General features: G+C 32.8%; 2 protein-coding genes across 2 annotated transcripts; both read left to right on the top strand.

Annotated features, from left to right (window-relative positions):
* The first annotated feature begins 25,694 nt into the window (after nucleotides 1-25,694).
* On the top strand, nucleotides 25,695-26,312 carry LOC103573014 (uncharacterized). Its single transcript, XM_008551865.2, has one exon. It carries the CDS (start codon nucleotides 25,695-25,697, stop codon nucleotides 26,310-26,312), a length of 618 nt encoding a protein of 205 aa, XP_008550087.2.
* A 75-nt stretch (nucleotides 26,313-26,387) lies between these two features.
* Nucleotides 26,388-62,357, top strand: LOC128668185 (uncharacterized). Its single transcript, XM_053740508.1, has 3 exons — nucleotides 26,388-26,465; nucleotides 61,308-61,745; nucleotides 61,806-62,357. The coding sequence occupies exons 1-3, from the start codon at nucleotides 26,388-26,390 to the stop codon at nucleotides 62,355-62,357; spliced, it is 1,068 nt and encodes a 355-aa protein (XP_053596483.1).
* The last annotated feature ends 9,732 nt before the right edge of the window (nucleotides 62,358-72,089 follow it).

Raw genomic sequence — 72,089 nt, 5'->3', positions numbered from 1 at the left:
AGCTGGCAAGAGTTTGTCACGTCGAACGGTAACAAAGAGCAGCCCTCATTTCTGGCTTACCCAGATTTTAACCGGTCACGACTGTTTTAAGGATAGACCCTTTAAGTACGGACTCGCAAAAGATCGCAAATGCCCCCAATGCAACAAAGGGTGGGATACCGTTCAGCATTTACTGCTAAAATGCACCGAGTTCGAGCCTCAGCGTGAGGTGCTCCAGAGCATAGAAGGGTGGGTCGCGGAGTGGCATCCCCAGACTCCTTTAAAATTTTTAATGGTTTCAGCAAAGATTGTCTCCACCACAAAAGCTCAGCAGCCAGTTCTAACATCGAGAGGAAGGAGGAGAAGACTACTAGATCGCGGTTCAACTGGCATCCACTCAGTTGTTGTCGGAGCTTCTGGGCATGGGTATATAGAACTCACGATTTGTGAGGACTCTGTGCATCCCGGGTGTCAGTCTGAAGTTAGGTGTGTAACGGGGTAAAATTAAACAAATTCAAATAATTTAAATTTAAATTGTCCTTGAATTCCCCGCGGTTGGTTAATTATCAAAAATCGATGGATCCCGTGATCTAATTTATCGACTGGTCCCTGGAAGCGCCAATTTTGGAGGCTCGTCCTCCCTCCCTAATAAGAAGTTAATAAGAGTGGGAAAACTCACGAAAATTGCCGAGGGGTCGCGGACTTAGATATTATTAGTGAGTGCACGAGGTGATTCTGGAGAGTCGGACGGACCGGCAACGAAGCCAGTAAGGAACCGCACATCAAGTATACAGGTAATTATATAAGCTCTGGGGAGGTTAGAGTAGAACCTTCCAGAAGCTATAGTCATATTAATAAAATTGAAATTCTTGTATCCGGCAGGAAGCCGATACAATTTAAAAAAGATAACTGATTTGTATTGAATTTTCCGCAGATTTAATAATAAAATTAAAAGGAGAGCTGGGAGAAAGAAAAAGAAAAACGAGGAAATCGGCGGAAGGACTGTGAGAGTGAAGCTAAGAACGCCACGAGGAAAAGAAAAGAGGTAAAAAAATTGTCGGCAGTTAGCCACAATTTATTAATAATTAATTTTCATAATTATTAAAAAAATTATTATTCGTGGGTAGTCGCCATTTCCGGGTCGTTCCGTATAAGATAAAATTCTCGGCAGAAGCCAGAATTCTTTTGTTGATTTACAACGCGGTCCGTCGGAATAAAATTCTCGGCAGAAAAGCCAGAATTTTTTATCATTATTAATCATAATTAAGAAAAATTTCTCGGCAGAAAGCCAGAAATTAAAATCGTTATCAAGTCATTGTTATATTATAATTTAATCGACATTAGTTAATAAGCAAAATATAATAATAGCTAGTAAGACTAAAAATTTATTTCCGTAATCAAGTGCTGTGAAAAAGTGATAAGAAAATTTTAAGAATTAATTATTTAACCTTGACTAAACGGTTGATGTCAGTAAATTAATAAAAATTTGTTAAAAGAAAATCTAAAGTTTAACGCGAAGAAAGAAAGACACGAAATCGAGAGAGATAGACTGAGACGCGCGAAGTAGAGAAGGATAGCGTCAGTTACTCGAGTCAGAAAATTTATCACTTGATGGAAATTTTTACTGGAAAGATTTTGTAAATTAAAGTAAATGATTATACAAAAGAGAGAATTAAAAATAACTAAAATAAGTAAATTTAATTTTTAGGGAGAAATTTTGAAGAAAATTTAAATTGTGCGTGTGTGTGAATTAAGTCCAGTGGACAGTAAATGGATTAATTAACGTGTGTGTGTGTGTGTGTGTGATATAAAATGATTTCAGGGGAATTTTTAATTAATTAATTTGAAATAATTAGATCCAGGGGATCTGGCAAGTTGCCGAGTTTGTTTAGTATAGATCCAGGGGATCAGGCCGGTGGCCAGAATTATAATAATAAGTCCAGGGGACTAAATTTTAATTAGATCCAGGGGATCAGGCCAGTGGCCAATCAAATATTTTAATTTATAAAGTCCAGGGGACTGAGTAATCAATGTAATAAAGTCCGGTGGTCTCCGTAGTTAATAAAATAATTATAAGTGAAGTAAAACCCGGTGGGGTAAAAATTGGTTGTGATAAATGGAATTGTTAATTATATTAATTAAAATATTGTGTAATAAATTTAATTCCTCATCCTTTCTTACTCTTGTAAAATTCAACGAGCCTGAATTTTCTTAATTAAACATCTCCGATTCTGGAAGGCCGAGTCTTATCTTCCAGTGGCGCCCTTATTAAGATCAATTAATAAAGGGGCCGAATTTGGCAAGGTTGAAAAATACCCTGTTACAGGTGTGTGTGCGAATGTGTTGAAGTATGGACGAATTAATGTAAATGAAATTGGGTGTCTTTTCAGGAAGGCAGGGGAAGAAACCACGACCCCTCTTGACCAACTGTGGTATGTCGACCAATACATGAAATTGGTGCTATGAGGGGGCCTATTCCAACCCCCACTTCGACCAAGAGTCTCTTTATTTCCTGAGACGGAAGGAGTGCATGAGCCCATTTGAGGTCGGACTCGTAGCAGCTGTTGGTTCGGCACCCACATGCAAAGGATCTCTGATCCTAAGAGTTATGACATCCGCCAATATTGAGCTTGCTTAATGTATCGCTTTTATAATATTATGGTGGAAAATAGGGGATTTCGCAGCGCGTGTGTGCCCAAAAAGGTGAGGAATCGGCCTCCCGTCGAACGGAGGTGGACTTAACCGTCCCGTTACATTAATTAATTGGTCCCAGTTTATAATTGCTCGCTGCCCACTCGACTTCGAGCATCTTCGGGCTCGTACTTAATTCTAGCGTTTCCAATCGAATCAATTCTCGGCGAGGGAAGCCAGAATTCATTGTAAAGAAATAAAGTAAAAACTAACCACGTGTTTGGTCAAATAATTCTCGGCAGCGAGGTCAGAATTTATTAGTAATTTATTATAAATTAAGGAGAAAATTTTCTCGGAAGGAGGCTAGAAATTATGATAGTTATTAAGTCATTGCTATATGATAAATCAATCAGTATTATTTAATAAGACAAAATTTAGAAGACTGAAAAATTAAAAGTGCTGTGAAAATAGTGACAAAAGACGAAGATTGTATTTAATTAAGTTTGAGTAATCAATTGATGTCAGTAAATCTATAAATTGTCAAAAGAAATTGAAATGGAACGCAAAGAAAATAATACACGAAACAGAGAGAGATAGCAACAGACGCGTGGAGTAGAGAGAGATAGCGTCGGTCGCTGGCGTCAGTAAATTCCATTAACTTCATTACTCAAAACTAATACTGGGAAAATTTGTAAAGTAAAGTCGTGTCGGGTCGGAAAAGAAACTATTATAATTTAAAAAGGTAAAAATTTAGAGAGTCGTTATGAGATAAACTTTACAATCGTGGAAATTAAAATTTCGGATTAACATATGTGTGTGTGTGTGTGTGTGTGTGTGTGTGTGTGTGTGTGTGTGTGTGTGTGTGTGTGTGTGTGTGTGTGTGTGTGTGTGTGTGTCTGTGTGAGTTAAGTCCAGTGGACAGTAAATTAAATAAGCGTGTGTGTGTGTGAGAGTTAAAATAATTCCAGGGGAATTAAAATTTTACTTAAAATCCAGGAGCTCTGGCAAGTTGCTATTTTTATTTTAAAATATTTGTAAAAGTCCAGGGGACAGTTAAAATAATTGATCCAGGGGATCAGGCCGGTAGCCATTATGAATAAAGTTCAGGGGACTCAATTTTAAATAAAGGACCCAGGGGATCGGGCCGGTAGCCAAATTTATTGTACGTCCAGGGGACTAAAAAGTTTCCTTTTAAATAATTTAGTGTAATAAAAGTCCAGGAACTAGTTAAGTAGCAAGAGTATAAAGTCCAGTGGACAAACTTTGTTAATAAATTATAAGTGAACTAAAAACCCGGTGGGTATAATTGTTATGTGATAAATAATATTGATAATTATATTAGTTAAATATTGTGTATAATTAAATTTAATTCCTCATCCTTCCTCACTCTTGTAAAATTCGACGACCCTGATTTCAAAATTACATCTCCGGTTCTGGAAGGCCGATTCTTATCTTCCAGTGGTGCCCTTGTTAAGATCAATTAATAAAGGGCCCAAACTTAGCAAGGTTGAAAATATACCCTGTTACAAATTAAAGTCTCAAATAATAAAAAATATAAAAGATAGAAAATAATAAATTTTATTAGACCATTATTTTTCAAAGTCCTTTACATAAGAAACTTTACCAGGAGTTACTTTTAAATTTTAATATTAGTCAACATTCTAATTTAATGATATAAACAGAAATAAATAAATTTTCATGGATATTTATTATTAAAGCAAATAATAAATATTCCTACTGAAATCAATAAAGATTGACTCTGTAAAACTGTATGTTATACTTCATCAATTGTAAATAGTATCTATCAGTCTCAGCAAATTTTATTGTTTGATGCAGTAAAATTTCATGCATTACCATCATCCATTTAAGTACGAAAATAACTTCCAACTTTCATACGCATGTGGTGGCTGAGCGTTCTAAGTGCCAGGGACTGGACTCTGTTCACGAAAGTTTCGGCAGTTCGAGCCCGTGAGTCGGCTGAAATTTTTCTGATTTTTCATATAAAAATTCAAACATTTATATACTGTACCGACTTAATCTGTTATTCATAATATAGACAAGAATGAAATTAATTAGATGTACGACAATAAGAAAAACAGACAATGGAAGAAGGGGAAGGGAGCGGGTGAAATCAAAAAACCGAATGTAACCTTGTACTACAAGAGCAACGGTAAAAGCCAGAAGTAAATAATTCAAAATGAACAAATATAAAATAGATTGAAAAAAAATATATATATTTTTATTATTTCAAATAATAAAAATGAGGGTTTAGGACAAGAATTATTAGTATGGTTGCACAAGATAAAATAACGATCGACTATGAAATTATATATATCAACTTGGAGATTTTTATTGTTTGAAACTTTAAAATTTATGGTTCAAGTTTTAATTTTTGCCATAGTCAGTCTAAAAAATATCATCCTGCCAATGAAAATATACAACTCAAAATAAAAATTTTCACTATTGGAAATTTTAAAAACTATATGTGTACCCTTTATTCTTCATCTTTGACCATCAGTATATTTTAACAGATAACTTATATATTTTAACATTGTTCCTTATAATATACAACAAAATCACGACCGGGTGCTGCAGTAATATCTGAAACAATAAAAAGTATTGAGAATTCAAGTAAATTATAACATTTTTTCCCGAAGGTTCGAATCCTTTTTGGAGCGAATGCAAAATAACAATTTAAGAAGAGTAGGAAGGTTGTTAAACTCAAGCTTGAGCGTGCATGTGAGATAAATTTGACCAAAATATATATAAGCCACCTCCCATCACCAAAAAAAAAAAAATAAATAAATAAAATAAAATGAACAAGAAGCCTCGAGAAAAAAAAACCTGATAAACCAATAAAACTAAACAAATAAAAATTAGTTGTTCTCGTAACTACATACACTAATACAAAAAAATAAAGGACCAGAAAAATTTCAGAAATTTTTTAGTGATTTTTGCAAGGCTGTGATTTTGTGAAAAATAATCATATTGAGATATTAAAAAAAGCATTTTATAGCTTGAAATCTCTAGTTTCAGTTTATTTTCATTTAATTTTTTTAAGCTACAGCTATTGCGCAAACATGAGAAATACCGCGAGAGAAAAATTTTCGAAACTTTTTTTATTTTTGAGAGAGTTCACAGGCCGTGGAAAAATTATTTCAGCTAAACCATATATAGGTCGTTCAGAAAATTTATTCAGCTTCAATTTATTTTTTTTTAAACTTTGTAGGACAGATTGTCACACAGAAATGAGCTTACAAACAAAAAAGAGACCTTTTTGGATCGATCATCGATATCTCAGCTATCAATAATCTCACGGCAAATCGGAGGGCTGCGTTAAAAACGAATAAATTCTTTTTATTTTAAATATCCATTAGAAGAGTGTACAAAAAAATGACTTTTTTATGGTTTTTCAGTAAAACAACCACTGCTATGGAAATATCGATGAAAAGACTAATGTGATCGGGTAATTTTTTAGTTAAATGTAGGGTAGGACGGGGCTGGTCGATCATCGGGCAAATTGTGATATCGAAATATCTTGAAAACTAAGCAAATTACAAAACAAGTTTGAATGGTGAAAAGAAGGGGGTAAGGGAGGAGAACACATTTCGTGACTGTCAATGGCCGTCCGGTGCTCAGATTAATTGACAGAATGTTTTGTTTTTTTTGCATCAAAAAAAAAAAAAGAGAAAAAAAAGCAGGTCTTTAGAAGTTATCTTCCGTACTCGCATGAAAATACTTTTTCGTGATTACGTAAGTATTCAAAGATATTTTAATTATTGCTCTTTCGATTATATATGGTTATTTTACTTTTAACTCTTATCATTCTTTTATAACCTAACTTTTATTTTGTTGACTCAAATGAGGCTAGTTGTGCAAGGCGCGCTGAATGCTTGCTCAACTAGCCCCACTAGATTTTAATTGTAGATTATTTAGAATGGTGAAGCAAGGCTTTTCAGTTAAGTATTGGCTGAACCTTGTCCCAAGACTGGCAAGCCAAGGCTCGTCACTTAAGCGTTGGTTAGATGTTGTACCAACCTTTGGAGGCCGAGCAAAAAAGGATCTGGTTTAGGCGTGATATAATCTTAACCACTAAAAAATTACACAAATTTCAATAAGAAATAAAATTAGATAATTATTGACACTATGTACACTGAAAACTGTGAGAAGATAATATGAAATAGCGAATGCAACAAAACGTATATGCGATAGCGAATGAAAACAATAATAATTATAGTAAAGCAGAGTGGTTTTAGAGCACGGGGTTGTACTCTTGCATTCAGGAGCTTGAAGACGCCGGAGAAAATGTTGTTGGAAGCGACGTGGTCGCTTGGTGGTTACGTGGCAGCCTCGATGCATAAAACGAATTTTCCCATTGGCTCAAATGCACGCCAACGGAAAATAGTTGATAGCGGAGTCTCTCATTGGCTGGCCAATATAAAACGAATTATCTGATTGGCCGGCATATAGCGGGTTCTAATGCTGTCTTCACACGGTGATGAGCAAGAAATTGTATGTGTCGGGCCCAAATAGCGAGTGACCCAGCACTATTCTGATCTTGAGGTCAGTAGCGAGTTCGGCAACTCCTGGATGTAGCGGAAATGCACGAAGCTTTTCAAATTGTCTAAGCTTGTGACTGAACAAAGTTGAAGATAACCTTATAGCTAATTTTCGATTTTCTTACTTTGACCGCAAAATTATCATCATTTCTGTAAAAGTAAATTGTTTATTGCGAAAAATCTTCAATTTGAACTGTGTTATTGAAAAAATTACTGCCAAAAAATCAGATAACTGAAAAATAATATGAGTGGCGTGTTGAGTAATGTCTAAAATTTTTCAATTAAACGGAAAAATATGACAGATTAAATAAATTTTTTTACATAATAATCAACACTTTATATTATTAAACATTTTTTGGTGGAATTTGGAAATTTTCATTCAAAAATTGTTAAACACCTACAAGTAGTCATTGATACTGCAGAAAGAGCTGTCAAATTGACTGAAGAATATATTAATACTTTAGCTAAGAACGAAGATCAAAAATCATATGCTACCTGGGTCAAAAATAAAAATTGATTTAGACTTAGTTTTCCCAATCGAAATTTGGAGCCGTTTTTCACAAGACAAACTCGACTTTTTTTACGTCAATATAAAATACATTGAGTTTTCGCCTTGGTTTAGACTTAACTGGCTTACTTAGTCACGATTTAAGACGAAAAAGTTGAATTCAAGTCGAAACTGACTTGATGTAGACTTATTTGACTTCAATTATGAGGTGAAAAAGTTAAAACAAAGGTGAAATAATTTTGATATAGTAAGGCGAAAGAAATGCGAATAAATTACATTTTTTCGACTTGGTTTAGCAAGTCAAAAGTAAGGTAGATGATTATCATGTTTGAAGTTAAGACGAATAAATTCAAACTAAGACCAAAAAATACAAATAAGTTAAACCTAAGATGAAAAAAGTTGATGAAGTTGAAAAATATTTAATTTAAGTCGAAAAAGTCGATATCTTATCGTAAAACTTTCGGCAAATCGATAACTTCAAAAGAAAATAAGGCGAAGTGAGCCTGAGTCAAATTTTATTTTTGACCCAGATATTCAAATTGTGCAGTAATTTTTTCAATAACACAATTAAAATTTGAGATTTTTCGCAATAAACAATGCACTTTTACAGAAATAATGATAATTTTGCGGTCAAAGTAAGAAAATCAAAAATTAACTATAAGTTTATCTTCAACTGTGAATAACTTTTAAACCAGTAAATTTATCGAAAAACCATAAGAAACCTTTTTTGTAGAGTGTTCAATTTTCTACAAAAAGATGTATCTCTGATATCCGTAGATTAACTAGCTTCGGAGAAAAAAATTAAAAATTAAAACGCGTCGAAACCCTATGCTATTTAAATGGGAAATGTATTGCCTTTGGAGCTCGGTTTAATATGAATATTAAGGGCTTATATAGGTCTGATAATTTTTTTTTAGTTATTATATACTCTTTCGAGTTCGTTCACCCTCTTCCGGAAGTCAGCGATATGCTCATTAAGAGTGAAATAGCACGACACGAAGGTGATCGCTGGCGTAACTACTCATACAATACCATTCCTGGATCCATTGTCCACGGAAACAGACCCTAGATCCGGAATCCAAATGGCCATTTTTCCCGAGGGGTCACAGAACCAATTTGGTCCGGACGCTGAATGGTATTGCTCTGAAACCACAACAATATCCATTCTGCAGTCCTCTCTCCGTGCCAGAAGTAGATCTAGCGATGTCCTGCACCGTTGTAGATTCGCCTGCAGAACCTTAGCAATTTTGATGAGTTGTGCATCGCCTCGAACCGATTATGTGACCGAAAGATCGCCCGTCTCCCACTGCTACACAAAGGTGGCAGCGAGATGGATTTGGGCAGGTCTTGACCTGCTTATAATTATACTTGATAGATCTCCCGCATGTTAATTATGCACTTTTTGATTGTTAATATCTCGTTCTACAACCGGTGAATTAATATTTTAAATTTTATTATTCTTTAACTCACAACAAAAAATTTATTGCTAAGAAATTACTTTTAGAATTTTTAAATTTCAAATTTTTTTCGATCATGGTGGCCATTTCCAATTAGTGACCCCTTTTTTCCTTCTGATTCTTTACTAATTGTACACGATCCGATGAGAATTTTTATCGATCTATAAATTTAGGCTCTGGAGGCTTATTTTACCTTTTTAAAAAGATGATTTGAACCTAAACTTGGTAAAAGCGGACAAAGTTACCGCGTTTAGGTTCAAATCACTCTTTTAATGCATGGATCTTCATATACTAAAAAGATGATTTGAACCTCCTTATCCTCATGTAGGATTTGGAGGATCAAATCACCTTTTTAATTTTGACTCCGGTTCATTTTTTTTCCTCATTAAATATTAAACATTGTTGTTAATCTCATGTTTTAATTTCACCGCATCCCTAAGAAAAGTCGTTTGGCGAGTGAACTACCTCAATCGTTTACCAAATCTTTGATCGATCGCCCCCGAAAAACGGTTTGATATATCGATTTAAAAATTTACAGGGTTTCTAAAGGTACATTAGGATAAACAATTACGTGGCAACATTAGTCTTTTTATCGATACTTACAAAATAGTGGTTAATTTACTGAAAAACTAAAAAAAGTCATTTTTTTGTACTTACTTCTAATCCTTTGTAGGAAAAAAAATATTGGCAACGAGGCTGGTCTTGGCACAATACTGGGCTACCCATGCTCGGCCTCCAAAGGTTGGTCCAACATCCAACTAACGCTTAAGTGACAAGCCTTGGCTTGCCAGTCTTGGGACAAAGTTTAGCCAATACTCAAGTGACAAGCCTTGCCTTGCTAGTCTTGGGACAAGGTTCAGCCAATACTTTGTAACGGGGTAAAATTAAACTTATTCAAATAATTTAAATTTAAATTGTTCTGGAATTCCCCGCGGTTGGTTAGTTATCGAAAATCGATTAACCCCGTAATCTAGTTTATCGACTGGTCCCCGGAAAACGCCGATTTTGGAGACTCAACCTCCCTCCTTACTTAGGAACTAATAAGAGTGGGAAATTTTACGAAAATAGCCGAAGGGTCTCGGACTTAGATTATTAGTGAGTGCACGAGGTGAATTTAGACAGAGTCGGACGGACCGGCAAGAAGACCAAGTGAAACTGCGCGTGAAAGAAAAAGATCTAACTGCACATTATGAATAATTTAAAAAGGGAGATATTGGAAGGAACAAGGAAATCGGCAGTGAAGGACAGAAGGAAAGAAAGATCGTCACGAGGAAAAGTAAAGGTAAATAAATTGTCGGCAGTAGCCACAATTTATTAACAATTAATTTTTATAATTATAAGGAATTTATTACTTGTGGGCAGTCGCCATTTCTAAGTCGTTCCGGACAGAATAAAAATTCTCGGCAGAAGCCAGAATTCATTTTGTAATTAATTGCATGATCCGTCAGACAAAATTCTCGGCAGAGAGGCCAGAATTTTGAATCACAAATTTCTAAGATTGAAAAATTTCTCGGCGTGGAGCCAGATGTTAGAATAATTTTTAGTCAAAAGTTTATTTTAAATTAATCGATAATAATTAATAAGCAAAATTTATATATATATCTATAAAAATTTATAAGATTAAGATAACCAAGTGCTGTGAAAAGTGATAAAGAATTGTTGGGAAATTAATTAATTAAAAATTAAATAGAATAAATTGATGTCAGTAAAAATTAGTAAAATTGGTTAAGGAAAATTATAAAGTTAACGCGAAGAAAAGACACGAAATAGAGAGAGACAGACTGAGACGCGCGAAGTAGAGAGAGATAGCGTCAGTTACTCGAGTCAGAAACTATATTACTGGATAGATAAATTTTTACCGGAAAAGATTATAAATTAATTAAGTGATTGAATAAAAAAGGATATAAAATTTAATTAAATTAAGAAATTTTAAAATATTCGTGAGAAAATTTTATGTAAAATTAAATTCTGTGTGTGTGTGTGTTAATTAAGTCCAGTGGACAGAAAATAGATTAATTAAATGTGTGTGTGTGTGTGAAATGAAGTAATTCCAGGGGAATTTTTAGTTAAATATTTTGGAAATAATTAGATCCAGGGGATCTGGCAAGTTGCCAATTTTTATTTTAACAGATCCAGGGGATCAGGCCAGGGGCCAATTGAATATTTGGTTTAGTATAAAGTCCAGGGGACTAATTTATTTTAAGATCCAGGGGATGAGGCCGGTGGCCAAATTGTAGTAATAAGTCCAGGGGACAAGATTTTGAATAGATCCAGGGGATCAGGCCAGGGGCCCATTTAATTATTTTAAATTTATAAGGTCCAGGGGACCAAATATTTAATGTAATAAAGTCCGGTGAACTCAGGTGTAATAAATTAATTATAAGTGAAGTAAAACCCGGTGGGTATAGTTGTAGTGATAAATAAAATTGTTAATTATATTGATAAAATATTGTGTGTAATAAATTTAATTCCTCATCCTATCTTACTCTCATAAAATTCAACGACCCTGAAATTTTTAAATATAACATCTCCGGTTCTGGAAGGCCGAGTCTTATCTTCCAGTGGCGCCCTTATTAACAACTATTAATAAAGGGGCCAAACTTGGCAAGGTTGAAAATTACCCTGTTACAACTTAACTGAAAAGCCTTGTTTCACTATTCTAAATAACAAATGGTACCCAAGAACCTCTGACTTCTACGTATAGCGTAACAGCCTAGTCGTTAAGACACTTGCCTAGCAGCCTTGAAGGACCAGGCCCGAGACCCAGCAAATGCAAGAAAAAATTAGTTTTTATCGATCTACCCGAGTTCTTTATTGTACAAATTTATTTCAATATGCTACCATCACACACATGTCTACTAATATTTTTTATTTATTTTTAATAAGCGTAGATGATTATTCAGCTACAGTCTTGGCACAATATTGGCTCTTGACATTGGGCTAATACTTAGATACAGTCTTGGCACAATACTTTCACTTAAGCTTGGCTCGGTGTTATCATTTTGATGCTTGAACGGACTTGACCAAGCGTGGATTTCAAGCTTTCCCCAGAGTTCATAAATCTTTCGCCAAGCCTGGGCCTATGATTTTTTCCTATAAGGGATGGATTTTAAAAATAAAAACAAACATTTTTTTCGAAAAACGATGAAAGCGTCTTGTAGGGAATTTATTCAAGTTTTTAACGCCGCCCTCCGATTTACTGTGTGATTATTCGTAAAGATATCGATGATCAAACCAAAAAGGATCCTCTTCCGTTTGTAGGCCGATTTTTCTGCGACAAATTGTCCTACGAGGAAAAAAAAAAAAAACAAATTAAAACTGAATAAATTTACTCAAAGACATATGCATTGGTTTAACTGAAAGAATTATTCCACGGCCCGTTTCTCATGTTTACGCAATAGCTGTAGCTTTTGAAAAAATTTGATGAAAATGCACCAAAACTAGAGATTTTGAGCTATAAAATGGTTTTTTTTTAATGTCGATACAATTATTTTTCACGAAGTTACAGCCTTGCAACTATCACTAAAAATTTTAAAAAATTTTCCTGTTCCTTCAACTTTTAGCGTTAGTGTATACGTGATTAACCGTGCTATCCTACTTTAGTTACTGTAACAAAATATTATTTGTGTAAGTGATTATGAAATAATGTTAATAGTTATTATCGTTTTTAGTCTTACTAACTTTAAGAATTTCGTCATGTTCCGTAAAATATCTCAGTTGATTTAACTAGTAGGGTTTAGTTCTTTCAATGACATCTTTGAATTTAATACAACTATTTTTAGTCAGTTACATTAACAATAAAATAGTTGAACTAACTCCAAAATAGTAACTGTAACTAAATTTAATTGTTACATTAACTTACACTGATTTGTTATCGTAACTAAGAAAAATATTTGTCTCTGTATTTTGGTATTTTTTTGTAGTTGCAGTTACAGATTTATTCTCTGAGTGTAATAGAACATATCGGAGGGGCGCACAAAACGGGGTAGGACAGGCAAAACGAGATACCCCCAAAATTTTATAAAAAAAAATTGCTTTTACTAAATGCGTTTTAAACATTCCAGTCACTTTTGTACATACAATTGAGCATTGTTTTGAATTTTTTTTGGTGAACTTTTTCGAAAATCGAGTGCCAGTCGAAAATGTTAGTGACTTTTGTTTTATGATAAAAACCGCTCAAAATTTTTAACTTCCCGCTAAGAAAATTTCAAATTTTGAAAAAAAGGAAGTAATGTGTTTCGGTCCGATTTTCGAAAATCGAGTTTTCATCAGATGTCGACGTTATGAGGTCATAGGAAGCTATTCTGTATATTCTAGGGTGGACGTCCGTGTGCGTTTGTGTGTGCGTTTGTGTGTGCGTGTGTGTGTGTGTGTGTGTGTGTGTGTGTGTGTGTGTGTGTGTGTGTGTGTGTGTGTGTGTGTGTGTGTGTGTGTGTGTGTGTGTGTGTGTGTGTGTGCGTGTGTGTGTGTGTGTGTGTGTGTGTGTGTGTGTGTGTGTGTGTGTGTGTGTGTGTGTGTGTGTGTGTGTGTAAACTTTTGTTGTCTGACGATGTCTTTGGAACGAAAAACTTAAAATCATTAGATTTTGGGGTAGATCGGTCATGTATTTTACGAGTTATACGAAGAATAGAAATTAAAATTTTTTTTTGTTTTTTGGTTTTTTTTCGTATAACTTCTAAACCACTTGCCCGATTCACCTCACAACCTAATTAGTTTTAAGTTTTGTTGAGCCCTTTTGATTGCCACCAAGAACGTTCAAATCGGTTGATTCCATCGAAAGATATCGTTGGACAAAAATTATAATTTTTCAGTGAAGGTACGTTTTACCGGTCTAACAAATTATTGAACTCGAAGCTCAAAAATTTACAAGTCATTATATTTCCGAGCTCCTTGAGCTCAAAAACAGCGAGAAGTTTTTGGGCTGGCCCGCAGGGTCAGGCGGTTTTCAGATTTTTTTTCTGTCTATATATCCAAGAATCATGTGAAAATATTTTTTTTTTTCATGTAAATTACTTATAAAAAAATTTAACTTCATCAAATTTATTTAAAATTCTAAAATTTGTTTTTTCTACCTTCTTGAGAAGAAGCCCATTTTTGCCGCAAGAACGAAACTTTTTAATTTTAACAGCAACCGTAAATTTTTTCTATTTACTTCGAATTTCATTAAAAAGAAAAAAAAAACAGATTTAGCGTATTTGGATCCTTGAAAGCTTGGTATCTCTCTGAGTATCCCGTTTTGTCCGCCCCTCTCCTCCATAAATTTAGGAAAATACCACGAATATGCACTTTTTAAGACGAACGCCCATACATATAGAGGCTGTAAATTAAAGAAAATGCGATTTAATTTTTCATTAATTATAATTAAACCGCATAAAGGTAAATAGCAATTTACAATAGCAAATCCTTTTAGGGCAAAACGAGTCTCTCACAAAAGAAAAAAAATGAGATAAATACTGGATTTTTTTACCGAGATATCGAGTTTTCAAGCTACAAAATTTTTCTGCTGTTTGATAGGATAATTCTATCGTTTATTACAATGATTTTCTTTTATTTAATGCACTAAATTAGTTTCTAAATATAACAGAAATAAATTTTATGACATTATCTGTATAATTGTGCATAATTTAAGATGGTTCTATGTACTTATAGGGTGATAATAACAATAATAGTTGTAAAAATGAGGTGAAAAAAATTTTTCGGAGGTAAAGCACTCTCTAATACTTCGCATTATGAGTCGTGCAATAGACCGTCTATAATCGATTTTTCCCTACATTTATATATAATCATATATACTATATACAAAATAAAAAAATTTCTAGTAGTTCAGATATAAAATAACTATTAATATTGATTCAACCAACAATTATTACATACAATTAAAGAATATATAAACTTTCAAACTAGCCAGCTTTAATACGCATTTTAGTAATTATCTGTTTAATAGTAATAGAACAAGTATAAGTATAGGTCCAAATAGTAATAGTAGTAGTTGGACGTGCGTGCATGAAATTAGAAACACTAATATTATTCTCTCGAGCAGACTATATGTACCGATCGATCGATGATAATACAGGTGCATTACCCTCCACGGTAGTAGTCAGGCCTCGAATCTTCAATAATTCTGAGGTGATAGCCATACGTAGAATCACGCAAGCCCCACAGAGCAGGTGTTGTTCCCTAGAATCCCCGCTGAAACAACTCGATACCATTCAAAATCGTGTATCGCACTTGTTTATTTTTTTAAATAAACCTACCCCTTATCATTTTTCGCTTTGTATTTCATTCTTCTTGACGTTCATATTTACCTGTTTCAAACTTGTCAAAACTTCTTTTCTATAATTGTCGTAAAGGGACCAGTTATATTTTTTTTTTATATATATTTTATTTTATTTTCTCTGGGGAATTATTTATTTATATGACGATAAAAAAACTCAGACCCTTGTCATTGAACTCTTATGTACTTTTTTTTTCTTTTACTGCTAGAAATCGTTTGATATAGAAATAATAAAAAATTTTTGAGAAGTAGCCCTAGTAAAAGTTTAAGAGGTTACTTTGATTTTTAATTTTTTTCATTTGAAGAAAATTTTTTTTTATAACAATTGTTAAGATCTTTTCATCACTTATAATTTTACAGTCTTATAAAGCTGGAGCATTGTAAATTTAACCTTTATGATTTTATTGAATTTTTTAATTAAGGAGGCTGTAAATTTAACGAAATTTTTGTAAAAAAATTTAACTGTTACTTAAAAAAAAACTTTGACATACGGACTAGACTCAATGGCTTTGACTAGAAATTTCAGTTAGACAGTGATAAGGCGTGAATAAGGTATGCCAAATTCCAGGCTTACGCCAAATGAGGACGCCGAACTAGGTCGAGATCCCAAAAGTAACGAAGTTACGAGGCCCTCCCTCATTTGGTTTCCTTCTTAGGCAGCAGTTTGGAAACCATACTTGCTCGTGATAGCTTAAACCGAGTTCGCGCTAAATGAGGCAACCGCATAAGGCTCACATCGCATACGAGCCTTATGCTTAAACATAGAAATTCATAATATATTGCCATGCATGACTGTAATGATCATATAATTTTATTTAACTAAATTAAAAAAAAAAAAATTGTTTTTTATAGTTTAAAATTATTTTTGCAGGGCAGTTATCATTAGATGGGCTAATTTAATGTTATTTTAATTTGCAATCGAATTATAAATTTTAATTCAGGGAAAAACGCGAAACTTATTGAAAGGACCGCTATCGTGGGATTCGATTCCGGAACCCTACGCACGAAAGACCGACGCTTTAACTGCAACGCTACACTATTGATTGTGACTCCTAAGTTTATTTATGCTATTTAAGAATTATTCGGCACCAGCCAGGAGTTCCGAAGATAGACCTAACTTAGGTAATGACGGAGATTTTCCTAATAACAGTCAAAGTTGACATACCTAGCTTTGGCATGCCTTTGATCATTCTCATTGCATTCTAGGCAGGAATTCCGGAGATAAACTGAACTTACGCCGAACCGAAAACTCCTAATAACAACCAAGTTTGGAAAAGTGTCGATATATCGAGTTTGAACTTTCCGCATAGAGACCGGACAAAGTTCAAATTAGCCTTGCCGTATTTCGGAAAACCTTATTTGTCCCAAATCGGTATTTCGGCATGCCGCACTGGAATTCCAGTCGGGATATTTATAGTATAGTTACCATTACTACCTACCAACCAGGAATTCTAATGTTAGGATTGACTGCGACCTTGCCACAGACGTTCCTAGTTTTGTCTGGCTTTCGCATATCAAACATCGGCAAACCTTAGGTTACCATTGCTACCTACCGGTCAGGAATTCCAACGTTAGGCCTGAGTGCGACTTGGGATAAACATTCCTAGTTTCATCTAACTTTGGCACACCAAACTTATTCAACGAACCTTAAATAATTATTGCTACATACTAGTCAGGAATTCCAATAGTATGCCGTACTTCGACAACGCCACAGAGGTTCGTGATCACAATCGAATCTGGAATTTTTTCGGCATGCCAATTTTCGTTTTACCTCATGAAGATCTGATAGGATATGAATTAGGCTTGCCTTAGTTAGATACTCCTAGTTCGGGCCAAATTGATTTTTCGGTGAGCCTTACCAAAATTTCTAGTCGGGGGGTTTATTGTTGTAAAGAATTAAATCTTTTTTGAACCAATAACATCAATAAGGCTAGACTTTATTTTTAATTATTAAAAATCCCAATCAAAGAAAAAAAAATTCTGGAAACTGCTTGAGCCTACAGGACAGCCCTCATTGATCGATTCAGTTTTTTCGAAGATATTCAAGAAAACCGATTTTTACTATTTCATTTTTCAACGATATCTCTCGAAAAATAATCTGATTGAGATGGTTTTTACGACAATCGAGGTGCTTTATTGAGTTCTAGAGCTGATTAGATGTTGGGATTGATTGTTTGAGTAGTTTTTGAGTAGTTAAAAATCTATTCAATCGAATAATTTGATATGCGCAGAAAAGTTGATGGCTTACAACTCTTTCGATTGCCGCAAGACCTATCCCAATCGGTTGATTAGTTATAAGTTAGACCACACGCACACACACACACGCGCGCACGCACGCACACGCACGCACATCCATGTATATATGAGGCTTTCCACGCCAAATCGACTACTTTTGACCCCGATCCCTTTCGATTTGTCTGAAATTTTTTTTTCTTTTTCCACCCCGTTAAAATCATTTTTCAGGAAATTTTCAAATTTTTTCACCCAATCCAAAAAAAGTTATGAGTTTTTTAAAAATAAGGCTTTTATTTTTTTAAATAACTATAACTTCTTCAAAAATTGACTAATTGAGATGTTTTTTTTTAATTTTTGTCTTTGCATGTACTTTAAAAAAAAATGCAAAAAAATTTGAAGATGATAAACTCTATGAAGTTTTTGGCATTTTTGAGAAAGACCACCGTTTTCTTAAAGTTTGCCATTTTCGATTTTTTGTTTAATTTCTCAAAAAAAACTTCAATTAACTCTGCGATTTTTCCCGCTAATCACAGAGTGGGCGGACTTTTCCTTCTACAGTCGAGTCTCGTTATGAGTCCGCTCGTTATGAGTCCGTGAACCAGGATTTCCACGGAAGACCTTCCTCCTCCACAACGTGAAAAAAAAAATTAATTTCAGAGTCTCGATATGAGACCGTATATTCATGAAAAGAAATTAAGAGTTTATTTATCATATTAGTCCTATTATTTGTTTATAAGCAAGACACTGTATAGCTGTATTACTATAAGAAACATAACACTCAAGTCAAACGGACTCATAACGAGATACTGGAAACAATCACGTACACACTCACACGCTTAAAAAGTAGGGGGAGTTCAACTCACGACTGTCGCCTGCGCTGACAGAGTGGGGGTACACAAATTCTTAGAATTATATTCCCCTACACCCCTTTATGCGGGTTCATAACGAGACTCGACTGTATTTTTGTTTATCAATTAAAAACAAATTTTTTGCACAGTTGGGCTTATTTTACAAAATAACAGTCTGGCCATTTTTGAGAATTTATCAACGACTTCAGAGTTTGAAAAATTGAGACAGAATAATTGAAACTGGTAATCCTCGAAAGAATTTGGATTTTTCTTAAAAAAGTGAGAAAAAAAATAGAAGATACCTATAAATAATTTTATTGTAATTTTTTTCGAAAACTACACCTGAAAACAGAGAAAATTAAAAAAAAAATCCCTTTGGTTTATTTTTGACTGTCACATGCTTTTGAAATAGCCATGTGCGTTATATTTATTTTTTGAAAGCCTATGACGTGGTCAAAAATAAACCAAAGGGAAATTATTTTTTTATTTTCTTTGTTTTCAGGTGTAGTTTAAAAAAAAAATACAATAAAATTATTAATAGGTATCTTCTACTTTTTTTTTTCTCACTTTTTTAGAAAAAATCGAAACTTTTTCGAGGATTACTAGTTTCAATTAATTTTTTCGTCTCAGTTTTTGAAGCTCTGAAGTTGTCCATAAATTCTCAAATATTTCCAGAGTGTTGTTTTGTAATATAAGCCCAACGGGGCGAAAATTTTTTTTTAATTGATAAAAAAAAATAGAAAGAAAAGTCCGCCCACTCTGGGATTGGTGGGAAAGATTGCAGAAGTAATTAAAGTTTTTTTTTAAAATTAAGAAAAAAAATAAAAAATGGCGAACTTTAAGAAAACGGCGATTTTTCCCAAAAAAGCCTAAAATTTAATAGAGTTCATCATTTAAAAATTTTTTTGTATTCTTCTCTGAAAAGTACATTCAAAGACAAAAATTAAAAGGAAAAAAAAGTCCAAATTAGTCCATTTTCGAAGAAGTTATAGCTATTTAAAAAAATAAAAGCCTTATTTTTGAAAAATTCATAACTTTTTTTAGGTTGAGTAAAAAAATTTAAAAATTTCCTGAAAAATGATTTTAATGGGGTAGAAAAGGAAAAAAAATTTTCAGCCAAATTGAAAGGGGTCGAGGTCAAAAGTGGTCAATTTGGCGTGAAATGCCCCATATATATATATATATATATATATATATATATATATATATATATATATATATATATATATATATATATATATATATTGTGTGACAAAGGATAAAACAAGACGATTTCAGACTAAAGGAAAGTTAGCTGCCCGAGCCGTCAGTAAGGGCTGACATCACCCGCAATCTCAAATTGTCTTTCATCGTGAGTTACATAAGGATCTTTAAGATGCACTGTCAGCAGCCAATAAGAAATAAGTTGATTTCAAGCCGATGATGCAGAAAACTATTAGAGAATGAGAAATTTATGATTTATAGTCACATATTAAATCTTAAATGAAACAAAAACATTATTTCCACTCATTTTTCGTAATTTTATTAAATTAATTAAAACTTCCACTAAAACAATGAAATGAGTGACCTGAAGTAACACGCAAACAAATGAAAGTAATAAGGCTGCGAATGAACATTAAATAAAACCAACATCGGGCAGTAACAATTGTATTATTTCCCAAGGGAAGAAACTCGCATGTTTCTGCCCGCTGTATGCAGGTATTTATAAATTACGAATTCGCTACTAGTTGTTTGCAGCATCGGCTTGAAATTAGCTTGTTTCGACTAGCTGTAAAGACACTTAACCTTCGAGTTTTGATGCTAGTATTATGAATACAAACATACAGACACTCGGACATTATTCTGAAAATAGTCAGAATAGCTTCCTAACACTTTAAATCATCAACATCTGACAAAAACTCGATTTTCAAAAATCAAGGGAAAACAATGACTTCCCGAATTTTTCAAAAATCTTTGATTTTCTTAGAGGGGAGTTTTTTTGGTTTTTTTCTGGCTATTGTCCGTATTGAACCACGTGCCCAATGCGGAAAGTTAAAAATATTAATAAAACATCTAATGTGCAATTTTTTATTAATTAGTTTTGACATTATTATATATTTCCAATTAGTCTCATTATGAAATCAAACTACAATTTATTAAGACTAAATAGAACTTTGCAAAATTACACACTCTCATACTTTATTTTCTATATGATACGCTATCATATGTAACATGACATATGTGGACAATATTAAAACGCGGAAAAATAATTTTTACTATCAAGTACATTATATATATATATATATATATATATATATATATATATATATATATATATATATATATATATATATATAAAGAAAAACAGTATAAGAGGAGATAATTACATAAAATTAATTAGAGTACCGAGAAAAATGGCATACTTATGGAAATAATTTCGAAAATGGATAAATACAATTGGAAATAATTATTAAAGCATTACTCGGCACCAGTCTGTTGTTTGCAGATTCGAGGGAGTCAGATGAGATTTTAATCTCGATGATTTGTTATGCTATTGTTGACGCCTAATGAGGTAGACTCATGAGGTAGACATAGTATTCCTAAGTATGCTTGTGTATACAATTCCGAGTATATGTTCATATTAAAGTGTATGTACTTGTGTACAGTATGGCCAAAAGCAAGCTGGGGCTCTTAAAAGATACAGAAGTAACTTTGAGACTTCTATCGGCCTCCGAAATCGAAAGCACTGATTAAACTCTACTTATTTTATTTTCGACTTGCTCTTTCTCTTTTTTTAGCTGCTTCCGAGAGAGTGGTCTTCTTGTAGATTTATTTGCCCACTAGCGGGGTCACCCTACTATGTATACATATATACATAATACTACTTTCATCTCCGCGGGATTTTATTTTCCCCCATTAGAAATTTTGAAAAATAAAAAACAGATATCCTTATCCTTCAATTTGTTTTTAAGTTTATCAGTAAATGCGCTAGTATCTTTTATTTCGTTTTTTAAAAATCAAAGTTTAAAAATGTCACTCTAAAATGTATTTTAAGAATCCATCAACCTTAAGCTTCAATTTGATACCCCACGTAATTTTTTAATTTAAAATAAATCCCAAGAAAAATTTTATGGAAATATTTTTTATCGATATTTATTTAATTTTTGAAAAAATTTACTTAAATCTTGTGCCCGATTTCATTGTGACCCGTAAATAGTGAACATTCATTAAGAGAAATCAAGTAACATTCAAGATCTTAATAGTCGCAAGTGTTTCACTGCAAATTAAGCAATAATGACTAAGAAAAATTGATAAAAAAAAAACGCTACCTGATAGTCAATGTTTTTGAGATCATCTTTTACAGAATTCATCTATGAGTTTTAATTTAAAAGTTATATAAACTTAAACAGTGAATAGAAAATGATTTTTTTAGAAAATCGTGAAAATTTCAAACAACCATAACTTCTAAATTCGTCAACCGATTCTGCCCATCTTCGAACTCGATCTAGATAATTACACATAGAATAAAAGTGGAAAATTTAATTAGGATCCGATAAGAATTGTAGGCACAATCGGGGTGAATAAATTAGTTATATAACATATATATCCCGAAACAAAATTAAAAGGGTGATTTGAACCAATCCTATACGCGAGTAAGAAGGCTCAAATCATCTTCCTAAAATTTGAAGATTTGTTTTCTCACTCAGTGGATCCAACCCTACTAAAATTTTCATAAGGACCTGACGAGGTACTTATCAGGTTAACCTTATTTCAAATAAGGTGCCAATCAGGGTATTTTCATGAGGAACTGATATGGATGTAACGCTTAAGACCCATGAGGTCCTTATCAGGATTGCTTTATCAGGTCCTGACCAGGATATCTTCATTGAATCCTTATCAAAATTATCTCATCAGGCTCTTACCAGAATATCCTCATCAGATCCTTATTAGGATTACCTCATCAGGCCCTTACCCGGATATCCTCATCTAATCCTTATCAGGGTTGCCTTATCAGTAATTATTAGTAACAAAAATATTAAATTGCGGAAAAAGGATAAGAGAATTTCGATTCGATCGGAAATGTTATCAATTGTATTAAGAGAATTAATTAGAGGAAGTAAACAAATTTTTCATTGTTGACAATGTAACAGGGTAATTTTCAACCTTGCTAAATTTGGCCCCTTTATTAATTGATCTTAATAAGGGCGCCACTGGAAGATAAGACTCGGCCTTCCAGAACCGGAGATGTTAAATTTCGAAAAGTTCAGGGTCGTTGAATTTTATAAGAGTGAGAAAAGATGAGGGATTAAATTTATTACACAATATATTTATTAATATAATTAACAATTTCATTTATCACAACCAATTTTACCCCACCGGGTTTTACTTCACTTATAATTATTTTATGACTAAGGAGTCAACCGGACTTTATTACATAAATTAATTAGTCCCCTGGACTTTATGAATTAAAATATTTAGTTGGCCACTGGCGTGATTTCCTGGATCTATTTAAAACTGAGTCCACTGGACTTATTAATATAAACTTGGCCACCAGCCTGATCCCCTGGATCTTAATAAAACTGAGTCCCCTGGACTTTATATAATAACATGGCCACCGGCCTGATCCCCTGGATCTAATTATTTCAAAATTATTAATAAAAAATTGCCCTGGAATCATTTTATATCGCACACAGACACACGTTTTATTTAACCAGTTTACTGTCCACTCGACTTAACTCACACACACACAGAATTTAATTTTTTTCTAAAACTTTCCTTAAATCTTGATCTTAGTTATTCCTTAATCTTCACTTTTGTATAACCGTTTACTTTAATTCATAAAAATTTTCTAGTTTTAATTTTCCATCAAGTGATAGACTTTACTGACTCGAGCGACCGACGCTATCTCTCTCTACTTCACGCGCCTCAGTCTATCTCTCTCTATTTCGTGTCTTTCGTTCTTCGCATTCAATTTTAATTTCCTTTAACTATTTATAAATTTACTGACATCAACTTATTCTACAAAAATTTAATTAATTAAAATCTCAATCCTTTGTCCCGCTTTTCACAGCACTTGATTTTTAGTCTTGTAAATTTTATCTTATTTAATTACCGATTTATTTATTATATAACAATGATTTAATAACTATTATAATTTCTGGCCTCCTGCCGAGAGATTTCACTCCTTAATTTACAATCAATGATTAATAAATTCTGGCCTCGCTGCCGAGAATTATTTGACCAAACGTGAGGTTAATTATTATTTAATTTTTTTACAATAAATTTTGGCTTCCCCTGCCGAGAATTTGCTTTATTGAAGACGCTAAGTTGTTAACACTTCTGATAACTCTATTCTCGATGTTAATTAATTTAATAATTCTGGCTTACCTGCCGAGAATTAATTTACGCACAGCACCTTGATATTAACACTAAGTTAAGCTTCCCTTGGTCTTTCCTTGATTTCCGGTCTTCTGGATAAGGCTCACGGCAGATGGACGTCCGTAAAGCTTGCCGGCTCGACCGACTCTCCCCGATTTTGCTGCTGTCCTGTTGTTATATCTTTTCAGCTCGGCCATTTCGGAAACTTCCGGGAAATGGTCTCCCCACTTAATTTTGGGACAGAAGTCCGAGCTTTTTCAATTAGCGCACTCGGCGACAAGTCGGAAAACTCTAACGGGTACTTATTTGGGGTTTCGGGTCGGGTAACTGACCAGCCGTGGGAAACCACGATTTTCCTTGATGATAAATTAAATTTTACCCCGTTACAACAAAATCCCGATGAGTGCCGGGCTTGAACCCGCGTCCTTTCTATTCAAAGTTTTTGATGCTATCCACTTTGCTGACATACATATGTGATCTTGTAAGCGTAAATATTATAGTCATTATGATGACAAATAATAACTGATGGAAAAGTAGAAAATCCGTGCTGCGATGATTGACGTGATTTTGATATATTCTTTTGTATTTTGTTTTATTTTGTAGCCTGTAAATAAAATATTTAAAGGAATTAGATAACTTTTTTCTAAATAAGGATATCCTGATGAGGTCCTGATAAAGAAATCGTCAGGTTTGCTCTAATAAGGCAAACCTAATATTAGCCTGACAAGATCCTTGTGGTACTTCAGGCAAATCAGGAAAAAATTATAGTCGGAAATAAGTTAACTTCGTATATGCATATCTTGTGATACATGTTAGTGCGTAGTCACGGTATGTAATTAGGCTCGTTTTCCAAGAGTCAGGTTAAAAACTGACAAAGACTTACTTTCTCGAAGAGCTTTAGTCAGTTAATTTGACAAAACACTATATAGATTAAACTGGGCCAAAAAAATCGACTATTTTTTTTTCTTTCGATACTGTAAAAATATTATTCCTAATGACCACAAAAAATTATTGTGCAAGTTTAAGCCCTTAATCCTTGACAAGCACACATCTAAACGGTATACCTATTTAGGCATTGAGGGTGAAAAGTACCCAACATATTTTATTTTCAAATATCTTGGCCCCTACCAAAGTTAGAGAATTTTTTTTCTCTTGAATTAAAACTTTAGTCCTATCTATCTTTTTAATTCGTTAATATTATGAATACTAAAGTCAAGAATCATTATATATTTTAGAAGGAGGGCAAAAACACACCGAAGTTACTCAGGCTCTAATTTATATGATATGTAAAGACAATTTGCCTCTGTCATGCGTTGAAAAAAGTGGTCTCAAAAAATTTATCCGTACAGTTTGTCCTCTTTACAAACTGCCATCTCGAAAAAAGGTATTTCAGTCTATTGTATCATATATTTCGATTAAAATAATGGTTTGACAATTGCCTTGTTGTTATACTCAGGTGACCAGATTAGTTGAAAGTAGATATAATACCACAAAATCTGTTTTAATGAAAACTTTAGATGAAGCAAATTTTTTATGTATCACGAGTGACATACTCACCATCACAAACTCTTCTTGAAGCTTCTTAGTGGTGATAGTTTATTCCATCGATAACCCAAAATGACAGAGTCTGCCTGCGCTTCAGAGCATAAATTTATGTGCCCAGAAATTGTCTCAGGTATGCTTCTATTGGTAATTATACTTAATACAATGTATAGACTTATAATTATACATCTTCTTTAGAGTCATGCAGCGCAGTATAATAAAGAAACTTGAGATGATATTTGTGAAGAATTCGCTATTGTAAAAAATAAATTTTTATCTATCACTACTGATGGTGGAGCCAATATGGTGGCAGCAGTGCGGTTTTTTCTAGAAGATAATCATCGAATTCCTTCTATGGCTCACAGCTTGAATCTCATAGTTGATGCAGTATTGAAGGGTATTCCTACTTTCTCTAATCTTTGCGATGACGTCAAAAGTATTGTGACGTTTTTCAAACAGTTCGAGAACGCCTCTGACCAATTACGAGCTGAACAAGAAGAATCAGGAAAAAAAGAGGGTGAAGTGCTGACTTTGACGCAAGCAGTCAGCACTCAATGGAACTCATGCTTAGACATGCTGGAGCGTTTTCTTAAGCTGTCTGCACTTGTAGCTAAAATATTAGCCACAAAAAGTCAATCTAACAAACATACTCCTGACATGGTTGCATATTCGGAGCTTCATATACTAAAAGACCTTATTGCACTTCTCCGTCCTTCAAAAAAAGCTACTGAAGAGATAAGTGGGGAGAAGTATGTAACTTCTAGTTTAGCGATTCCCATCTGGAGTTTATTGCGTCAAGTAATAGATCAGTCAACTCCATCAACCACTCTAGGGGAAACTGTAAGAAAAACATTACTGGAGAAAATTGATGAAAAACTCGTGCCCTTTGAAAAAAAAACACCTTTCTCTCAGCTGCAATAATATTGGACCCTCGGTTTAAGCTTCTGCATTTTACGTCTCCAATAGCTGTCTCAAATTCAATAACAAAAATCAGCAATGACATTAGATCAGAGCACCGAGGAAGAGGCCAGCGTTCCCCAGACCCACGACCAGTTCAAGCAGCACAAGAAACTGGTGAGTTATCTATTTGGTGTAGGCATGAAAAATTGATTAATCTCAGCATGAATGAAGCAGAAATACCAAGCTCTGGTTCTGTCCTTAATGAGCTGAAGCAATATTCGGACCAACCACATCTGGACAGAAAATCAGACCCAATAGAGTTTTGTGTAAATTGCCGACATTTCACCCCCGTTTTATCTGAAATCGCTTTAAAATATTGGATATGTCCAGCATCCTCAGTATCATCCGAAAGGCTTGCTTCGGCTGTAAATTTGGCTGTGCTCGACAACAGAAGTAGATTAACCGGGGAGCATATTAAAGAAAGAGTATTGCTAATGTCTATCTCTGATGAATACTAGTTCGATTAAGATTTCAATAAGATACTTTGGCTTAAATTGTTGACTTTTTAACTATTTCAAATCAAGAATAATGATAATCAGTACTTAAATACGTATTTAATAATATGTAAATCTACCAAAAATATATTTAATAATAATGAAAATTGCCAAATATGTATTTTAACTTTCAAATATACATATATTAGGGTGTGTCAAAAAAATCGACTAAGGCTTTTTTTTCGAATGGCCCTGGAATTCTTTCAGAGGATGTCAAAATAAAGTTTCTGTTGAAATATGAGCTCTTAATATTGATATTTAGAGGTCGCGAATCATAATTTTCTATTTTCCATTTAAATAACATGGGAAAAAAAAAATTTTAAGCTTGGAATTTTATACCTCGGCAATGGCTCATTCTACACATAAGCTGAGGATAAAATTTTGTAGGGAATCAAACACTCTACAAAAAAGTCTCTTATCATTTTTTGATAAATATGTCTGTTAAAAAGTCATTGGAGCTTGAAATCGAATTTATAGTAAATTTCGAGTTCTTTTTAATTTTCCGGCAAAACTATCAGATTTATCACGAAATGTCACGAAATCTTTTTTGAAGAAAATTTGATTCCCGACAAATTATCTTGAATAAATTTTTCTCAAATTTCTCATTAATTCCTAGTTATTTCCATTTTAATGTTGAGCTCTTAAAATGGATCAGAACACTATTTTTTTTTCAGAGCTTAATATTGAAATGGAAATAACTAGAAAGTTATGCGGAATTTTGAAAAAGTTTATTGAGAATAATTTGTAGGGAATAAAATTCTCTACAAAAATGATTTCATGGGATTTTGTGATAAGTCTGATAGTTTCGCCGAAAAAGTAATAAGATCTCGATATTCATTATAAATTTGACTTCAAGCTCCAATAACTTTTCAACAGACGAATTTATCAAAAAATGATTAGAGACTTTTTTTGTACAGCGTTTAATTCCCTACAAAAATATATCCTGAGCTCATCTGTACAATGAGCCGATGCCGAGGTATAAAATTCTAAGCTTAAAATGTTTTTTTTCCCATGTTATTTAAATGGAAAATAGAAAATTATGATTTGCGACCTCCTAAATATCAATATTAAGAGCTCATATTCGAACAGAAACTTTATTTTGACATCCTCTGACAGAATTCCACGGCCATTAAAAAAAAACATTAGTCGATTTTTTTTAACACACTAATATACATAAGTATTAATACTATATAATATAAATCTACCAAAAATGTATTTTAATAATAATTAAAATTGCCAAATATGTCTGTATTTTTATAGTAATTAAAATTGTTATATATGTAATGTGACAATAACTAAAATTGTCATATATGTATTGTGATAATAATTAAAATTGCTAAATATGTATTTTTATAATAATTGAAATTGTCATATATGTATTGTGATAATACTTAAAATTGTCAAATACATATTTGAGTAATAAGAAAAACGATTATATATGTGTTATTCTTTTTTATGTTCGAATATTTCAACAATTTTGCCAGTAATCGCGCCTTGAGGTAAAAATATCGATATATCGAAAAATCGATATTTTTTACTCTACCGATATCGGTATTGTTTAAAAATATCGATACGATATATCTCGATATATTTTTTTCATTTGCTCATCCCTAGTGCCAAATACCCTTCTACAGGCCCAAAAACTGGCAGTAGCTTTTTGAGCCTGCTTCCCAATGTGGCTTCTCCACGTGAGCTTACTGTCCAGAGTCACTCAAAAGTAGCGTACCTCTGTTGAAAACTTCAGCTTAGTGCCGAAAATTGAAGGCAGTAGCTTCCTTGACCAGGAACGGAGCCTACTCAACTCTACATTCCACTATATCACTCGCTTGCTACATTTTCTAGTTTTCAAGGGACATGCAATTTCATAGGACTGGAAAATAGCCATCTGCAAATGCTCAACCGCCTGTTCAATCCTACTGGCAGTTCTTAGGGTTCTGCAAGATTCCACCAGCGGACTTACTAGCTCCTTCTTTTAGATGAGCCAGTCCGTGGCCTTAGGGTTCCCAAATGTACTCCCAGACCTACTGCCTTCCAACGTAAAGTAAATTCGGCGGTGATCAGAGAAAGAATCTTCTTCGCTCACACGTCAATTTCTAACAGACTAAGCTATCCTGCGTGAGCCCAGCGTAATATTGATGACTTCCTGTCTCCGAGAAGTAACGAGAGAGGGCCTGGATCCAACATTTAGGATCTTTAGGCATGCGGTGGAAAGGTACTCTAGCAGTGTGGAGCCTCGTTCATTTATGTCTGAGTTACCCAAGACTGAATGGTGTGAATTTGCATCACAATCAATCAGGAGTGGTAGCTCTTTGGACCTGTAGTATTTTACCAAGACAGTGACCTCCTTGGTAGGTACATTAGCATCTTCATACGGGAAATAGGGAGAGCCACGATCAACTCCCTCTTAGCCGCCTCTATGGAGATTTTCATGGAAGTAATAGCTAGATCTCTGGTGCAGAGCTGGTGCAGCTTGAGCGCTGTGTTTCTTATTGATAAAGATACAGGCCCTAGGCCCCAGCTCCTTGTCACCATGGATCAGGCAGCCGTTCCTTCTGTCTATCCCTAAGACCTGCCCTTTATAAACCCAAGGTTCTTGGATTAGGGATATATCTGTGTGTAACGCCGCCAGGTCTCTACTCAGTAATGCCGAGGCCACTTTGCAGTGTTGCAAATTTATTTGCGCAAAAACGAGTTTGTCCTGCAGGTACAAAATCTGCAGTACTGGCTGGCTTATGTCTTTTATTATAGAAGAAGGGATAGGAATGAAATGAGGGAGGAGGGGTGAGTGATGATGGGTTGAAAAAGGAAGGGTACTGTCTAATGTTCATCGTCTTCCCCTTTGTCGGTCGTGGCTGCTACGTCTTTCAATGAGCCGGACAGCTGGAGGTCTCTTGCTAGATCCTGAGTAAGAGTGGCCTGCTATGTACCACATGACTGTAAACTTACCTACGTTTATGTACTATATACTATATATGTATATATTATTGCCAACAAACTTCTTGTATACATGTATAGATTGCTCGGACGCGAATATTATCTCAACTGGATAGAAAACACCGTGACTTCTTATCCTGTCATTATTCACGCTTTTATGATCAGGATACCTTCGTTATATCTTTAATATTGTAGTATTTCAACTTATAATTAATATCACTTATGCACTACAATAATAACAAACTTATATTAGAAATAATAACACCCCAGTTAACAGCAATAAAAGAAAGGCAAGAGGGATATATTTTATTGATATACAGATGTATACTGTTATGCTGTCAATATGTGACTGTCTGACTCTAATCGCGCATCTATAAAACAAGAGAAGAAGGCATTTGTTTTCTAGCTATTCAAATATTTTAAAACATCAGTTTCACATTCGTTACAATATTATATACTACATATATACACTAGACTGTGTCAGAATAAAAAATTTATTTCTTATTTTAATTAAATACATCTCAAAAAGTTACTTTAATAAAAAAAAAAAACATCTAAAATTTCAGCTCTATATCTTAAAAATTGTGCTGGCGCGCGAGGGGGGGGGGTCCCCCTTTCCCATTCAAAATACATTGAAGAAAATTTATTTTTTCTATTTTGTAAATAATTATGTCAAAAATTTTTTTCTTCCGATTTTTGAATTAAGCCATCTTGTAGAAAATTAAATCTTCTATAAAAAAGGTATCTAGTGTCATACGCTTAAAGTTGATAGAAAAACAAGTTATGGAGGTTGAAACTTCGGGGAAAAGTTGAATTTTTAAAATAGAAAAAGAAGTTTTTTTTTTTTTTTATTTTTTCTTCAATTCTACAAAATTCTATTATGATTAAAATAAAAAATTAGGGTTTCTTGTATTTATGTTGTTTAGGTTTATAATCCTTCAAAATTAGATAAGACTACAAAATTTTTTCTAAATAATTTAATTTTTTTAACTTTAGAGCTCAGCTCTGTAACTTTCTTTCTCTGAGTTCTATTAAAACGACTCTAAGGACCATTTTTATAGATAATCCAATTCTTTGTAAGAACTTTTATTGCAAAATAATGAAAAAAAATTCCTGCTAGTTATTGAATGAAAAACAAAAATTTCTTCCTTCTAAAAATTCGACTTTTTCCCCCTGAGTTTCAACTCCCGTAACTTTTTTCTTATCAACGTTAAGCGTACGACAAAAAATACCTTTTAGGTAAAAAATTAAATTTCCTATAAGATCTCTGGATCCAAAAATCGAAAAAAAAAATTTTTGAGATCGTTAATTACAAAATAGAAAAAACAAATTTTTTTTCGATGTATTTTTTATGGGAAAAGGGACTCTCAGAGCGCCACCTCAATTGTGGAGAAAGAGAGCTGATATTTTAGGAGATTTTTTTTTTTTTATTAAAGTAACTTTTGAGATGTATTTTATCAAAATAAAAAATAAAATTTTTCTTCTGAGACAGTCTAATATATACGGTAAAATCATTTTTACATTGAGATGAATTGCATAACATGGTTGTGTATTAGAACATGCCGTAACTATGAAATTGTCTTTTGCTTTCAAAAAAATTAAGAACTTTGTTATATTTCCTAATTATGAAAAATATACGATAACGTATAAATAAGAAGATTTCATGCATTTGAAATAAGTTAGAATGTGGAATTATATTTATTTACTGCATTGGGAAAGGAGAATTATAATAGGAGAAAATTGGAAAGGATAAGAACGTAACCTCCTCAATGATCAGTCTATAAATAAATTGAGAAAAATATGGATAGTCTGAATTGGGAATTGAACCCAGGCCATGTCGGTTATTTGCCGAGTGCACTTTCAGTTGACCTATCCAGGCCTATACCATATTTCGGTGAGTTGATTTAAAATATTAAAATAATTTAGCGCGAAAAATAAATTTTCTGAAAAATTTATTAATTAGTTTTTAAGATTAAATAATATAATAACTAAATTTTAGTAGATTTCTTAAATGGCGCATTTCGCCCTAAATTTTAATCTTTTGTTTTTGGAGCATATTGAATACGAAATCATTGCAGGAGACTAGAAAAAGTAAAAGAGCTGAAAAAAAATTCCAATATTATATCTTTGGGGGGGCGGGGCGGGTGGAGTTGCTCCGAATTTGAAGATTTTCAATTTTCAATAGACGCGACATTTTGAGATCAAATACAAAGTAACGGGGTAGAAAGAAGTAAAACCAATCAAAACAACTGAGGATAGAAGCCCTTTTTTTTCTAAATTGTAAAATACTTTGTTATGTTGTAACGGGGTGACTTGGTGTTCGACTATCAGGTCAGTCAAAATTAAATTTCTCGCCCTTTTTGAATTGCGCACCTGCCTTTGCGTCGATTCAAATTTACTTCGCCAGCGCAACGGTAGGGAGTAGATCAAGTGCACCTCGGTGCCAGACACCACAACAGGGTTACCATAGTGGGCTATTTATCACGAATTTGGCGATTATCTCGATTCATTCGATGCTAAATTAAAGTTTGGGCTATAAGTCGCAATTTGGACGATTCTTAATGTTTCATGGTTGGGAATAACCTTAATCATTAGTTTTGAATGTTATTTTTAATTTCCATTTGCCACCCTGCTTAAAAAATCCGATAGATTCTTATAACTGTATGTATAGAGGGCCCTATACTTAACTATAGCACTTTTCATAGAACTCATTTATTCTTATAAAATTTCTTTGGGAATTCATGAACAACTATTGGATTCCATGAGATTTTCTAATCAGGGCAATGACTTGAATCAAACTTCATTTCAATTCAGTATGTACATATAACAAAATTGTGTTTATTATGTACACTTACATTCAAACATTTCATTTCTTTTGTCTCAGTTCAGTTGGTTGGGATCTTAGTTTTGAATAGCAATTTTATTTTTTATAAAAAATTATAAATTTAAACGTGGGTGATAATTTCATCATAACTGTTGAAAGTAAATTGTTATTTTATTTTTCTTGATTAGATAATGCGATTAATGACGATTAAATAGTAGTTTGTCTATCGAGTTGGATCGTGTTTAATATGCGAGGTGAGAAGATTGGTGTCCAAGCCGAATCGAGGATACTAACACACGAGCGTCTTATACTCAATTGTACTAGATAAATACATTAGTTTTTGTGAGCGAAATTTGAAATTTACTACATTTAGTGCCTATAAATAGCAGGTTATAAATCCGCGTTTATTTATTTGGTAAGATTGTTTTGAGCATTTTTTGAAAATGAGAGAGAAGCCAGTAAGTGTACGAATTAATATGATAAATTTTGTCACAAGATGGCTCGTTAAGTTACTTCGATATTTTTTGGTCGTTTGCTATCACACATGTAACTAAAAAATATTTTTTAATCCGTTGATGACGTCACTATGGATACGATTAGGTATCTTTTTAGTGGATTTCATAGAAATCTATCTTTTGCATTTATCCCCATGGTGGAATTTTCAAAGAATTTCGCTCTAATCTATCATAATTCATCGAGTAGGTTCCAAAAATGCTATTGGTTCAAAAGTTTAGATATATATGTATATATATATATATATATATATATATATATATATATATATATATATATATATATATATATACATTAGGGTGCTTCGTTTCCGGCGAAAGTATTTTTTTTGTTGCTCATCATGCAAAATATTGTTTTTTATGCTAAAACGAAAATTCCGGCCAAGTTAGAGCTCTTAATTCCAACCCTAAGTACTTTCCATTCAATTTCCAAAATTTCCCATTTAAAATACACTTAAATTAAATTACTTTTTATTTAACTTTCTACTATTCAGCTGCGTTTTATGATATCGACGCGGTATTGGTCGCAAACTGTAGGACATTTGGTGTTCTTGAAAAGTGCCCATAGTATCTTAGCTGTAATTCCATCTGTTTCACTGATGTCCACTAAGGAAGTCATTATTCGTATCAAATTGACCTTAATTGGCTTGTAGAACGTAAACCAATGAATGCACACCAAAAATGTGAATGGGAATTTTATAGAAAATTTTATTTTCATTAAAAAAAGTCCTATGTGTCGAGTCGCTAAAGTTCATAGTTTCCGAGTTATAGGAATTTTAATAATTTAAAAAATATAATATTAAAAAAGAAAATATGCATATGGGTCATACCACTAAATAAAGTTATTTTTACGGGATGACCCTCATCGATTTGATTAAAATTTTGTGGAGTCTTTCCATCTATTGAAAAAAAAATTCTCTGAAAATTTGAGCCCTTAATAAGCAGCAGTTTTAAAGTTATGATTTTTTGAATTTTTTAATAATGTTTGTTTTCAACTTTTTCATTACTTTTTTCGAAGGAAACAATTTAAAAAAAAAATGAGCACATAATAGTTTTTCGTGGGAAAAATTCTCAGCTTTCCAACGAAAATATTCATTTTTTATTTTAAGTTACAGAAGACCCTTTGAAATTCGTTTAAAATAGGTAAAACGATTTTTATGACTGTGCGGCGCTTGATACATCTAATTTGATATTTTTTTCTGAAAGCTGAGACCTTTTCCCACGAAATATGTAATTTTCACGATGTGCATATTTTTTGTTTGAACAAAATCAATAATTATTTAAATACAAGTTGTTGATTTTATAGTTTTATCAAACTGTAATGGTTCATTGTGTGGCAAGAGATGAAACAAAACGTTATCAGACAAGAGTGAAGTAGGCTGCCCAAGCCGTAGGCCAATGCTGACAATAACTACAATCTGAAGTCGTGTTTCATCTCGCGTTACACACTATTTTTTTCATGATTACCTGCATTAAAAATTAGTTTCAGTGGCAGCAGCCAGTTAGAATTAAGTTAATTAAAGATCGATGGTGTATTCAACCATAAGTGTACGCGTACCTTTTGATTTGCAATTTGTAATTAAACAGAAACCATAAATACTATTTATTATTTAGACAAATTTTTATAAAACGATGACAAAGTTAGAAATGTCATTGAGGGAGATAACATCAATAGCCTGAAATTATTTTTGAACTAAACCGAAGAATCAAAGTTAAAATTACTAATTCCAAAACTTGAAGCTTTAATGCTGGTATCATGAAAAATAGTTTTATAATTTTTGTTTTCAGAGCTTTACTGCATATACATACTAGAAAACATATCCTCACACCGCAAGATTTATGCATTCAGGCTATTAAAAATTTTACCGGCGTTGTTTTCACTTTTATAACCAACTCTTATTAAAAGAAACGATTGAAAACGATTTGAAAAAAAAATTTTTAATACTTTTTAATGTTTTTGAATACTTTGAATACTTTTTAATCACCCTTTTTATGGACATTTAACATAACAAATCGTTTCGAATCGTTTCTTTTAATCAAAGAATAATTACTTTTTATAGAAAATAAATGTTTTAGACGTACGATACTTAGAGTCAAATACGGTGGAAGAAACACAAGCAGTACATCTTTTCTCACCTATTGTTGATAGACTAGGATATATTTGTATTAAAAATGTATCAAGATCCTCAAAAAAGTTAAGAATTATAGTTTTTTAATCATAGAGAATTTATATTTCATTTAATTTTGTTCAAACAAAAAATATGCACATCGTGAAAATTACATATTTTGTGGAAAAAGGTCTCAGCTTTCAGAAAAAAATATCAAATTAGATGTATCAAGCGCCACACAGTCATAAAAATCGTTTTACCTATTTTAAACGAATTTTAAAGGGTCTTTTGTAACTTAAAATAAAAAATGGATATTTTGGTTGGAAAGCTGAGAATTATTTTCTACGAAAAACTATTATGTGCTCATTTTTTTTTAAATCGTTTCCTTCAAAAAAAGTTATGAAAAAGTTGATAACAAAAATTTTTAAAAAATTCAAAAATTCATAACTTTGAAACTGCTGCATATTAAAGGCTCAAATTTTCAGAGAATTTTTTTTTCAATAGGTGGAAAGACTCCACAAAATTTTAATCAAATCGATGAGGGTCATCCCGTAAAAATAACTTTGTTTGGTGGAATGACCCATATATATACGTAATATAACACGCCATGTTGCGACGATAGCAGCCACAATTTTCAACGGATCTTAATGAAACTTGGCACACTTAATCTATACACGATTATTTCAATTAAATTCAAAGATGAGCGAAATCGGTCGACTAGTTTAGAAATCGTGAACATTTGAAATTCCGAAAATAACGAAAAATCCCCTTTTTTCGGCTTTTTTCGTAAATAACTTTTTAACGAGTATATCTATCCTTATTATGTGAATAAGACTTGATGGCCTAATTCATCCTAAAAATATCCTACAATTTTTCACTACATAAAAAATAACTACAATAATACTTTTTAAAACGTTATTTTCAATTAATGCAATAAATTATAGTTCACTCTTATTGGCTAATAGAGAATAAATTTTAATAAGTCAACAGAATTTTTTAAAATTTGAAAATGATTGGGCGACTTGTTAAAATATTTTGCTACTTCTGATCATAGATGGGGCGACTCGGACAAAAAATTTCTAGCAACCCTGCACCACAAGTTCATTAATTAAAACCTGCGAATTTATTCGAACAGTTGCTGAAGCTAAATTCAGTTTCTTTACGAATTTTTTCTAGTATAAGTTTCTTGTCAACCAGACGCCTTAATAATTAATTAATTTAAGTTCGAGAAGTTGAGCAGCAATTTTTTTTTGAACGCCAATTTCTTTTTCAACGTTGAAGGATGGCCAGATACTTGGGACAGGTCGACATTAGCTCCACTCGACATTTTTCATCATAAGGTTCTTACAAATGCTATCGATACTTGAACGTGTAGTCTAGTTCGTGGACTAAAAAGATAGTTTATTTTCGGGAATTCCTTGTGAGCTTGCTATGAAAGATAAGTATACAGAAACTCTTAGGGATGATAAATAAAGTCTTGAATTATAAAAAACATTTTTTTTACTTATTTTTATAAATATGTTCATACAAAGGGTATACTCTAACGAAACGCCATAATTTAAAGGCAGGTTGGTTCGATCACGATATCTCAGCAACGACTTATCTGAAATAAAAAATCGGTTGTCGGTTGACCCTGTGGGCCAGCCCCAAAACTTCCCGCCTATTACGAGCTCCTTGAGCTCGAAAAATTGTCGTAGATAGATTTTCGAGCTGGAGAATACGTTTGTATGCCTTTGATTCCCAAGCGGTCACCCATCCGTTTGTATGCCTTTGATTTGGAAAAAAAAACGTTTTTCACCATTTTTTCTTAAACGATATCTCTCGAACGAATAAACCGATTGAGACGTTTAAGGTAGCAATCGACGCGTTTTATTGAGTTCTATAACTGATCAGATTTTAAAATTGATTTATTGAGTTGTTTTTGAAAAATTTCCAAAATACTAACAAAAAATTTTTTTTTTTAATTCTTTCGACAACGGTTTCTCTTGAAAGAATTAACCGATTTTGATGAATAAGGTGCCATTCGATGCGGCTTATAAAGCTCGAGAGCCCAGTCGATTTTGGATTCGATCCATCAAGATCATAAAAAGTTATCCGAAAAAAACATTTTTGAAAAAAGTTTATTTTTGGAATATCTCTGAACGAACCCTACCGACCAAGCTCAATTTTTTTTCAGCTTCAAGATATTCGCAAGCCGCGTCAAATGACACCTTAACGATCAAAATCGGTTAATCCGTTCAAGCGTTATAGATATTTACATACATTTGTTTGTACGTACGTACATGCATGCATACGTACACTTAGACATCATCATGAAATTAGTCAGGATAGCTTCCTAGAACCTCAAAATTTTAAGATCTCTTAGAAATTTGATTTTCGAAAATCGGACTGAAACCAATTACTTCCCGAATTTTTGAAAATTTGCAATTTTCTTAGCGGGAAGTTAAAAAATCAAAGGGTTTTAGATTCGGTATGACAGTGGCTATGAGATAAACTTGCGATAATAATTTTGGGCTATTCTTACCAATTTTAATTAACAAAAATAAAATAAATTCAATAAACGTCTTCATTTTTGCTATTATTTGTAAAAAAAAATGAGTTAAAATCCAAATGTTAACAAGGTTTTAGTCTATCCTGTGAATGCTTATGTATAGAATGTCTGGTTGAATTCTCAGAAAAAACAGCCTACGGTTTCCGGAGAAATCGTGATTGTCGTCGGTGAAAATGTAGTTTTGAGATAAATGCGTTTAAAGTTTTTTTCAATAAAAAAAAAAAATAAAATCTTACCAAAATTTAATCTTCAATGCCTGCACCGTATGAAGTGCCTTCTTCTTGTTCTAAATTTTTGTTTGCTTTTAATCTGGCCTTCTTTCTTTTGGTTCTGCTCTCTTTTGATGAGTCCAAGCTATTGTGGTTCACATTTGCGAGATATGTGTAAAATCGTGGTTGTAGGCCTTTAGATTCAGAAAAATACATTTACACTAATTGGATCTTCATCAAACTTTGACACAATATGCTTAAATATATACACATTGCGAAAATGAAAAAAAAAAAAAAAAAAAAAAAAAAAAAAAACGATTTTTCCAAAATGACCAACTAGACTCCACCCTCAATATTATAACTAAGTCCTATAAATTCTACACTAATTATTAGGACCTTGTAGATCTATGGTTTTAACATATATAAAAGAGAAGGAGATTTTTGTAGTTTTAAACATCGACATGTGCATAATAAAAAATATTTTCACAGATAATTTGTTCAATATGATGTTACATTCTGCTATCTCCATTTATGAGACAGAATATTTCAAAATTGCCAGATTGATGTTGTTAGGGTATCGATAGACCCTAGGTGCGTCAGCTGTTGGCTTTCCTTTATTTTGAGAAGTAAATTTTAATGACTTACTGAGGTGAGGGTTATGAGCCCCATAATTCGGCCAAAATAATCCTTGTCTACCTTAACCTTTCAGCTTCAGCCTGGGTTGATCTTGCGGATGATGGTGGCTGCTGGACACTTCACTCAACTCGGGCGCCGTGATACCCGACTTTGGTAACTCGTTTCGAATGAATAACATCACCGGATCGAGGAGGTATTCCTCGACAATGATCTCTGACCCGTACAAAGTTTGAAAGTCGGCCCTATATCGGGCCATTACTGGGCCAAAAATGTCGATTAATGGCTCAGCAATGGCAATTTGTATTGGCCGATAAACGACTAAGAGTCGAGATGATAACCTCGGCCCATCAACGGCGCTTGACTATCAGCCGGTTAATGGTAACCAGCAATCAGCCAAGCAAGCAAATGAATTAAATTTATAACGGGGTAAAATTTAATTTATCATCAAGGAAAATCGTGGTTTCCCACGGCTGTTCAGTCACCCGACCCGAAACCCCAAATAAGTACCCGTTAGAGTTTTTCGACTTGTCGCCGGGTGCGCTAATTGAAGAAGCTCGGACTTCTGTCCCAAAATTAAGTGGGGAGACCATTTCCCGGAAGTTTCCGAAATGGCCGAGCTGAAAAGATATAACAACAGGACAGCCAGGATCAGGCCGGTGGCCAAGTTTATATTAATAAGTCCAGGGGACTCAGTTTTAAATAGATCCAGGAGATCAGGCCAGTGGCCAACTAAATATTTTAATTCATAAAGTCGAGGGGACTAATTAATTAATGTAATAAAGTCCGGTGGACTCCGTTAGTTAGTAGAATAATTATAAGTGAAGTAAAACCCGGTGGGTAAAACTGTTTTGTGATAAATAAAAGCGTTAATTATATTAATTAAAATATTGTGTAATGCATTTAATTCCTCATCCTTCCTCACTCTTGTAAAATTCAACGACCCTGAATTTTCTAAATTTAACATCTCCGGTTCTGGAAGGCCGAGTCTTATCTTCCAATAGCACCCTTATTAAGATCAATTAATAAAGGGGCCAAATTTGGCAAAGTTGAAAATTACCCTGCTACAAATTAAAAAAAAAATTCATTTTTATTATCCTAATAGACTTCATGAGGATTAACGTTTCAACTTTTCAAGTGGGGTGAATGATGTGGAAAAAACTCGGTGAAAATTCCGCTGGACTCTGGGCGCGAGCTACCGTCCTTCTGATTGTTGGGTTTGAACGCTGGCTACTGGATGAACCTACTAATGTCGAGCTGATACTTTTTAATGATCTACTTATTCATTTTACTTCAACCACTCGGGTTTATAAAATGTAAAGAGCAACTTGATTAATATTATCGATTATTTAGAAAAAAAAAAAATTATTTCGTACTATTTTTATTACAATTACATCATTTTGCAAAATAAAACTTATTAAATTTAATTAATTATTTATTGAGAATCTAGTTGAATTATCTTGCTCTACCATCATTATCAAAAATGACATTTATTTTAAAAATATACTTCTTATTTTTTAATTAAATTAATTTTTATAAGTAAAGTTATAAAATTGCGGTTGTTGATTGCAAATAATAACGAACTAAAAAATATTTTATTAGTTGTAAACAATTTCAGTCGGAAAATTTAAATATTTATTGATTAAGATTTAGTTCAGTTCGAAATTAACTAATTATTAATTAAAGAAAACTGTTATAATAAGGTATTCAAGAATTAATAATTGATGAGTAGATTTTTTCATTTAACAAGAATCAATCATGGGCCACTGATTTACGAAATATTGGTTTCCGGTACGGGAAGTCTTATTCCGATATGAAACCAGTAATACCATAACATACACAATCAAATATTTTAATAACAACTCACTTCAAATTAACTATGATATCTTGATGAAAAATTAAACGACTGCTGGTAATTAATCAGGTTTGGGACATTACTAATTACCAATGCTTGACCAAGCGACTGCAGTCAGACATCGGCCAACCTACGACTTTTTTTCCATAAACGGTGACTTTCTATGGGGAGCCGGGAGGTTGGTGAATTGAGTGACCGAGATCTTCGTTGGTCGCCCGAATAATCAGGCGTAATTAAACCGTTTTGCTCCCTCGTTTCTTTTTTGGCATAAGCTCGGGATGAAGCTTAGGGATTACCGAAACAGCCGGTAACAGCGCTCAAGTAGAGTACTAGGTCACCTGTGTCCGCGTTTCCAGTAGCAAGACAAGATGTGAGGATCGCCAGTGTCAGCGTTCCTCAGTGTAATGGTGGTTTTTAATGATAACTACAACGCATGTAGTAGTAACAGCTTTTATTGCTAAAAATACGAAAAGGCAGAACTAAGTCAACGTAAATTTCAATTAGAGTTCTTGACTCTCTTATATCTCGCGATCGACTGACTTGAGGATGTTCTTTTTTAGGAATTATACACTCATCAAAACGTTAACGTTGCATTTCAGGTTTCCTATGAGAGAATCGTCGTAGCCCGGGTCTCATGTTTCGTCATCTGCTTAGACTATCCGCGAGCCATGGTGATTCTCTTATCGCAAGGGATTTCCGTTACATTGTTGGCGGTGAAAAGAAATAATTTCGCCAACAAAGTAACGATCAATCGATTTACTATCATTCTAAGAAGTGACGATTCGGTTATTCGACCACCGTGGCGAATAAATAATCCGAGACATCGAAAAAAAAGTCTTAAAATTTTTATTCAAAGATAATTAAAGCCAGAACGTAGCAATCAAAAGTAAATTCAACAGTCGTTAGACTGGTGAAACGAAAAAAAAGTAACTTCGACATTTTACTTTTATACAGTTGATATGCATTAAATACAATTAATATATTATTTTGAGGGTATAAAAATTGATGGAAAAAAAATTAGTTATGTAAGATTGAACTATTTGTTCTTTTTTTTTTTTCTTTTGAACGAGTGAACGTGGAGTGAATGATTTTCTATTTCTTTAATTCCCATGAGTGAATTTGAGCCTGAATGGGGGTTTAAGAACATATTAATTATAAAAAAAATCACTAATACATAGTGAAATTAGGTCTTTTATATTTAGACATTTATGAATACGGAATAATTACAAGCTGCCTTTACATATATTCATAAGGAATAACTTTTTAAAATTATAATCTAAAACTTAGATCAATAATACAACGAAAGAAAATTTTATATTTTACCAAAATCTAAACTATTTCGATAAAAATTATGTGACTCTAACTATTAAATAATTAAATGTTTTCACTATGTCTTGTATAAAATTGTAATTTAGTGAGTTACTAAAACATTTTATAAATTAAAAACATAATTTTTCTCAAAATTTTAAAATACATTTTTAAGTTCCACAACTTGAAAATTTTTTCTGTTCTATTTTGAGATGTATGAAATTTTCTTTCAAGTACTATAATTTTATTCAATAAAAAATAATCTGGCCGGAAAAAAGCCGATTTATTTGCCAGCCAAATATCGGCCAGTATTCGGCTTCTTTCAATAAAATTTTACAGTTTCGGAGTGATTTCGTCCAAATTAAGCTGCTTCGGCCTTATTTCGGCCAAATATTTTCACCTGGGTAATAAAATTTATAAATTAAAATTCCTAAACTATTACAAATTGTAAATTATAACATTTAAAAACTCGGTAAAAAAAGATAATAAATAAATAAGAAATAATTTTGGTAAACTTCGAGAAAAAAGTCATCAACATTTCGGAGACTATGACTTAAGTTCAGAAAATCTAACAATTTTTTACTGTCCATTTTTAGGATCGCCGACATTTAAATGTGTTGAGATAAGTTTAGAATATGTATATACGCATATGTAGGGGATTTAATTCAAAAGTATAAACTAAACAGTTATTGAAATACTCTTGCTCCGTGGTCTTGGACTAAATACGTACTTGCAAAAAGGGAGACATAAGAACGATCACGTGAAAGAAGTTCAGAAGCAGATGTGCGCGGATAACTTGCCAAAAATGTGCCAACGTGAACAAGAGATATGTAAGTACTAATATACCCAGCACTTGACGCTACTATACTTTTGCAAATAAGAGTAATCCAACAGACCTTGAACGAAAGCAGAATAAAATTCTCCGGTCATCCATCTCGACTATTGTGTGCATGTGTCACCCTCACTCTCACACCCTCGACAAGGTGGAAAAATGATTAATATTCGGTTTTTTATGCTTAGTAAATGGAAAAGTTTATCGCTCCTATCTTCAATATATATGTCCTTGTAATACCTATCTTCATATAAATCTATACTCCTAGAATAATAGATTATTTCTACTCTACGTTATTTATAATTATAGATTTATGCAGAAATTTTGTATCATGCTATTACAATAAATTTTATTATTAAGGGGAACCCCTAGTGTGACTGTCTGAAAAAAAGATGATTTTTGGAAATTTTTTTTAAAGAAAACCAGTGCATAGAATGTTACAATGGTGTACGGATATATGTGTAGTCATGTAATGAATACAAGAAAAAATTTTCGGACCTAAAAATTGAAAATTCAGCCAGTTATTCACAATCTCCGAACCCACGTTGCAGCTGCCAAAGTTGAACGAAGGGGCCATCCTTGGCTCAGCACTGGGGAACCTAGCTTTAGCACGTCTATATTGGCCCATGCTGAGTTCAAGAATGATTACTCAATCCTGGCCATTCCAATCATTACTCGAGTCTGGGCCAGGGCCGGGTTCCCCTATCTTGGCGATTCAATGGCGATCCAGGCTTGGGCTAGGACGGGGTAACCTAGCCATGACCGATCGAATGATTACCCGAGCTTCGGCCAAGAATAGGCTCCCCTGCCTTGAGCATTCAATGGCAACCTACACTTGGGCCAGGACTGGGTTACATAGCTATGGTCAACCCAATGACTACCCGAGCTTAGGCTGACTAGATTTCCCTACCTAGATCATTCAATGGCAACCTAGATTTGGGCCAAGGTAGGATTATCCAAGTTCGGCTCTACCTTTAGTTACCCATCCTTTGGCCCGAACTGGCTAACCCAGGTATTTTAGTAATTATTCGATTAACTTATTATTATATTTTTTTAAATTAATAATTATTTATTTTTTAATTAAAATAAGTTTTAATTAATTAAATATTTTAACATTCCGATTAAAGTTCTTGACAACTAATAATTAAAAAATTTCCTAGTTTGTAATTTTATAATTTTATTTTCAAAAATTAATTAAAGTGAGAAATAACTCATGAATTTTTATAATAAATGTTATTTTTAATAATAGTGGTAGAGCAAAATGGATTAACTTGGTTCTTGATAAATAATCAATTAAATTTAATAAATTTTATTCTTAAAAATTATATAATTATAATAAAAATAATACGAAATTATTATTATTTGTTTTTTTAATCGAAAATATTAATTTAATTGCTCTTTATATTTTATAAAACCAAGTGGTTATAGTGGAATGAATAAGTAGAACATATAAAAGTTTCAGTTCAACATTAGTAGGTTCATCCAGTAGCTACCGTTCAAACCCAGTGATCAGAATGACGGTAGTTCGAGCCCAGAGTCCAGCAGAAATTTTACCGAGTTTTTTCCACATCATTCACCCCACTTAAATAGTTTAAACGTTAGTGAACACAAACTCTGTTAGGATAATAATAAAAGAAATTTTTTAATTAAATTTATTTGTTTTGTTGATGCATGGACAAAACCTGGCAACTAAGCATTGGCCAGCAAGCATGGATCAGGGCTGGCAACCAGGCTTGGCACGATACTATCAGTCCAGACTTCTACCAAGCCTGGGCCCGTCGTACTTTCCTATCTGGGAACGCTAAAAAAAAAGTCTCCCCACTGCTGCAGTGACAGCAACCTTCACAGTGCATGAGATCAAAAAAACCGAAATAGTTATTAAACTAGGAGGTATTTCTCGTACCATGACCCTCAAGCTAAGAAAAAAATTGAAATTTAACGAAATGGTGGATTTTCTGAAAACAGTTAGAAATTTTGCGAGAAAATTTGATAATTTTTGGCTCGCCAAAATTACATTTTTTAATTGGATCGGAAAGATAAGGTTCCAGGGTATGCAGAAACATTTATATAAAATAGGCTGTAATTCGAATCAAATCAATCAGATGATTTGTCTCCGAGCTATAACAACAGCAATTTTGAAAAATGTATTTTCGAGAACCGTTAAGCGGCTGCTCTTCAGAGGGATGTAGCTCAAATAAACTATTCGATATTTGCACTTAAAATTTAAGTATTTTATTTTTGAAAGTATATACTATCGAATTATGCAAAAAAAATTATTTTTTCAAAATTTAACACTTGTGGTCCCCCTTAAAACGTCTGATTATATTTTAATAATTATTCAATTTTATTCAAATCCTTCAAATAAAACTTACAGATTCAAAGTACAGATTAAATTTATATAGTAATCTTGAAACGCTTATGATTTATATGAAAAATTCATGAACAGATAAGTATATTTTACAATTCGTTTTGTATTTTCTTATATACTGCATAGAAAAAAATCGGTCTATCAGTTGACCCTGCGGGCCAGCCCAAGAACTTTCCACTGTTTTCGAGCTCCTTAGGCTCAAAAACATTGTTGTGAATACATTTTCGAGCTCTTCGAGCTTGAAAATACTTTTGTATACCTTTGTTTTCGAGAAATACCATTTTTTCTCCAATGATATCTCTCGAATGAATTGACTGATTGAGACGGTGAGCAAAAAAAAAAAAAAAAAAAAAAAAAATTATATTATTATTATTTGAAATTTTTTTACCATGTGAAATTTGTGTTTTTGACAAGTTTTTGACAGGTATCTATCTGTTCGAATGTGCTCGAAAGTGTTCCGAAAGTAGCCAAAAGTAGCCGAAAGTATCCGAAAGTATCCGAAAGCATCCGAAAGCATCCGAAAGTATCCGAAAGCATCCGAAAGTACCCGAAAGTACATCGAAAAGTGTTCTGAAAGACACTTCCCAGACACTTATAGGCGAGATGCCAGAAAACTGACAAATAACCAATTTCAAGTAGCAAAGTTTACAAGCACGAATATCACTGGACTTGTAAACTTTAGGTGAACCTTTAGACAAGAGAACCTTTTGAGTTGGCATTCGACGTGGCTTATAAAGTTCAAAAGATGATTAGATTTCGAAATCGATTCATTGAGCACATAAAAGTCATCCAAAAAAAACATTTGTGAAAAAATTTCTTTTTCGAATATTTTCGAACGCACTTCAGCGATCAAGCTCAATTTTTCACAGCTTCTAGATATTAACAAGCTGTGTCAAATGACACCTTAACGATCAAAATCGGTTAATCCGTTCAAGAGTTATAGATATTTACATACATACGTTTGTACGTCCGTACATACACCCTTACATACACTCGAACATCATCGTGAAATTAGTTAGGAGAGCTTTCTAGAACCTCAAAACGTCGAAATCTAATAGAGATTCGGTTTTTGAAAATCATATTGAATCCAGTAACTTTTCGAATTTTTGAAAATTTTCAATTTTCTTAGCGGGAAGTAAAAAAGTTTGACTTGTCCCAAGATAATTTTTGCCTTTATTTTTCTATTCTTTCGCTGAGTATTTGGGGTTTTTTAATCCGAGAACATTTTCTTCGACTAATATTATGAAAACATTGTATCAAGAATAATTAAATTTTGATTCAACCCAGAGAGGAACGTACAACGAGCTCAGGCTTGGCCCAAATATGTAGAACCTTGGCCAAGCCTTGGTAGGACTCTGGAATGGTAACACGGGGTCCGGCTTGGCTGCTAGACCTGGCCCATGGTTGGTTGCCAGTCCTGACCCAGACTTTGTTGCCAGACCTTGCCTACGCATCGAGTAAACGGATAAATTAAATTAAAAAAAAATTTTATTTCAATTAACCTCGTAGAATTTATGATCATTAACGTTTAAACTATCTGAAGGAGGTAAATGATATGAAAAAAATTCGGTGAAAATTCTGCTGGATTCCGGGCGCAAACTGCCGTCCTTCTGATTGCTGGGTCCGAACGAAAGTTACTGGTCAAGCCTACTAATATTCAACTGATATATTAATATGATCTACTTATTAAACCATAGGTATAACCAAACTTGGGTAGTCCTACCATGGCCCAAGTTTAGCTTGCCATTGGATGGCCAAGACTGAATACCCAATCTTGAGCCAAGCATAGGCCGATATATGTGTGCCAAAACTAGGCTTCCCAGTACTGGGCCAAGTAGGGCCCCGTCGTTAAACTCTGGCAGCTCCTGCATGGGAAGTTAAATAATCTTGATTTAAGAATGCTTATTTAAAATCAAATTTATTTTGTTCCTAACTAAGTAAAAAAAAAACTATCAAAACAAGATGCTTTTCTGTCTTAGTTGGTGGGTGTAGTAAATTGTTACAATATATATCAACATTTCAAATCAAGAACTTTTTTTGCGTGGCAGAAGAACATTTACTCTCAGTTTGAAAAAACTACATTATCGACTCAAGACAACGGTCTATTGGAATAGGAAAATTTTAATTTTGATTTAAATAAATTATATTCTTAATTTAATAAAATAACTTTTCTTGAATCATGCAAATATTTACTTAACCAAAGACATAAAATTCTCTCATTTAATACAAATATCTTCTTAAAAGAATACAATTACTTTCATTATGAAAGAAATAATATTTTGAATTGATGATTTTTTTTTGACCTCAAAAAAACGTAGTCTTGATTAAAAAAAATAAATGACTACTTAAAAATATATATCGTCCTATATTTTTGAGTGAATTTAACCAAGTATAAATATTTAATGTTGTCAAGCAGAAAAGTGTATGTGTTGTGACGTTACATTGCCGAAGAGGTAGAGTTGAAGATAGAGTGAGTGCAAGTCGGTTTGTTAGAGAAAGATATATGTGGTATGGAGCATATGTGAGCAGTACGTTGAGTATGTTGTGAGTACAAGTACGTGTACATTATGTCATATATTTCGGAGTATCTGTGTGGTTGAGCGTGGATAACGTGCCTCCCGACCGGTGATGACGACTAGGCCTCGGTTTAGCCCTCCGGGTTGAAGTCGTGATCGCGGAGGAGTGACTCAGATGTCACCGCCCCTGCGAGTTGGTACCCGGAGTTAGCTGGGGTATGTTTATGTTTATTCGGGAATCGCAGGCTTCTTTTGCGATGCTCGAGAAAGCCAAAAATTTGCTAACTTCGGATATCATGGGGAGGAACATTGCGGGAAGACCCGTGAGTACACGGCTTGTATGTGGTCGGGGAAGAACGGATGGAGGAGCGAGGATGTGAGAGTGACTACTAGTAGTAGAGCGTGCGAGTGAATGGAGTGGGAGAATAGAGAGAAGCAGTTGAGGGAAGACTATGGTGTCAGAGAGTTGAGATTCGGAGCCGCTCGAATAAGAGCAAACCCGTATTCGAGTTTGGAGCGAGTGGTAGTGAATCGGAGAGCTCCGAAGGTAGGCCTCGGCTATACCCTTGACTGATCTCGTTTGGAGCTTGCGGTTCTGAGGGTTGGGTTCTTGGAGCCGTTTGTTGTGATATTTGTCGTCTCGACTTACCACATTATTTATTTTATTTTATTATTTTACCTAGAAGTGTGGTAAGTTCTGTGGTTTGTCATCCATGAGAGGTTCCCGATGTCATACTCAGGTATATATTTGTCTGACGGACCAAGAATACTCGACCGCGGACCTTTTGGACTCTCCGCGTCACTCCGCGTCATCTTTACCGTATTTTATTTAGTTTTTTTTTCTTTACTTTATTTTAATCTAATTCAATCAATCGGCTCCTTCCACATCACAAAGAATCGCGACCCTTTCTCCACAACCTAGCATACTGAGCGCACCAGGACATGCCGCTACCACCGTTCATTGCTCTCATCTCCGAAGAATTTAGATAACAGGTTTTAATTTACGTGTACGTTTAGACCAGTTGCCGATACCGGAGAAATAAAAGTCGGCTGGCGCCCGTCAGGATCTGGAGGAAATGATCTTTCATTATGATTATTTATTTATTCATTCATTTCATTTTTACGTACAGTTTTCGGAAGGTGATCCTTGATATTTGGTACATTTTTGACTAGGTGTCTAATGCAAATAAAGTGATCTAAATACATCTAAGCGAGAAAATTATAATTGTCTAAGTTGTGCTAGTAAAAATAAAAACATTGCAAAGAGAACTAGAGCCAGCTACTTTACTGAACAGGATGGATCAGATGTGCAGAGGGGAAGTATTGTTGTCTCTGAGGGAGACTGCCGAGCATAGATAGGAGAAAAGTGTCTTAGTTGATGTTAGAAATTTTAAGTCAAGTATCGAAGTGGGGTCATCCATTGGCGTCCAGTGCTGCTAATGTAGTTGTCCGAGGTGCTCGTTGGCAGGACATGCGACCAGAATGTGTGCTAACGTTTCTTCGATAAAAAAAAGACATTGAGTACCAATCTGATCAGGTTTGAATCTATGTGTTATGCCGTTTAGAGTTAGGTTGTATGCCAGATCACAAGCTAATTTGAGCTGAATCTTAGGTTTCACCAAGTAGTATGGATCAATTAGCAGTAGACGAGCCGGAGTTAAGTAATTAGCAAGAGTAAATTGTAGCATGTTCGATTGGTTGTATCTATTGATGTCTAGCTTCTTTTTGTAATCGCGATATTTACTTAGGATCGTATCCCGGTGTCAGCCAAATGGGAAGAGATAGATTATCAAGCATTCTATCTTCATTGATCGGCTTAAAGAGAGTCTTGAAGTGCATAATCCAGTTAAATTTCTCCTTGTATTTGTGTTTGTGAGAGTCTGAGTAAGCATTTTTCTGGTAGTTAAGAGTCCGGCATCTTAAGAATTCCAATTACCCAATCTATTACTTTCTTGACAACCTCCGTGGAAATGTGATCAATACCAATTAGCAACCTCAGTGCATAGTTGGGAGCACATCTTGGTTGCGTGAAGAGTTTCTTGAAGAAATGTAACTGCGCTGATTCAAGTTTTTCGAAGATGTTTGGATCCAAGGCCCATATGTATGCTTGGTACAGGAGTGTGGCTTTGACCATACTGTTAAATATCATCAATTTGCTTGGCCATGTGTCAGATTTGAGGCAAGCTAAAATTGCCACAACTGCTTCTATAACTATTTTTGCTTTTTTTGACGCAACCTCAGCTGCTAGGTACCCTGAAGTTAAGGAGGAGAACGGTATGCCCAGGTAGACGTAAGATTTAACAATTTCAATGCTCAGGTCTTTGTAGAGAAAAGTAGAGAGTTTACGACTGGGTCTTCCAGAGGCTTTACAAGCTAGAATCTTGGTTTTTTTTATATTTACCACCAGATTGTTCGTATCACAGTATTTTTCAAGAACCTTCAAAATTTTAGCAAGATTATAAGCTGAGTATGTAACTGCCGTTATCATCAGCAAACCCAATCAGCAGGATGTCAGTAACTCCGTTTAAGTTTAGGCCTTTGCATTCTCGATTTTCAAAAAAAGACACCATGTCACTGATATAAATGTGGAAGAGAAGCGGGCTCAAAACTTCCTCTTGTAGTACTCCTTCAGTGACTTCGATAAGTTTAGATCCTATATATATAGTTTTAGAGAAGATATTGTTAGATTTGACAAACAACTTGGTGGTGGCTTAGAATTTTATGAGAATATTGATAAGCTCAGGACAGATACCAATGGCTGCGAGCTTGCTCCAGAGATTGTTATGGAAAACGGTGTCGAAGGCCCGTTGGAAGTCTATTAACAGGACCAGAGCGAGAGCACCCTTATATCTAAGAGATAGCTGAAGAATTGATTGGAAAGTGAAGATATTGTCGTCGCAGCTTCTGGATTTGCGAAATCCGGCTTGTTCTTCGAGAAGTATGCCAATATCTTCAGCCCAAGACCTCATCCTCACATTGATAATGCTGGTAAAAATTTTTACGATGCTATTTACCAAAGCGATACTCCGGTAGTTGAACGGGTCTCCTGGGTCACCTTTTTTGTACAACATGAAAATGCATACCTTGGACCAGTCTTGCGGGACATCTCCGGTGTCGAGAATTCTATTGGAGAGTGAGAGTAAATAGTGCTTCCAAATAACTAGAAGGACCTTCAAGAAGTCGTTCGAAGTGTCATTAATACTAGGTGCTCTGCCACTTTTGGCTTTGCTTAAAGTACGCTGGAGCTCCTTATACAATACAGTTCTTGAGACAGAATTTGTGGGGTATGGAACGTATAAGAGAGCGCAGGTAGAATTGCAGGGTTGGTAAATATTCTTATAGAATTCCACCCAAACTGATGGTGCGATGATGGAGGTATTCCTGGTGCGTGGTTTAGCTAGCTTGACTGCACGCCAAAAGTCTAAAGGATTCCTTGTATTTGCGAAGAATCTAGTGGTCGAGTTTTGATAAATAGTTTTCTTGTGTGTTAATAGTGCAAAATAGTCTCTCTTAGCTGCGTAAAAGAAGTCCCACAAGAGCGAGCTGGGGCCTTCTCTTTTACAAAAGTGTAGATACCTGGATACCAGCCGTTTTTGGTTTTTACATTCGTTATCGTACCACTTGGCGCTGAGTGACCTGGAGCCTGATTTAGGGACATTTTTAGCGCTTGTGCTGATTGAAGAATTGCATTTTCTAGAGTTTTGAGCAAATCACTAACAGAAGTAGACACAAAATCCTGGCCCACTGCAGGATTCCATTCCATCATCGTACAGAAAGAAGAGAGTTGTTTCGGCTTCCACCTGAGCTGTGGTTAGAAAGACTCCGGTGTAGAAAGAGACACTATGGTGGACGTTAGTTTAAGGGAGAGAGTCACCGGCAAATGGTCTGATTAAGTAATAATATGGTTGACGGTAAGGTTGCTGATGTAGTCTAAACCTGTAAAATGAATCCATACCAAGTATCGAAATAGAACCTATTGTCTGAAGTAGTGAGAAGACCGCCGCTTGTGTGGCTCTGTGGTTTGTCCTTGGTGGCTTTACTCCAAGAGGATTTCCAAGTCGTGAAGTAACCCATTACGGGAGTATCGTTTCAGGATCTCCATGTTTCACTGATGCAAATAATGTTTGGCTTAAGGGGAGACATATCTCGAAAATTGTTTATATTATGGCAGTTCAAAAAAACTATGTTTAAGGCATTTGGTTCTAGTAGGATTTAATTCTTGTTTGTGTTAGGAGCACCGCTCGGTATTCGGGCTTGTGGTGTTAGAGGAATGGCTCACAGACTCGGGCTTTAATTGAACTATGGAATTTAGGTGAGGATCAAATGTTTAGCTGATGTTGTCCACCGTTATCTTTTGATAGCCAACTTTGACCAACTTATTTAAAAGCTTTAAACAACGGGTTTCTTCTCTCAATTTTTTGGCGATGAGGCTTTCTTAGGGGGTTTGGTCGTGATTTATATAAACCGGTGGTTTTAGATTAGAATTTTTGGCCATAATTGCTTTTTTTGCTGAGCTGTCGCAAAACTTCGCTTCAATAGTGTCTTTGTTTTTATAAATTAGAGTCACGTTGACGACAGAGGTAGGAACACCAAAATTCGTCTGTAGGAAGTTGTTTAAAATGTCTCATTCAAGTCTTTAACAATAATGTTGTTCTTTCTCGAGTGTTTTTCAACAGCATTGATTGAGGCAGAGGCGATCTCCTTGTGCAGAACACGAGAATTCCCTGACGGTTTCTGTGGAGGCAGAAGAGGATGTTTTGAAGACACTAACACGGGCTTCTAAAGATCCGATTGATTCTTTTAGCTGGGAGTTTTCTTGGGTAAGATTATTTAATATCGTTTGGAATTGCCTTTCGATATCAGTACGAGATACCTCAATTTTGTCCAACAAGTCCTCTATCAGCGAGCTGATCAGCGTTGAAGATTCGTTTCTCATTTCGTTGAGTTTCTTTAGAATAGCATCCATGTTTTTCGTCTCCCTTATATCAACTGGAATAAGAAGTGAGCTTGAGTGTACTCTAGATAACTTCTTTTGAGGTTGTGTTAGAGGTGAGGAAACGAATGAATCGTCTTCTCTAGACCTTTCGAGGTTGGAGTTGGAGGAACATAGATAATTCAGGATAGAGTTTATCGAAGTAGAATGTTTCTTGCCCAGTGATTCTGTGTTTGAAGGTCTACCTCACGGTTTTGTTCGAGGTGGAGTGTAGAGATCTGTGACATTCACCTGGTGTTCTGGATTTAGTTTTTCGAGTGCGGATGGCTTAAGTGCAAGGTTCACAGTGCATACGGTAAGAGGATTCGACGGGCAATTAAGATTGTTAAGTGGCGAATTCGTTTCGAGATCAGAGGAGTCACTCAGTTCTGATAAATTAGCACATCTGTAGCTTATGGTCCATTCTAGGCCACCACTAAAAGGTGCATTCTATCCTGAGACACCAAGTATCTAAAGTATATTCTAACCACAAATAATACATGTCTAGATTGAGATCTAACCTCCAATGCCACGTGCCTATGCTTATATGATTAAAAACTACACCAGAAGCAATAACAACACTGTCACGATGAACGAATAAATGAAAAAATTAAAATTTCAGCCAAAATAATAAAACCTACTATAATTGGTTGAAAAAATACATCGAACATTCGCAGAAAAGTAGAATGTGTGAGCTAGCGATGCACACAGTATGAGTGTTGACACCCAATCCCTTCCATTTTGATTATTATTGTTATTCATGTCATCTTTATTAGTGTTGGTGGTTATTTTTACTTTTAAAAAATCACTTGTTTTAACCGAGATTTGAATCCTAATCTCCCGCGCACGAGTCCTTTTCTATGTCTGACGGCCCGATGTCTTCTTTGAACAAAGGTTTCAGAATTTGTAATACATATGTGTATATGCTATCCCCACCAACTTTGAATTTTATCTATACATAGTAGAATTTACTATACAGATAGTAAAAAAATATAGTCGTGTTAGCAAAAAATACATTACGCATAATAATAATTCTTGACATCTTTGTATAGTAACAAATACTATATTGTATTAGAAATTATACATTCTTAAATCTGTATTAATTGAAAATACTTATAGTAAAATTTACTATACAGATAGTAAAAAATATAATTGTTTTAATATCTTTTTATGTAATAATTGTCAACCAGTAAATTTTACTACAATATTGTAATTTTTACTATACTTTTTTCTCCGTGTGGAACTGAAAAACAATTATTCATCTATCGCGAAATCTTATAAAAAATACCATCTGCCCCGGAATAGAGCCGTTAGAATGAACTCTACTCAACTATGAACAGCGCAAAATATATTCAAGCGATGAGCTATTATCAAAGTCATTTGTCAATCATCTTTATACAGCATACAATCTGTTTAATATAAATCAGAACAATGGCCAGTGTTTACATACATTTTTCGACATGTGATTAATAATCAAATCCTAGTACACACCAGCGCCTAGTATCGTGGGGCACACGTGGGTCCCAGTACTTAGCAAATCAGTTACTACAAATATCATTTACTAATATATTAGCGGTTAAATCCATGTTTAAATGACAGTAAAAAACAATCTAGATAATATATATTTAAATATTTTTCTTATTCTCTCCCTCTTACGTGCGTGCATTAGGGTGCGTCATTTCGGAGCAACGTTTTTTTTTTTTCAAGTGCATGTGGAAAAAATCATTGTTCAACACAAAAAAAAAATTCGGTCTGTCAGTTGACCCTGCGGGCCAGCCCCAAAACTTCCCGCTGTTTTCAAGCTCAAGAAGCTCGAAAAATTGTTGTGAATACATTTTCGAGCTCTTCGAGCTCGATAATACTATTGGATGCCTTTGTTTTCGAAAAAAAAACGTTTTTTGCCATTTTTTCTCCAACGATATCTTTCGAACGAATTAACTGATTGAGACGGTTAAGGTGGCTATCGATGCTTTTATCGAGTTCTACAACTGATGAAATTTTAAAATCGATTTATCCAGTCGTTTTTGAGAAATTTCGAAAATACTTAAAAAATATTTTTTTTTTTTAATTCTTTCGACAACGATTTCTCTTGAACGAATGAACCGATTTTGATGGTTGAGGTAGCATTCGACGCGGTTTATGAAGTTTCAGGGACCATTTGATTTTGGAATCAATCTATCGAGTACATTACAAGTTATTCAAAAAAAAATTTTTTAAAAAAATATTATTTTTGTAATATCTCTGAACAAGCCCTACCGATCGAGCTCAATTTTTTTCAGCTTTTAGATATTGACAAGCCGCGTCGAATGACACCTTGACGACCAAATCGGTTTTTCCGTTCAAAAGTTATAGATATTTACATACATACATACGTACGTACGTATAGCTTCCTAGAACCTCAAAACGTTAAGATCTCTTAGAAATTCGATATTCGAAAGTCGGACCAAAACCAATAACTCCCCGAATTTTTGAAAATTTGCAATTTTTTTTAGCGGGAAGTTAAAAATGTTGCTCTGAAATGACACACGCTAGCATACATATACGGAGAAAAATGTCAAGTGAATATGCCTATGCAGCACAGTAGTATTTACATCACTCTATAGTTTGTGTTCTGCTGCTCTGATACATAAACTCTAGAGTAATGTAAGTATTACTGTGCTGCATCGGCATATTTACTTGACATTTTTCTCCGTGTACGCACGTACATATGGATGTATGTAAATATTCTGTTACTTTTGAAAAGGTGAACCGATTCGGCTTTTTGACGTGGCGTATGAAGTGGCTCATTAATTCAAACAATTTCTGAGAAATTGAGCATAATAGCTGCAGTATGTTCAGAGATGGTTCAGAAATAAAATTCTTCAAAAAAATGTTTTTTTTTTCTTGGATAACTTCTAACTTATTCCATAGATTGATTCCAAAATATATTTAGCTTGAATCATTTGTTCAAAAGATATTGTTCACAAAAAAATTTTAAAAAAGAGTTTTTTTCGAATAAAATTAAAAAGCTTTAATTGATTTTTTCCAAAAATTATTGGACTTTAGAAACTGAAATACTGCGTCGAAAGCCACCTCAAACAGCAAGATCGGTCTATTAGTTCATCAGATATCGGCGATAAAATATTTACAAAATAACAATTGTCCTCATTTTTCCTGGACAACTCAATATGCAACTTATCAAATATACCTGAAATTAAATAAAATCGGATATATTAGAAGATATTGCTGAGCTCGTCAAGCTCGAATAGGTATTTTGACGATAGTGCTTTCCAGCTTAAAGAACTTGAAAACAGCGAGAAGTTTCTGAGCTGGCCTGTCGGGTCAGTTGGTTTCCAGATTTTTTTTTTCTAATTTAATTGATGTATTAATGTTCAAAATAAATATAAATAAATTATTATAGATTAAGAAATCGTCGGGATCAAGTAAAGGTAATTTAATAGTAGATTGTTGATCCAGATCATAAAACGCCCCAACTTGGTTTATATCCAAGAATTGATCATGCAGGACAATAGGCAAGAGACAGGAATAAGAACAAGAAACAACGGCGACGGTGGTTGCACACGTGAGTTAAGTCGTAAGGACTGGCCAGTATGTCGCAAGTGCTGAGCAAGCCTGTGTGTGACTAAGAAATTTTATTTTTCACTATTATAAAACTCGTTGAGTTACTGATATATATATATATATATATATATATATATATATATATATATATATATATATATATATATATATATTAACGATGGATATACATTGCAACATAACACCCACATGGAGCTTTTTAAATTAATGCTCTGTGACGAGTCGAGAGTTAAGATGCTGTTTCATTTTTTTATTTTGCTTACTAATTTTCCGACTTCACAATATAGCTTAATATTTATATAAATTGAGTTATAAATAAATGATTTAATGATAATTACTTAAGAAGGTTCCCTCGTGTAACGGCCTGTTATTTTCCGTTTTTTGGGAATTTTCTTTTAACGACCAATGAAAAGATAGAACTTTGAGATTTTTTTGATTTATGTATTAATTTTTCAGGCGTATGTAAAACAAATTTGAAATAAAAATCTTCATTTCCACGTAAGTTGTACTGCTCCAAAGACACCCACCTCGAAAGAAGTAAGCTCACTTCCTCCATGATTCCGACTCATCGGTTTATCTAAAAAAAAATAATAACGCCGTTTTATTCTGTAAGCCCAAATGCATCGAGTAGGCAAGAATCATTTTCAAATACTAAAAATAGGGTTTTTGGCAGGTTTGAAAAAACAGTTCGAATTTCATCTTTTTTTTCTTTTACTTTTCCGTTACGGAAAAAATATAAATACTGCGAATGTTCGGATAATTTTAGTTCATTCTGTGTGTCTATATGTGCTGAGTCTACCCTAAAAATTTGAAGTGAATCGGTGAAACCGTTCTCAAGATATGATGGAAGAAACTTTGAAAACCATAGTTTTGAGAAAAACGCGTTTAAAGTTTCAGGTTTGGTTAAAACTATGAAAATATTTACTTACTATCAATCTGCGAGGCCTGGTCCATAGAGTACTCCTTTCTCTTCTTCTTGAAAGTCTTTCAGAGTAGATTGCCCTACTCTTGCTTCAACTCTGGCTTTTTTAACTCGTCTCAATAGGTCTGGCCTCCTACTACTCAACTCATAAGCGCTCCCAATATCTGCTTTTAACTGCTGTATCTTTAAAACAACTTCGAATTTTCAAAAATCACTTTAACAGCATATTCTACACATGTTAAGGAATCAATTTATGTAAAAAAAATAAAAATCGATTTTTTAAACCCATCACACGGGAAAAGACCCCCGTAATTACAAATTATTAAAAAGAAGTTGAAATAAATAATCTACATTTCGCTGTTCAGTAAATATGAACAAATTATTTTTTATGCTGCAATATTTGTGTAGTCCGTACAACTAAGAACTTTTAGTGTTAAAATTATTGTATGACAGTAAGTAACTATCGCTGGTTAGTCATAAGAGAAAATCATTGTAATAAAAGGAGAAAGGAGGGGGGCAAATCAGGTTACTACAAAAAAATTGCAATGGTTTGATTTTTTTAGTGTTTCTACGTCTTTATAGCCGTCAAAGAAATATTTGGAATCACGAAAAAAAAAAATCTAAATTTAAGAAAAATGTGTCGCCTAAAAAATTTTTTAGATAATTTTAGAGGTTTTTAAAATTATTTGTAAAATATTTAATATGACCCAATTTGCCTGGCGTCAATATTCTTCATGTACAGTATTTGAAATAAATTTAAATAACTCGATTTTATTCTCCCTCTACCTCTAAGGTGAAAACACCAATTATTGACACTATAAGAGACACGATCATTATTTCATTTTTTTGACCATATTAACGATTAATATTATTGAATTTGGATTTGAACACTGTCTTAATTAATCTTTCAACTAATCAAATTCATACTTCTTGATAATAATACATTACATTTACTACTTAATTTCAAGTGATGAAATAAATAACCAGGATGCACCAATTATTGACAGGTTAAAAACTTGACTGATCTAACTATTGACATACTGTTACTCCACTTATTGATACCCATAATGCGCAAGCGTAATTAATCTGTAGAATTAAATGTATGTAATAAAGTCTCCAAATAATATCCAATTTATTAGTTATTATTAAATTAACTGGATGAATTTCAATCACAAAACTATTCAAAATCGTTTTTAATCAAACGAAAATTAAAACGATTAATCACTTTTTTTATAACAATTCAAAAGTGAATGCATATAAGGTTTGGTAACAAACTTATGTTTAAAAAAAGAGACGTTACGGTGCTGTCTACTAACCTGTCAATATGAGATACAACTTTGATATTGCGAACTAATTATTGACATCCACTATTTTTAAATTAAAAATCATAAAATTTACTTTAACTATATCATATTGTTAATTTTCCCCATCAATTTTTGTTTTATTTCTTTATAAAAAAAAAGTTGATGTGCTTAGACGGAAAAAATAATTAAAAATCATAGTTTTAAAAGACTGCTTTTCTAACCGGAATAGTTAAGAAAATTGACGCTCATAAGCTGTTTTGATAGACACGAATAAATTTAATTTTTTTTATTAATAAATATTTAATATTTGTCATTAACAATAATTTTTTTTCAATTTTTAATTTATGAAGATTGTTTAAAAATGTATATGACTATTATTAATATAGTAGGTAGTTAAGTATGTCTTAAAATAAGATAGGATATCAATAATTGTACCCCTGTCATTAATTGGTGCTTTTATCTTATATATTAAAAGAATTTTCCATTTTTAAGTTATCACTAAAATTAAAAATAAATACAAAGACATATTAAACTAATGGTTAATCCTTTATTTGTGATGTCTCTGTATCAAGAAAATAAATCAATAAAACAAAATCTTTAAAATTTAACTCAATATTCAATGTCGAAAAACTTTAAATAAATTAAATTAAATATTTCTTCTTGAATTGAACATTTACATAATACCAGTGATTAAAATAATAATGCAAGTATATAATTATTTTGAAAACAAGTATATTTAAAATCGCAGGATAAATAATTCGATTAAATAATTGTTATATCCCCACTATAATTTATATACCGCCAGAAAGTATATAAATACATCTATACCATGAGATATGAAGCATAGAAACCGGATCAGCTTCATTAATTTCCAATCAGTTCCAGCCATAATTGAAGCGTTACCGAGAATATCCTTGCAGCTGGAGGAAAGGTAACACAATAAAATAAAAAATACTCAGTATCCAGTAACAAGTATCGAACAATCACGTTTCTAAAATTCTCAAAATTTATTCAGTTGTCAAATTTACACTTCTCATTTAGACTGTTGCTAACCGACTTCTTTTACACTCGGTCACTATCGAACCGTGGTTCGCTTAAATTATTTAAAATAACATATTCTACATAGCAGTATAAATATTTTATCCGATTGCAGTTTCAAAATTATAAAGACTCGAAACAAAGCAATAATTAAGTAAGATCTAACTAGTAATTTATATCTTATTAGTTATTAGCGTTAAATATCTCGTTACCTACTTTTATTATAACATGAATAATTTTTCATTTTTTATTTTTATTTATGTATCCTCTTTTTTTAATTATTCCTATATATTTAAAGGTCTTTCAGCTTTTTTAGGTTCTTATCTTATTTTTTTTTATCAAAAATTATATAAGTAACAGCTAATTACTTGTTTAACGATACAAGAGTAGGGGAGACTGGGGCAGAACGGCCTCCCTAAGCTGATTACTAGTTTTTGTGGCTTTCAACCATCAGATCACTTTACTTATGTCCCATTTCGAACAAATTTCTGGACACTTTGCCAAAACTCTGAAAAAAAATTGTTTTTTTTTTGGCAAAGAGGCCCCTCTCCAAAAAATGGAAATTTTTTTTTTTTTAATTTTTTTCATCAATTAGAATATGTTTCTTTCTCTTAAGAACTATTTTTGGTTTTATTATTACTCAAAAAAAATTTTTTTAGGTATAATAAATCGTTCCCCCTTGATTTGTTTAACTACTAATTGTTATTTAATAAAAAATAAAAAAAAACCATTCTTTATTTCTTATTTGTCATTATTTTTAAATTTTTTATAATTTGATGATAAAAATATGAAAAAATAATTTTTTCTGAATTTCCGGCTGATGCCCATACAGGAAAATACGACGGGCCCAGGTTTGGTTCGACTATGTAGAACTCTGGGCCAAACTTGTAAGCCAGCCTTGGAAGAAGTCTGGAATGATAACATCGTACCAAGCCTGGTTGCCAGACCTGGCCCATTCATCGACAAAACAAATAAATTTAATTAAACAAAATTTTATTGTTATTAATGTACTAGAGTTTGTGATCATTAACGTTTAAACTATTTAAGTGAGGTAAATGACGTGAAAAAAACTCGGTGAAAATTCTGATGGGCTCTGGGTGCAAACCGCCGTCCTTCTGATTGCTGGGTCTGAATGCTGGCTACTGAACGAACCTACTAATGTTGAACTGAGGTTTTTATGTGATCTACTTATTTATTTTACTACAACCACTTGTTTTTATAAAATTTAAAGAGCAATTCGATTAATATCATCGATTAAAAAAAAAATCATTTCGTATTGTTTATATCATAATTACATAACTTTTAAAAATAAAATTTATTAAATTTAATTGATTATTTATCAAGAACTCAGCTTAATTATCTTGCTTTACAACCATTAGTAAAAATAAAATTTATTATAGAGAACCTGCATAAAGCCTGGTGGCGCCTCTTTCGGGAATTTTATAAGTTCTCATGTGAGCATGAGCTGTTTGTAAACATTAAACTCTATGATAAATTCATTGATAATTAATTAATTTTTTAACAATTATTAATTTCTGATATTTATAGTTATATGGGATAAATATTCAGGTGACCATATTTTACTAAAAAATACAAGGAACATAATTAATACTTAGTAGTGATGAATATTAATATTAATAAACGATCAAGATCTAGTAATACAGGATGCTGTGTAGTATCATGTCATTATACTCACGGTAAAACAAATTCAAATATAAAATTTTATTCATTTCCGTTAAAACCATATTTATTAAAACGTCGACAAATATGGATAAAAGCAGTAAATCGTATAAAGTAAGTCTGATATGTGCTAAAAATAAATTACTTATTTATTATTATATTAACTTCATTATTCCTCTAGTTCAGATGGTACAGCATGACAACCTACTAATTATTCAATAATATGTAGTAATCATTTTGTTGGTGATAACAAATCTGAAGATCCTCGACATCCAGTATATAATCCAACAATTTTCCCAACTGAATACAAACGACAGAAGCCTTCAAATAATAATCTGGATCGTTTCAATCGTTGGAAAAAAAGAAAATCAGCATCGGAATCTTTCATCAGCGATGAGCAAGAACCAATAAATAATTTATGCGAAGACATTCAATTAGGAGTGAATATAAAGGAAACGCATAATATTTATGATAAATCAGTGCAAGTGTCATCATTTGAAAATTTCAGTGATAATTTTGTTTTTTCATGTGACTTTGATTGTAAATCAAGTAGTGTTTTAACTCAAGCAACAATATCATCAATTAACAATTTAAAAAACTATGTGATTACCAAAGATAAAAGCAGTGGACCTGATACACCCATTTTCTTGTCAGGATTTCGTGGATATAATCCAATAAAAAATGATAAACAACTTTCGGCTATAACTGAAGTAACACCAGAAGTTTTCCAATTATTGTTAAATATGCTGCCGCCAGTAAAAATTCAAAAAATAAATGTTGGAAACAGATTATTAATTTTTTTAATCAAACTAAAGACGGGTTTGCCTTTTGATGGAATAGCTACATTTTTTGATGTAGACCCAACATGTATTTCTAGAATTTTCCGGGATGTATCATCAATTCTAGCACAGAAAACAAAAAACTTTATTTTCTGGTCTAGTAAAGAAGATGTTCAAGAAACTATGCCACCAGCATTTAAGATACATTATCCAAATTGTAGAGTTATTATAGACTGTACAGAAATGAAATGCGAACAACCTGGTCTCGTGCTAGTCCGAAATCATATGTATTCTGATTATAAATTAGGATACACAGTAAAATTTTCATTGGGAATAACACATCCAGGGATGATCTCATTTAAATCCGAGTGCTACGGTGGGAGATCTAGTGATCCTTTCATAACTAATGATAGTAATTTTTTAAAACTACTAGAGCCAGGTGATGAAGTGATGGCAAATCAAGGTTTTCCTGACATCAAAAAATCTCTTGATGTACCTAATGCTATAATTATTACACCTCCATTTTTACACGATCGTCATTTGACTGAAGAAGAAATAGAGGAAACTTATAATATTGCAAGTGTATGAATCCACGTTGAAAGATGTATTGCACGAATCAAAGTGTATAGCATCCTAAATAAAATTACTATTGATTTTTTGCCATAAATTGTTGATGTAGTTAATATGTGCTGTGTTTTAACAAACTTACAAAAACCTATTTTTAAACAACCAAAAAAGAACTATAATTATTTTTTTTTGATCCAATTTTTATTTGCATATAATTATACATTAATTGAAGTTAAAGCTTTTTTTCTCATTAAAATTTTGTATCATATAAAATTAATATTTATACTTGTCATGTGATAAAATAAACTTTTCTCTGCTATAAAATTTCTCTTATTTTATAATAATTAAAATATTTAGAGACCATACTTTAAAATTAACTTTTCAATATAATTATTGACATAAAAATTTTCCAATTTTGAAATATATTGTGATAAGAAACTTTCATCACGTGGTATCGTGATTAAAATATATTCCGAATTTGGAAAACAAATAAAAAAATCACATTCATAAAGACCAGTACAATACATCAATATTTGACACTGTGTATAATAAGCATGAGATTTTTGTAAATACACTGTGTTATTGTCAGTAAAGTTTAAATAAGGATGTTTTAGTTGTCCTTTTTTATTAAATGTTGGTTTATTTTGCACAGTAATGAGACATTTTATTTCTAAAATTTTAATTGGTATACTATCTACAACAACCACTCCATCAGGACTAGCACATAACCATGGTTGACTAGACTGAATAACAAGACCACATTCTTCTACAACAAACCCACCCTGGTGGAAATTTTTCGGACTTCTGTCTTAAAATCTCAGTTCTAGAGTTCTAAAAGCTTTTTCAGAGTTCCAAAGACCTTTTAAGACAGAAGTCCGAAAAATTTCCACCAGAGCAGTTATTTTTTTATATAATTCTCGAGCTTTGTTTTCATTATTGAGACCATGTAATACACTTTGGAGCTCTTTTCCTTTCATCTTTTTTTCTACTATCATAGAATCAGCCAATTCATCAAATTTAGATTTGCGAGTTTTAATTACATGAGCTGTACTATCTGGCACTCTTATTGCACGTTCATTATACCATTCTTTACACTCTGATTGCACTCGCGTATTAGCAAAAATATAAGCTAAATTATCCAATGAAGTAATTAAATTATTAATATAAAAAACTTCATGAAAAATTTTCTTCCAAGATATATCACTATTATATATTTTTAAAGTATTATGACTACTATAAAAATAATGATATATAATCAAACACTTTTGGGCACATGCAGTATCAACTGCAGTATTAATTAGTTCTCTGATAATTCCATTAACTACTTTAGTCGACTCTATCAGCTTCATTGATTTCCAAATATCACTTAACGAACACAAAAAATTTAAATCAACTAAATCCATAGGCTTATATTCTTTATCATATGCTTTTCTTGGAATTAATTCACGAATTTTACGTCCTTTAGAATATTCTTCAATATCCTTCGATACTAAAGGAATATTCCATTGACAAAGATGACTAGTTTTAGATTCAGGTGTTCCAAAATTTATGAATTTTATGACAACAGTAATGTGTTTACAATTTTTACCCAATCCACCTGGGCAAGTACATATTCGGTCAACTACATTTCGATTGATGTCAATCTAAAACATTTTAATTAATTTAGTTTGATTTTTTTATTAGATATATATAATTGATAGTGGAAATAATGAAGTAATAACTTACGTCAATCGTAACTTCAAAATGTTGCTTAATATTAGTTTGATGAATAACTTCAGCTTTCATCAAACTATTATGCTCAGATTTCCACTCTTCGACATTTTTCACATGTTTACTTTTCCACAAATTTTGACGATTTCACTCAAAGGACAACCATAAATCGTTTATATTGATTTTTTAAAAACCACTTTTAATAATTATAACATCTGACATTTTTTTTTTAAATTTTACATTGATACCTATTTGAGATTTTATATTTATGTCATATATTACCCAGGACAAAATTCATATTATCTCACATATAAAATGCTAATTTTCGCCACTATGAACGCTAGTGTTTAATAAACGAGGTCACGCAGGTTCTCTATACAAATTCATGAGTTATTTCTTAATTAAATTAATTTTTATAAGTAAAATTATAAAATTACGGTTGTTGATTGCAAATAATAACGAACTAAAAAATATTTTAATTGTTAGATGTAAATAATTTCAATCGGAACGTTAAAATATTTATTAATTAAAACTTATTTTAATTAAAAAATAAATAATTATTCATTGAAAAAACCATAATTATAAGTTGATTGAATAATGAATAAAAAACTTGCATTAGCCAATTCTTGCCCAAGGATGGGTAACTATAGGTATACCCAAACTTGGATAATTCTACGTTGGCCCAAGTCTGGGTTGCCATCGAATGATCAAGGCAGAGGAACCTCGTCTTGGCTTAAACTCGGGTAATGATTGGGTCGGCCAAGGCTAGATTACCCAGTCCTGGCCCAAGCCTGGGTCACCACTGAATGGCCAAGGTAGGGGAACCCAGCCTTGGTCCAAGCGCAGATAATCCTTATAACGGCCAAGTCTAGGCTTACCCAGTCCTGGCCCAGGCTCAGGTAATGGCTGGAATGGCTAGGATTAGGTTCCCATTCTTGACCAAAGCATGGGACAATATAGACGTGCCAAATCTAGGTTCCCCAGGAATTCTTTCTTGACCAAAAAAATATTTTCTTGGCCCAAGACAATTTTTGTAATTAATTTATAATGCATAAAATTCCTTGGTGCAAATTAAAATTGTTTCTGGCAACATGTCCTTTTTTTCTTCGTATTTTATAAATTTAGTAAAGAAATTTGGACAGTCACGTAGTGACTGCAGGTCGATTGTTATAAGTTATTTGAATAATTAATAAGTAGATTTTTTCATTTAACAAGAATCAATCATGGACCACTGATTCACCAACAGTGACCCAACGTTGCGAACCGATAATCGGCCAGTCATAAGTAACCATTCATTGGCCAGCTATCGGCAGCTTCATATGACTGTCCTTACCTTTACGAAAAGTCATATTTATATATGAAACCAGTAATGCCATATACACATAACATATACATTCAAAAATTTTAATAAAAAACTCACATTGAACTGACTACGCTATCTTGATGAAAAATTAAACGGCTGCTGGTGATTAACCAGGTTTGGGCCATTACTAATTGCAAATGCTTGGCCGAGCAACTGCAGTCAGACATCGGCCAACCTACGGCATTTTTTCCATTGACGGCGACTTTGTATGGGTATGTCGTGATGTCCGACGATACATTATTTAGCGTCAATGACTGGGAATTTTTTATTTTTTCTTAACGTTATTCAAATGGAAAAATTTTTTTTTTCTTTTCAATTAAATTTTACAAAAACAAATTAATAATATATATATAAGATATCAATTTAAAGTCTGTAATTATTGATTATATGTACAATTATTAATAATAGTGAAACAATGTAATAGCTATTAATGTGGAGGTTACTAAATATTAGTAATAATGATTATTGTTTCTACTCGTTATGATGATTATAATGAGTATTATTATATTCAGTAAATATATAAAGATAGTAGAATGACAGGAGAGAGTAATAGAGGGTGGTAGGAAGGAAAAGGGAGTGTGCGTAAAAGGGCGGAAATGACGTGGTCTTGCGCTCGATATTTAGATATGAAACAATGTAACTACCGTGCTGTGGTTCTCTCTAGCCCCCGGCAATAGCAAGTACTGAGAGAGACTCTCCTGCATACGCAATATCGCAATTACAGTTCTATTACGAGCACCGTGACATGAACGATTTATCGATCCTGCTCATTACTCTTGCGGTGACTAATATCTTTCACATGTGTTATTCGCACTGTGTGTGATTGACCTTTTTAACCTTTAGCTGTCGAAATCCTATATATATATATATATATATATATATATATATATATATATATATATATTCGAGTGTGCCAAAAAAAAAATAATTTTTCTTGTTTTTTAGGTCTCATAGTCTCAAAAGTTTCTTTTGGACCTAAAAAAAATCCTCCTAAAAAATCAATTCGATATGCTTAAAATTGAGCTGGCGGATTACAAGTTCAATTTCCTTTTTAAAATACATGTAGAAAATTTTGTTTCTTAGTTTCTCGAGGAAAACTCAAAGAAAAAAATTGTTTTTTTTAGTTTTGAAATTCATATTTCAATAGGAAATCAAATTTCCTACCAAAATGTCTTGAATAGTCATGCTCGTAACTACAATATAAAAAAAGTTACAAGCTCCCAAAGTTCGAAAAAAAAAATAATTTTTTTTCATGTATAATTATTGTTTTTACTTTTTTGTCATTAATTGGTGGTACTTTTTTCTTCTAATTTTAATTTGTAATCGTCTATACAAAATCTATTTTTATGCAAGAAATTATTATTTTATCATACTCATAAAGTTAAAGAAAAAAAGTTTATTGTATAGCAATAATTTATTTTCTAAATTATAAATAAGGGGAAGGGGAGAGGGGCAAAATGGGCCCCTTGAATTTTGGGGCCCATTTTGCCCCCAAATCATTCAAGGTACTGAAAATTTAAAGTGACCTATCCCCCCCTTCCCCTATTAGAGAAGAGCGGGGCAAAATAGACCCCTTGGGGCAAAATGGACTGACATTTATACTACATACAAGCCCTCATTTCTTAAGGGGTCCATTTTGTCCCCCCTTCCCCTATATTTATTATAAATAAATAAATAAATGAGCATTTCTCGCTTAAAAATAGATTTCGTAAAGAAGACTGCAATTTAAAATTAGAAGAAAAAAATACCACCAATTAATAACAAAAAATAGGCCATTCCACAGCCGAAATGGAAGGTAGATTTTCCAATTAATCTATATCAAAAGATTTATACATACATATCTTGTGGTATATGTTAGTGTATAGTCATGATATGAAATTAAGCTTGTTTTCTAAGAGTGAGGGTAAAACAAGACAACGACTATTTTCGATAGAGAACTTCAGATAGTTGATTTGACAAAACATTATATAGGTAATGTACCAAACTAACCTTCACGTAAATGAAGTATAATTTTATGAAGGAAAATTTAATTAGTATGAGATCATGATTGTAATCGCTATTGCGATGGCAAGAACAGTTATAATTATAAGGCGTATAGGTACGTTTCGACCATCATAAATAATAAAAGAAATACTTTTAAAATATAAAATAGCCATGGAATTGACAGGTTATTCTTTAAAATTATTTATTATTTATTCAAATTACAACTGCCATTTTCTTCAAAATACAACTGACGAAACTGGATTTCAATAGGACATGCATAAGTCATGAGGAATGAAAACCATATTTTCAATATTTTTTGATTCCATAAAAATTTTCAGGGCTATTAAATTATTGTAAGAAATGTTCAAAACATAAAGGTTAAGGTCATAAATTAAAGCGTATTACACAAGCTTTCAAATAATTTTCACTGAAATTGTCTATGAGTATTAGTTTTAAAATTCAATGAACTTGAAAGTTGATACAATGTGCTCTCTTAATCTGAATCAGTGAATATTCACTGATTATCAATGAATATTCAGTGATGTAAATAGTCCCAAGTATATCATTGCAAATCAGTAAAATGTTACTGATTCAATTAGTAAAAATCGATTTTTTATTGGAATCAGTAAAATGGTACAGATTCAATCAGTGGAAATTGCTTCACTACTCTAATTATTAAAATTGCTACTGAATAAAATAATGATCGCAACAGATGTAATTAGTCACAACTACTGATTCAGTTTTTGATGCGAAGAAAAATCAGTATTTATTGATAAATGCACATTAAAAAATACAAAAATTCATATCATGATTATATATTAAGCCGTTGATGCAAATAGAATCAACTTATATACAATTTTTTCGAAGAAATACGTTCTTCATTTTGTAAGCAAGTGGTATTTCTTCACTCTTTACATATTCACTGAAATCTTATGATACATCCATTTGTTGATTAAAATTCTGCAATACATCAAATGGGTTTGGAATGTTAAATTTATTTAATAAGTCTTCTATTTCAATATCATCAAGTAATGGTCCGTTAAATCATAGTAATTTTCCATTAAAAATGATTATAAACATTTATCTGAAAACAATAATGATAGTTATTTATAAACATCAAATAATTAATAAGACGATTTCAGGTTATGCAGAAAATAAGGCCCTAATAGGGCCCTATTTGCCTAAAAGAAAATTAGTCATATTTAAGCTCTTAGGATGTTCACATCGTGTATTTCTATGTTTGTATTTTCAAGAACTGGAATAAAGTGATTTAATCATTGCTATGAAGAACTTTCAATTGAAAAATATCCAAGAAATATTCTCTGATTGTTTTGGCTTGAATTAATGAAGTTATAAGAATATCAATCATTCAAATTTCAAGACGATTTTATTATTATCATGTGTCAGTAAAATCGAAATGACAAGATCAAAAAATTCAATAAAATGAAGACTGTATGATATTAAAATTGTTAAAATGAATAGTATCCCACATGAAAAAAAAAAAATTTTTATTTTTATTTTATATACGAAAATATAAAATTATATAAAACGGCAAAAAATTATGTATGTTTGAATATACTGTTCATACAGCTTGAAAGTATATTTTTTCTTATAACAAACAATAAAAGAAAATATATATTTTATTATAGAGCATTGTATATTCCAAGAATATAATTTGCCGGATATAAATTCCATTATAACGAAATATAATCAAGACATATATTTCAAAGTATAGTATATCGCATTATGTATTGGATAATATACTTAAAAATCTATAGTATAAGTATTTTTTTAATCGGCAAAATGAACATTCAATTTATTAGTTTAACTCAGGAAAGGAAATAAAGCTACAAATTAATGGAGAAAGAACGGATATTTCAGTATATATTGTAGTATTTCAACTCATAATTAATATTGCTTATGCACTACAATGATAACACACTTATATTAGAAATAATAACACCACAATTAACAACAGTAAAAGAAAGCGAAGAGATATATAGTTTATTGATAAACAGATGTTTGCTGTTAAGATGTCAATATAAGATTGACTGACTTAGTCGCGCATCTATAAAAAACAAGAGAAGAAGGCATTTGTTTTCTAGCTATTCAAATATTTTAAAACATCAGTTTCACATTCGTTACAATGCCCCCTTCTCAATAAATTATCGTCCCGATAAAAATTGTGTTAGGCAAACCGAACCTAATTGGAATTAAAATCATTTGCAATTTTGGTTCGATTCCGCTATGGTCCCAGCACACCCTATCTATCACCCTACAGGGAAAAAAACACTATAGCAGAAAAACAACTCTGTAGGCTAACGCAAAGATAATAAAAAAAATAAAAAAATAGTCTATAATTTAATTGAGCTAAGAATTGATAAAAAAATAAAATATTCTGCTAAGAAGTTAATCGATACGCGTGACTCTATTTTCCTAATCAACGAATTAAAATAATAAAATTATAAATGTAATCCTCCTCTTGAATAATGGATCTTCAATGGGAATGGGAACAGGTACGGGATGGGAACAGAAACTCCTTCCTCTCCTCCTTGAAGGACTGGGAATAGACTCCTTCTCTCCTTCCCCAATGAAATTGGAAATATTATCTGCATATAATAAAGAAAACAAAACGAGTATCTCCAACAATTTATTAGATTTTATACTTAAACATATTTCATCGTTACATCTTATTATTTGTTAGTTGTTAATTAATAAACTTTCATTACCGTCGACTATGTCAACTCCGGATGGATCCCATAGTTTCAGTCAGGTTGCGCTTAGCCATTGATAAGTCCTCAGAATCAAACTTTTGATCCTTGTTGAGCTCACTTAGATCAAAAGAAATATCCAGTCTCTCATCAATGACTGAGGAATCTCGGGAACCCCTTTCAACGATTAATCGTTCAGGGCCCTCGGCTAGACTTCCCTTCAGCTAATATACTCAAACTCAGAACATTTCCAGTCTTTATAGAATCCTGGGAATCCTCCGAACAACGTTACCACTGAGATCGTTCAGAGCCCTCTGCCAGATTTCTTTCAGAATCTAGAGAACTCTCCGAAGGACTATACCAGTCTTTAGTAAGTCGTCCAGACAAATCTTTCGATTCTATCAGTTTGAAAGAGATATCCTAGTCTTACCAATTGACTACAGAATCCCGGGAATCCTTTACAACGTCTATACTGAGATCGTTCAGGGCCCCAGTTGGACATCTTCTTCATTTCTTTTTATTGATCACAATATGGTGCAAGACGATTTACATGTACGATTTTATATTTTCCATTGGGAATTTTTCTAATTCTATAAACTACATTATTCAATTTATTTTCAATTTCATAAGGACCTTCGTAATCGCATTGAAGCAAACAAAATTTTAAATTATTTTTGTTAATATTAACTTTTTTTTTTTTAATTTAAATCATGATAGTAATCTCAGTAGTTTTACAAAATTCCTTATTTATGCGTTTGAATTTATATTCATTGACTCAATACTTGAGGCATTACACAGCCCCGACAGGACAGTGAAAAAAATATTTTCAAATTGACTATCTATATAAAAAAATTTTTTTTTTTTTTATCTATGGGTCATTCCATCAAATAAAGTTATTTTTACGGGACAACCCTCATCGATTTGATTCAAACCATGTGGAGTCTTTCCAAATATTAAAAAAAAATTCTCTGAAAATTTGAGCCTTTAATATGCAGCAGTTTCAAAGTTATGATTTTTTGAATTTTTTAAAAATTTTTGTTTTCAACTTTTTAATTACTTTTTTTGAAGAAAAAAATTAAAAAAAAAAAATGAGCACATAATAGTTTTTCGTAGGAAAAATTCTCAGCTTTCCAACGAAAATATTCATTTTTTATTTTAAGTTACAGAAGACCCTTTGAAATTCGTTTAAAATAGGTAAAACGATTTTTATGACTGTGCGGCGCTTGATACATCTAATTTGATATTTTTTTCTGAAAGCTGAGACCTTTTCCCACGAAATATGTAATTTTCACGATGTGCATATTTTTTGTTTGAACAAAATCAATAATTATTTAAATACAAGTTGTTGATTTTATAGTTTTATCAAACTGTAATGGTTCATTGTGTGGCAAGAGATGAAACAAAACGTTATCAGACAAGAGTGAAGTAGGCTGCCCAAGCCGTAGGCCAATGCTGACAATAACTACAATCTGAAGTCGTGTTTCATCTCGCGTTACACACTATTTTTTTCATGATTACCTGCATTAAAAATTAGTTTCAGTGGCAGCAGCCAGTTAGAATTAAGTTAATTAAAGATCGATGGTGTATTCAACCATAAGTGTACGCGTACCTTTTGATTTGCAATTTGTAATTAAACAGAAACCATAAATACTATTTATTATTTAGACAAATTTTTATAAAACGATGACAAAGTTAGAAATGTCATTGAGGGAGATAACATCAATAGCCTGAAATTATTTTTGAACTAAACCGAAGAATCAAAGTTAAAATTACTAATTCCAAAACTTGAAGCTTTAATGCTGGTATCATGAAAAATAGTTTTATAATTTTTGTTTTCAGAGCTTTACTGCATATACATACTAGAAAACATATCCTCACACCGCAAGATTTATGCATCCAGGCTATTCAAAATTTTACCGGCGTTGATTTCACTTTTATAACCAACGCTTATTGAAAGAAACGATTTAAAACGATTGGAAAATAAAT

This window comes from Microplitis demolitor, chromosome 1 (assembly GCF_026212275.2).
Source record: "Microplitis demolitor isolate Queensland-Clemson2020A chromosome 1, iyMicDemo2.1a, whole genome shotgun sequence".
NCBI classification, from domain to species: domain Eukaryota; kingdom Metazoa; phylum Arthropoda; class Insecta; order Hymenoptera; family Braconidae; genus Microplitis; species Microplitis demolitor.
This window is presented reverse-complemented; position numbering and strand designations above follow the sequence as displayed.

Bases quoted from the DNA above. Each gene is read 5' to 3' on its own strand.
- LOC103573014 (XM_008551865.2), top strand. From the start codon at position 25,695: ATGGTGGCAGCAGTGCGGTTTTTTCTAGAAGATAATCATCGAATTCCT.
- LOC128668185 (XM_053740508.1), top strand. From the start codon at position 26,388: ATGACATTAGATCAGAGCACCGAGGAAGAGGCCAGCGTTCCCCAGACC. The intron at 26,466-61,307 runs GTGAGTTATCTA...TACAAACGACAG, and splicing joins TCAAGCAGCACAAGAAACTG to AAGCCTTCAAATAATAATCT. The intron at 61,746-61,805 runs GTAAAAATTCAA...ATCAAACTAAAG, and splicing joins TGTTAAATATGCTGCCGCCA to ACGGGTTTGCCTTTTGATGG.